Here is a 71,504-nt window from a genome sequence, read left to right on the forward strand (position 1 = left end):
TTCTAAGGATTCTCTACTTAATTCTGACTTTCTGATTTCCTTTTCAGTTCTTTTATGAGCTTCTTTGCGCCATAACTCGATGGCATCTTTCTGTGACTGTCTGGCTTTCTTTTTCCATAATGCCTCTTCTACTCGCATGATGCACTCGGCATCCCATGTGCCCGATACGGGCCATCTATACTTTTCTTCTAACTGTTTGGTATACTCTACCCATAAATCTAGATACAATATGGCGCTTATGCCATGCTTCTGATACATAAAATGACCTGGACTGTCCCTAGGCGGAACTGGAACTGCTGCTTCCAGCAGACCCTTTCTGGTTTTTAACTGACGTAATTTCGAAAAGAGCGGCATGACTGAACTATAATCTAGACACAATACAATACACAATAAACACGATACTTATTCCCCATTCATACCACGACATTAAAATACATGAAGAACATTTAAAAATAACAGTTCGAACAGAATACTACCTGGAATACGGAACACAGAATACATGAATTTTCTCGAGAACAGAACTGACTAGAACAGGAACTAGATGCACTGCTGAAACAGTACGAAACTTACCGGTCTCATAAAGAGACACGTCAGGACCCGCATCCACCGAAGTGGACACTTCGTTTGTGGGTCTGTGTACCACCAACCCACGGACCAGAGTCAATTAGATTGACCCTGTCTAGATACCACCCCAGTAACGGTACTCACCGGGCAGCAAGAACGGAAGGCCTCAGACTGGACTGGACTGCCTCGACGTCGGACGGACGAACTTCGGACTTCTGTTACGGGTGGGCCTCCGGATACCTCGGACCTTGAACTCTCGGCTTGGGCTCTGGTCGGGACTCGCCGCGTTCCTCCACCGTCTCGTTTGGATGCTGGACCGCCTCCTCCGTCTCCTCCGTGGGCCTGAGGGATACTTGAAGCAGAAATATCTGCCGGTGCGCAGAAGAGTTCCGTCACGACTGCAGAGGGTCAGGGGGTCGGCGTGGCTTCACCGACGCGTGGGGAAAGGGCAAGTCCCTGTTCGGGCGCCATTATGTGGTAAATAAATAAATAATACCCTATTTTTGAATGTATAAATGAATAACAGATAGCTCAATAAATAAGAGTCAAGATTCGAGGTAGTAGGAGGTTGCAGGTTTATTACAGCATAAAGGGCAGGAACAGGATGGTAAGGCCCAGCAGCGCTGCCGGGGTCAGGATCGGGACAAGGGAACAACTTTTTGATAACAGTGCATGAGCATATATACATAACGCAAACACATAGCATTACATTGCAATAGGCGTAGCAGTGGGTGGAGCAGAAGGTGTGACGCGTAGCAGTCGCGAAAGATAAGGGTGAAAAGAGGTGTAACAGGGCGTATACATAGACATGTGATGCAAACGTAACAGAATATGTCATGAATAGGGCGGAAAACCATGGAGGGGGCTACCTAAGGAGCCGGGACCTCTAACCTGATGGTGCGCGCAAACTAGCAATGACGTATCACTAGGAGAAGCTGGGGGCTATGAACTCTGTGCTAGGAGCAGAGACTGAAGTCTGGAGAGTCAGGGCGACATGTACCTAAACAGTATCTAGTATCTGATGTTTAGAGAACATGTTGATATAAACTAGAAGTCAGGAGGGGAAAGGCTAACTTGATTCTAAGACTGGACCATGCATTATTCTACATGTAGTGCGTGATGAAGAATATTAAATGACCATTAATACAGTATTTCTCTAACGTGGAGACGTGAAGGCTAGACAATGACGGAAACTATTGATGCGATTCAGTAATTTAGGAATGCAGAGAAGGAGGACTGAACTGATAACTGGAATCATAACATATTTTTGGCAGACTCAAAGGCAGAGCCAGCCTGAACCGGGCACTGTGAGGCAGGAAGTAAGTGAAGGGTCGAGGATACAGGTGGGGGCTGTATCGCTCCTCAGCGAGGTTTCAGGAGACAGGAGCTGAATCTGGTGTCCAGGCCCTTTTGAGGCCTAGAGACGGGGACTTTATAATGGAATAACGTGCATACTGAGAAACGTGGCAACGTAGCTTTACATAGGCCTGATATTCGTAGTATTCACGAGAACTGGAAACTGGCATACTAGAGGTGGACACAACTATAATTGTGTCTTGAATCGAACATGGGGAATACATATGCATATTAATCATGCACACATAACATATGATGGATGACACGTAGTGACACAGAACATGGCAAAATTTACTTTTCCACATTGTAAGTGACCTTTTTTCGGGTTTGGACGGATAGTGCTTGCTCAAGATAAGGCTGTGCGTTTCCCACTTTATAAGAGGCATCCAATGTAGAAAAGTTTGTATGGTGATGCAGGCTATCGAGATCTCTTGCGAAGGATATATACTTGACCTGTCTGTTCACTGCTCTTTTCCATGCAACTATTGGAATATTAGCTTTGAACAGGTTTTGCACCTCTATTTCTAGCAGATGACTGGCTACTGTCAGTTTCGCTTGCTATGGGGATCCGCTTTCTTCGAAGATTGTTTTAATTTGCGCTTTCAAGGCTGTTGCTGGAGCTCTCAAAGTGCTAATATAGTATTTTATTGTGTCTCCCAGGCAGGAGATATCTGGGCGAGAAAGACCCAGCTCCAGTCTTACTCTAGCTCTCCTGGCCTGTCGTGGGATGCCCAACACTTTCTTATATACGGAAATTTGGAAACTCATGTAAAAGTTGGTAAGGGCACCAGGGAAGATTAAATGGCCATAGTTGACTGAGGGCACTACTTTTGCTTTTAGGACTTTCAAGATGGATTCCGTGGATGGGCTATGTAATTTTCTATTGAGACTTCTCAGACTGCAGATGATTCCTGCCCCTTTATTACTTAGATGTTTCAAATGAGCTGTTGTTTTTGCCCCTTCCATGAGCCTGAGACCCAGATAGTAATAATTTTTGCAAGATCTGATTTGCTGGTCACCTAAGCGCCATTGAGCTGTTTGCTTTCGATGGTATTTCCCAAAGATAAGGATCTTGGTCTTCTCCTGGTTTACCAATAAATTATTCTTTTGATTAAACCTGTGTAGCGCTTCTAAGGCTTTCTGTAAGCCTATCCTGGTGTGATCCAAAATTACAAGATCGTCAGCCTATTGAAGGATTTGAAGCCGCACATTCCCCAACTTTGGAATGACTAAATTTGCCCCCTCCAGTGCTTGACCCAGGTCGGATGTGTAGATGTTAAAAAGTAAAGGTGCAAGAACGCACGCTTGTTTAAGGCCGTTATTTGTTGGAACCTTAGTGGGCAGTGAAGTTTGACTGGTCTTAATCCGTACCCAGGTCCCGTCGTATAGAGTCCTTATCGCCTTTAGCAACTTTTGGGGGATGCCCCAATTGGTGAGTTTTCTCCACAATATGCACGATCCACTGGGTCAAATGCTGCACTATAATCTACAAAACAGCAAAACAAAGGAGGTTGAGCGGGCTGGGTCGCACGTCTGGACAGGTATCCCAGAGCTATGATGTTCTCTACTGTGGAACAATGTGGTCTGAATCCAGTTTGGAAAAATGGAAGGATGTTATGCTCCTCTGCCCAGCTTTCTAATTCCTTCAGCAACACTCTAGCATATGCCTTTGCTTCGATGTCTAGCAAAGCCACAAGCCGATAATTTTCAGGTTTTGTGAGGTCTCCTTTTTAGGTTTTGCCTAGCGAAAGCTGCGCTCTGCGCAGCTTTTCGCGCAGGCGAAATCCTGTTGAGAACTGTAGGGTGCTTTGGGTCGGCCCTCGTCATTGATTGGCTGGCTCCGTAAACGGAGCCTTGCCATTGGACGAGGGGCCTGTCCGTCAATGCCGGACCAGACACGGGGGCGTTCCTGACATTCTTTCCCTTTTGCCGACGTCACGCGACGCCGGGAACGCCCCCGAGTCTGTTCCGGCATTGCCGGCACCTCCCTTGCTCTACTGTCATCACCACAACACTGCGCCCATTTTATCCCAAGCTAAACACTCGGAGAGGCGCAGTGACCGGGTCTTTGAAGGCCGCTCTCCCAATGAAAACAAGTTTTCTCTCCGAGTCAGCACGAGCAGGAAGACGAGCAGCGCGCCTCCCAGCTGGCCTCTCGCATCAGCATCCAGAGCTGCCCTGCGCGGTGTGTAGCTTCAGTGGAGCTTCAGAGTGCAGAGTGGAGCTTCAGAGTGGAGCTTCAGAGTGGAGCTTCAGAGTGGAGCTTCAGAGTGGAGCTTCAGAGTGCAGCTTCAGAGTGGAGCTTCAGAGTGCAGAGTGGAGCTTCAGAGTGCAGATTCAGAGTGGAGCTTCAGAGTGCAGAGTGGAGCTTCAGAGTGCAGATTCAGAGTGGAGCTTCAGAGTGCAGAGTGGAGCTTCAGAGTGGAGCTTCAGAGTGCAGAGTGGAGCTTCAGAGTGCAGAGTGGAGCTTCAGAGTGGAGCTTCAGAGTGCAGAGTGGAGCTTCAGAGTGCAGAGTGGAGCTTCAGAGTGGAGCTTCAGAGTGCAGAGTGGAGCTTCAGAGTGCAGAGTGGAGCTTCAGAGTGGAGCTTCAGAGTGCAGAGTGGAGCTTCAGAGTGGAGCTTCAGAGTGCAGAGTGGAGCTTCAGAGTGGAGCTTCAGAGTGCAGAGTGGAGCTTCAGAGTGGAGCTTCAGAGTGGAGCTTCAGAGTGGAGCTTCAGAGTGGAGCTTCAGAGTGGAGCTTCAGAGTGCAGAGTGGAGCTTCAGAGTGCAGAGTGGAGCTTCAGAGTGGAGCTTCAGAGTGCAGAGTGGAGCTTCAGAGTGCAGAGTGGAGCTTCAGAGTGGAGCTTCAGAGTGGAGCTTCAGAGTGGAGCTTCAGAGTGGAGCTTCAGAGTGGAGCTTCAGAGTGGAGCTTCAGAGTGCAGAGTGGAGCTTCAGAGTGGAGCTTCAGAGTGGAGCTTCAGAGTGGAGCTTCAGAGTGGAGCTTCAGAGTGGAGCTTCAGAGTGGAGCTTCAGAGTGGAGCTTCAGAGTGGAGAGTGGAGCTTCAGAGTGGAGCTTCAGAGTGGAGCTTCAGAGTGGAGCTTCAGAGTGGAGCTTCAGAGTGGAGCTTCAGAGTGGAGCTTCAGAGTGCAGAGTGGAGCTTCAGAGTGCAGAGTGGAGCTTCAGAGTGCAGATTCAGAGTGGAGCTTCAGAGTGCAGAGTGGAGCTTCAGAGTGCAGATTCAGAGTGGAGCTTCAGAGTGCAGAGTGGAGCTTCAGAGTGGAGCTTCAGAGTGCAGAGTGGAGCTTCAGAGTGGAGCTTCAGAGTGCAGAGTGGAGCTTCAGAGTGGAGCTTCAGAGTGGAGCTTCAGAGTGGAGCTTCAGAGTGGAGCTTCAGAGTGGAGCTTCAGAGTGCAGAGTGGAGCTTCAGAGTGCAGAGTGGAGCTTCAGAGTGGAGCTTCAGAGTGGAGCTTCAGAGTGGAGCTTCAGAGTGGAGCTTCAGAGTGGAGCTTCAGAGTGGAGAGTGGAGCTTCAGAGTGGAGCTTCAGAGTGGAGAGTGGAGCTTCAGAGTGGAGCTTCAGAGTGGAGCTTCAGAGTGGAGCTTCAGAGTGGAGCTTCAGAGTGCAGAGTGGAGCTTCAGAGTGCAGAGTGGAGCTTCAGAGTGCAGATTCAGAGTGGAGCTTCAGAGTGCAGAGTGGAGCTTCAGAGTGCAGATTCAGAGTGGAGCTTCAGAGTGCAGAGTGGAGCTTCAGAGTGGAGCTTCAGAGTGCAGAGTGGAGCTTCAGAGTGGAGCTTCAGAGTGCAGAGTGGAGCTTCAGAGTGGAGCTTCAGAGTGGAGCTTCAGAGTGGAGCTTCAGAGTGGAGCTTCAGAGTGGAGCTTCAGAGTGGAGCTTCAGAGTGCAGAGTGGAGCTTCAGAGTGCAGAGTGGAGCTTCAGAGTGGAGCTTCAGAGTGGAGCTTCAGAGTGGAGCTTCAGAGTGGAGCTTCAGAGTGGAGCTTCAGAGTGGAGCTTCAGAGTGCAGAGTGGAGCTTCAGAGTGCAGAGTGGAGCTTCAGAGTGGAGCTTCAGAGTGCAGAGTGGAGCTTCAGAGTGCAGAGTGGAGCTTCAGAGTGCAGATTCAGAGTGGAGCTTCAGAGTGCAGAGTGGAGCTTCAGAGTGGAGCTTCAGAGTGCAGAGTGGAGCTTCAGAGTGCAGAGTGGAGCTTCAGAGTGGAGCTTCAGAGTGCAGAGTGGAGCTTCAGAGTGCAGAGTGGAGCTTCAGAGTGGAGCTTCAGAGTGCAGAGTGGAGCTTCAGAGTGCAGAGTGGAGCTTCAGAGTGGAGCTTCAGAGTGCAGAGTGGAGCTTCAGAGTGGAGCTTCAGAGTGCAGAGTGGAGCTTCAGAGTGGAGCTTCAGAGTGCAGAGTGGAGCTTCAGAGTGGAGCTTCAGAGTGGAGCTTCAGAGTGGAGCTTCAGAGTGGAGCTTCAGAGTGGAGCTTCAGAGTGGAGCTTCAGAGTGCAGAGTGGAGCTTCAGAGTGCAGAGTGGAGCTTCAGAGTGGAGCTTCAGAGTGCAGAGTGGAGCTTCAGAGTGCAGAGTGGAGCTTCAGAGTGGAGCTTCAGAGTGGAGCTTCAGAGTGGAGCTTCAGAGTGGAGCTTCAGAGTGGAGCTTCAGAGTGGAGCTTCAGAGTGGAGCTTCAGAGTGCAGAGTGGAGCTTCAGAGTGGAGCTTCAGAGTGGAGCTTCAGAGTGGAGCTTCAGAGTGGAGCTTCAGAGTGGAGCTTCAGAGTGGAGAGTGGAGCTTCAGAGTGGAGCTTCAGAGTGGAGCTTCAGAGTGGAGCTTCAGAGTGGAGCTTCAGAGTGGAGCTTCAGAGTGGAGCTTCAGAGTGCAGAGTGGAGCTTCAGAGTGCAGAGTGGAGCTTCAGAGTGCAGATTCAGAGTGGAGCTTCAGAGTGCAGAGTGGAGCTTCAGAGTGCAGATTCAGAGTGGAGCTTCAGAGTGCAGAGTGGAGCTTCAGAGTGGAGCTTCAGAGTGCAGAGTGGAGCTTCAGAGTGGAGCTTCAGAGTGCAGAGTGGAGCTTCAGAGTGGAGCTTCAGAGTGGAGCTTCAGAGTGGAGCTTCAGAGTGGAGCTTCAGAGTGGAGCTTCAGAGTGGAGCTTCAGAGTGCAGAGTGGAGCTTCAGAGTGCAGAGTGGAGCTTCAGAGTGGAGCTTCAGAGTGGAGCTTCAGAGTGGAGCTTCAGAGTGGAGCTTCAGAGTGGAGCTTCAGAGTGGAGCTTCAGAGTGCAGAGTGGAGCTTCAGAGTGCAGAGTGGAGCTTCAGAGTGGAGCTTCAGAGTGCAGAGTGGAGCTTCAGAGTGCAGAGTGGAGCTTCAGAGTGCAGATTCAGAGTGGAGCTTCAGAGTGCAGAGTGGAGCTTCAGAGTGGAGCTTCAGAGTGGAGCTTCAGAGTGGAGCTTCAGAGTGGAGCTTCAGAGTGGAGCTTCAGAGTGCAGAGTGGAGCTTCAGAGTGGAGCTTCAGAGTGGAGCTTCAGAGTGGAGCTTCAGAGTGGAGCTTCAGAGTGGAGCTTCAGAGTGGAGCTTCAGAGTGGAGCTTCAGAGTGGAGATTCAGAGTGCAGATTCAGAGTGGAGCTTCAGAGTGCAGAGTGGAGCTTCAGAGTGCAGATTCAGAGTGGAGCTTCAGAGTGCAGAGTGGAGCTTCAGAGTGGAGCTTCAGAGTGCAGAGTGGAGCTTCAGAGTGCAGAGTGGAGCTTCAGAGTGGAGCTTCAGAGTGCAGAGTGGAGCTTCAGAGTGGAGCTTCAGAGTGCAGAGTGGAGCTTCAGAGTGGAGCTTCAGAGTGGAGCTTCAGAGTGGAGCTTCAGAGTGGAGCTTCAGAGTGCAGAGTGGAGCTTCAGAGTGGAGCTTCAGAGTGGAGCTTCAGAGTGGAGCTTCAGAGTGGAGCTTCAGAGTGGAGCTGCAGAGTGCAGAGTGGAGCTTCAGAGTGGAGCTTCAGAGTGGAGCTTCAGAGTGGAGCTGCAGAGTGCAGAGTGGAGCTTCAGAGTGCAGATTCAGAGTGGAGCTTCAGAGTGCAGAGTGGAGCTTCAGAGTGGAGCTTCAGAGTGCAGAGTGGAGCTTCAGAGTGCAGAGTGGAGCTTCAGAGTGGAGCTTCAGAGTGCAGAGTGGAGCTTCAGAGTGGAGCTTCAGAGTGCAGAGTGGAGCTTCAGAGTGGAGCTTCAGAGTGCAGAGTGGAGCTTCAGAGTGGAGCTTCAGAGTGCAGAGTGGAGCTTCAGAGTGGAGCTTCAGAGTGGAGCTTCAGAGTGCAGAGTGGAGCTTCAGAGTGCAGATTCAGAGTGGAGCTTCAGAGTGCAGAGTGGAGCTTCAGAGTGGAGCTTCAGAGTGCAGAGTGGAGCTTCAGAGTGGAGCTTCAGAGTGGAGCTTCAGAGTGGAGCTTCAGAGTGGAGCTTCAGAGTGGAGCTTCAGAGTGGAGCTTCAGAGTGCAGCTTCAGAGTGGAGCTTCAGAGTGCAGAGTGGAGCTTCAGAGTGCAGATTCAGAGTGGAGCTTCAGAGTGCAGAGTGGAGCTTCAGAGTGGAGCTTCAGAGTGCAGAGTGGAGCTTCAGAGTGGAGCTTCAGAGTGCAGAGTGGAGCTTCAGAGTGGAGCTTCAGAGTGCAGAGTGGAGCTTCAGAGTGGAGCTTCAGAGTGGAGCTTCAGAGTGGAGCTTCAGAGTGGAGCTTCAGAGTGGAGCTTCAGAGTGGAGCTTCAGAGTGGAGCTTCAGAGTGGAGCTTCAGAGTGCAGAGTGGAGCTTCAGAGTGGAGCTTCAGAGTGGAGCTTCAGAGTGGAGCTTCAGAGTGGAGCTTCAGAGTGGAGCTTCAGAGTGGAGCTTCAGAGTGCAGATTCAGAGTGCAGATTCAGAGTGCAGAGTGGAGCTTCAGAGTGCAGAGTGGAGCTTCAGAGTGCAGAGTGGAGCTTCAGAGTGGAGCTTCAGAGTGGAGCTTCAGAGTGGAGCTTCAGAGTGGAGCTTCAGAGTGGAGCTTCAGAGTGGAGATTCAGAGTGGAGCTTCAGAGTGGAGATTCAGAGTGGAGCTTCAGAGTGCAGAGTGGAGCTGCAGATTCAGAGTGGAGCTGCAGAGTGCAGATTCAGAGTGCAGAGTGGAGCTTCAGAGTGCAGATTCAGAGTGGAGCATCAGAGTGCAGATTCAGAGTGGAGCTTCAGAGTGCAGAGTGGAGCTTCAGAGTGCAGATTCAGAGTGGAGCTTCAGAGTGCAGAGTGGAGCTTCAGAGTGCAGATTCAGAGTGGAGCTTCAGAGTGCAGAGTGGAGCTTCAGAGTGGAGCTTCAGAGTGCAGAGTGGAGCTTCAGAGTGCAGAGTGGAGCTTCAGAGTGGAGCTTCAGAGTGCAGAGTGGAGCTTCAGAGTGCAGAGTGGAGCTTCGGAGTGCAGAGTGGAGCTTCAGAGTGGAGCTTCAGAGTGGAGCTTCAGAGTGGAGCTTCAGAGTGGAGCTTCAGAGTGGAGCATCAGAGTGGAGCATCAGAGTGGAGCATCAGAGTGGAGCTTCAGAGTGGAGCTTCAGAGTGGAGCTTCAGAGTGGAGCTTCAGAGTGGAGCTTCAGAGTGGAGCTTCAGAGTGGAGCTTCAGAGTGGAGCTTCAGAGTGGAGCTTCAGAGTGGAGCTTCAGAGTGGAGCATCAGAGTGCAGAGTGGAGCTTCAGAGTGCAGAGTGGAGCTTCAGAGTGCAGATTCAGAGTGGAGCTTCAGAGTGCAGAGTGGAGCTTCAGAGTGCAGAGTGGAGCTTCAGAGTGCAGATTCAGAGTGGAGCTTCAGAGTGCAGAGTGGAGCTTCAGAGTGCAGAGTGGAGCTTCAGAGTGCAGATTCAGAGTGCAGAGTGGAGCTTCAGAGTGGAGCTTCAGAGTGGAGCTTCAGAGTGGAGCTTCAGAGTGGAGCTTCAGAGTGGAGCTTCAGAGTGGAGCTTCAGAGTGCAGATTCAGAGTGGAGCTTCAGAGTGCAGAGTGGAGCTTCAGAGTGCAGATTCAGAGTGGAGCTTCAGAGTGCAGATTCAGAGTGGAGCTTCAGAGTGCAGATTCAGAGTGGAGCTTCAGAGTGCAGATTCAGAGTGGAGCTTCAGAGTGCAGATTCAGAGTGGAGCTTCAGAGTGGAGCTTCAGAGTGGAGCTTCAGAGTGGAGCTTCAGAGTGGAGCTTCAGAGTGGAGCTTCAGAGTGGAGCTTCAGAGTGGAGCTTCAGAGTGGAGCTTCAGAGTGGAGCTTCAGAGTGCAGAGTGGAGCTTCAGAGTGCAGATTCAGAGTGGAGCTTCAGAGTGCAGATTCAGAGTGGAGCTTCAGAGTGCAGATTCAGAGTGGAGCTTCAGAGTGCAGATTCAGAGTGGAGCTTCAGAGTGGAGCTTCAGAGTGCAGATTCAGAGTGGAGCTTCAGAGTGCAGATTCAGAGTGGAGATTCAGAGTGCAGCTTCAGAGTGCAGAGTGGAGCTGCAGATTCAGAGTGGAGCTGCAGAGTGCAGATTCAGAGTGCAGAGTGGAGCTTCAGAGTGCAGATTCAGAGTGCAGAGTGGAGCTTCAGAGTGCAGATTCAGAGTGGAGCATCAGAGTGCAGATTCAGAGTGGAGCTTCAGAGTGCAGAGTGGAGCTTCAGAGTGCAGATTCAGAGTGGAGCTTCAGAGTGCAGAGTGGAGCTTCAGAGTGCAGATTCAGAGTGGAGCTTCAGAGTGCAGAGTGGAGCTTCAGAGTGCAGATTCAGAGTGGAGCTTCAGAGTGCAGAGTGGAGCTTCAGAGTGCAGATTCAGAGTGGAGCTTCAGAGTGCAGAGTGGAGCTTCAGAGTGCAGATTCAGAGTGGAGCTTCAGAGTGCAGAGTGGAGCTTCAGAGTGGAGCTTCAGAGTGCAGAGTGGAGCTTCAGAGTGCAGAGTGGAGCTTCAGAGTGGAGCTTCAGAGTGCAGAGTGGAGCTTCAGAGTGGAGCTTCAGAGTGCAGAGTGGAGCTTCAGAGTGGAGCTTCAGAGTGGAGCTTCAGAGTGGAGCTTCAGAGTGGAGCTTCAGAGTGGAGCTTCAGAGTGGAGCTTCAGAGTGGAGCTTCAGAGTGGAGCTTCAGAGTGGAGCTTCAGAGTGGAGCATCAGAGTGGAGCATCAGAGTGGAGCATCAGAGTGGAGCTTCAGAGTGGAGCTTCAGAGTGGAGCTTCAGAGTGGAGCTTCAGAGTGGAGCTTCAGAGTGGAGCTTCAGAGTGGAGCTTCAGAGTGGAGAGTGGAGCTTCAGAGTGCAGAGTGGAGCTTCAGAGTGCAGATTCAGAGTGGAGCTTCAGAGTGCAGAGTGGAGCTTCAGAGTGCAGATTCAGAGTGGAGCTTCAGAGTGCAGAGTGGAGCTTCAGAGTGCAGAGTGGAGCTTCAGAGTGCAGAGTGGAGCTTCAGAGTGCAGATTCAGAGTGGAGCTTCAGAGTGCAGAGTGGAGCTTCAGAGTGCAGAGTGGAGCTTCAGAGTGCAGAGTGGAGCTTCAGAGTGCAGAGTGGAGCTTCAGAGTGCAGAGTGGAGCTTCAGAGTGCAGAGTGGAGCTTCAGAGTGGAGCTTCAGAGTGGAGCTTCAGAGTGGAGCTTCAGAGTGGAGCTTCAGAGTGGAGCTTCAGAGTGGAGCTTCAGAGTGGAGCTTCAGAGTGGAGCTTCAGAGTGCAGCTTCAGAGTGCAGAGTGGAGCTTCAGAGTGCAGCTTCAGAGTGCAGAGTGGAGCTTCAGAGTGCAGAGTGGAGCTTCAGAGTGCAGAGTGGAGCTTCAGAGTGCAGAGTGGAGCTTCAGAGTGCAGAGTGGAGCTTCAGAGTGGAGCTTCAGAGTGTCAAGAGCAATGCCAATAGCTCTAACTTTAACAAAGGCAAAACCATTGCATTGTAAATGCTTGTTTATATATAGGGACAAGTATTGAGCCTTTCCATGATGATGGAATGGAGGCCGTTTCAAAGGCATGCTTGAAGAGTGGGGTTAACTGGTCCGCCCAGAATCCGTATGACACTTTGAACTCCGCCGCTGGCACTCCGTTGGGGCCCGGTGCACTGGCTGTCCTCATTTTCTTGATCAAGTTGGTTATCTCCCTTGTGTTAATAAACAGACACTTGTCCTCTTCTTCTTTGTCTAGGAAATGTTGTTGTTCTTGCATGACCCTCCTTTCCTGGTCTGTTGTGTACAATTATTATACATACTTAACCCACTCCTCGGCTGCCACCCCATTTTCTTTGCTTTGGTCAGTGTGGCTTAATTGTCTGATGTATCCCCAGAGTCGGGTATGACCCTTTTCTTTAAGCATATTAAATATTTTCAGCCACTCTGCCTCGATATTCTTTGTTCGTATTTCCCATATTTTTTTCCTATGTTCACTACGTAGCGCTTTTGTTTCCACACTAAGATGATTTGTCACTCCTTTTCTTCTCGCCTTCAAGGCCTTTGAGAGACTCCGTTTGGTTTGCTCTAAGTCCCTGGGATTTGGTTGTAATGGGTGGTTTTGCTGGTAAAGGCTCTGAGCTTTCGGGTTACCACTGACCTGTCCTAGGACCGAGTTTAGTTCCTCAAGTAGTTCCTTCCAATGCTCCAGCGGAGGTGCCAGTGTTTGGCACTGCTCTTTATGGGTGACCCACTCCATGAGTACTGGACTTAATTTTGTAGTCCATTTTATTCTATTCAATACTGTATAGTGCTCTTCCTCGGTTGAAGAACCCAATATTCCGGGGTGTTTTGCAGTTTACCCGTTTATGTCAAATGTGACCCTCAATGGCTTATGATCACTTTCCTCCATGTCTCCCACCTCGAAGTCTTTGAAGTATGTTACAAGTTTCTTGATGATAAAAATGTAATCGATTGTTGACTTGCTCTTGAAGGTGGGCAATTGCTTTATTGACCTTCTTGCATTCTCACATTTGCTTGAAAATGCACAATTTTTCTTCTCTTTTTTCAAAATTTTCTTGGGGGGTAACCCCCCCAAACCCCCATTATGGGGTTCGGGCTCGCGCACTGCGCTTGTTCGCTACGGTGCAGTATGCAAATCATTTTGCGCCCCGCCACTTTCAAATGTCACCAGCCGCTACTGCGTATGCCTCCTTTCCATTTTCCTCTTGCAGAAGCTCCTTCAGAGGGTTCGGATAACTCTTTATCGTGGTAACTGTAATAGCGCCTTTCTGGCCGAAGAGACCATGGTTCCATCTCTTGACTCAGATGGCACTTGGTCCTCATCTACCTCTGTCTCTTCATCCTAAATCCCTTCGTTTTCGCTTCTGACATTTTTGTCTTTTGGGTCTGATGGCGTGGAAGTGAGAGGGTTGGATTGCAACAGCTCAGCTGTTCAAGTGAAGTGCCATGCGATACCCAAACATCTAAAATGTTTCTACAATTAAATCCTATGCTACATATTGGGCCAATGTCTGCTTGTGGTGTGGGAAGTTACAGTATGATCCAATAAGAGTAGATCCATATAAAAGTTTTTAGTTTTTGAGAGAAGGTTTGTCTTTGGGCATAGCTCCTTCAACCATAAGACCGCAGTGGGGATAGGAGTCCAGGCAGTTTGTCAGATTTTCTTCCCCTAGTATCTAAGCTTCTCAAGTCCTTTATACTTTTTTCCCATTTTATTTTAATTTTCAAAAGAAAAATGAAGCAACACAAATACAACAGAAATTCAAGACCTTTATACTTAAGAGGTAGAGGGTAGATAATCCTTTTCCTCTTGGGATTTCTCCTTAGTCTTGGGGTTTTACTAAAAGGGCCTTTTAAACCCATGGATCAGGCAGACTTTTCATATATTTCCATTAAACTGCCTTTCTTAATAGCCATCACATCGAGTAGGAGAGTTAACCTCCCCCTTAATCACCTATCCCTATCTTAAATTTTTTCCTTGATAGGATAGTAAACAGATCTGATCCATGATTCACACCAAAGACCTCCTTGCAATTTCACTCCTCACGGAAAATATTTCTTTGGGTATTTGAAATCTTAGCTAATATTCCTTCAACTCTTTATTTAAAAAGAGCTCTTCTGTTACTCTTGGAGAAATCTAAGGATTTCATAAAATGTCAAGTCTTCTTTACCTCTCTTGGGACTGCCAAGAGGGGGGAAGCAGCTATTGCTACAATAAGCAGAAGGGTTAAACAGGTGATTACCCAACCCTATACCTTAACGAGGGAGCAAGTTCAATCGAACATCCTTGTTAGATTCTCTCTAGCCATGACCACCTCTTGGGCTGAGACAGGAAGGGCATCTGTAGAGGAAATATGCAGGGCAGCAACACGGACTAACCCAAACACTTTTTTTGTCTCACTATAACTTACATTTGTTCGATTATGAATCAGTACATTTTAGAGCCTCAGAGCTGAAGTCAGCAGTAACGTGATTGTTGAATACAATTTCTTTAGAGCAGCATATAATTGTGTCTCTCTTTATTAACCATGGTACATACTCAAAGGTAAAGAACTATGATGAGGAGCAGCATATACATAGGGCAATGAACCAATTACCTACCAGTAATCTTCATTTCGAGCGGGCATCGAAAGGACGGTACTTAAATGGTTCTCCTCCTTCTTTCACAACCGCTCACAAAGAATAAAAATCAACGACTTCGAGTCCGACCCCCGGCCCCCGGCCAGTCAGTAGAGGAGTCCCTCAAGGATCAGTTCTCTCTCCTCCACTCTTCAATGTATATATGGAACCCCTTGCCACACTTCTAAGGAAATCTCACATTCCCTTCCTCCTCTACGCAGACGATACACAACTCTACCTGGAAACCACATCGATTGAAGACATCCACAGACTAAACGCCACACTCAAAGAGGTCCAGCAATGGCTCTCAATGAACCACCTCGAACTCAACCAAGAGAAAACAGAAGTTCTTCTCATCTCTAACAGAGACAAAAACCCGCATATCGAAGAATGGCTCAAAGCCTTAGACGCCCTCAACGGGGCTCTCACGCCAAAGAACTCTGTGAAATCCCTAGGGATCACCCTCGACTCCAAACTGGACATGAAACAACACATCTCAAAAGCCGCAAAATCCGCATTCCTAAACCTGAAGCTCCTGTACAGAATAAAAACCTTCCTACCTCCCAAAGATCTCAAACAGGCCACACAGGCGTTGGTGCTTTCCAGAATCGATTATGGTATCCCAACCTTGACCGGCTCAGCAAGTTCTCACTTAGGTCCCCTGTCCACGACCCTCAATGCAGCAGCAAGAATGGTCACAGGAACGAAAAAGTTTGAGCACATCTCTCCGGCACTTAGGGAACTGAAGTGGCTTCCTATTGACCAACGAGCTAGCTTTCGCACAGCCTGTCTCACCCACAAAGCCCTGCACACAGGCAAACCGGAATATCTGGCCGCCAAACTCAAAAGGGCCGGTCAGTTCAGGAACCTCAGAAGCTCCAACACGCTTCTACTCATCCCACTAAGAGCTCGGAAACAAAAAACCAGAACGAATTCCTTCGCGGGTAATGCGCCCAAAATTTGGAACTCCATCCCTCCTCACAGCAGACTGACCCCCTCCTTCCCGAAATTCAAGATACTTCTAAAAGCCCTCTTCCTAGAGCGCTCTCGACCGTAAAGATGAACCTAGAATGGACAGAAGAAGGCTTATATTGATTTCCCACCTCCGGGAATCTAGCTCCAGTACTGTTGTCATTCTAACGCTGATTTACTTAACCAAAGATGCTTTGTTTGTATTTTCTTCTGCTCCTATTTTCAGTTCAGATATTGTTTGCATACAATTTGTACATGCTGTGAAGCGCTCTGATACCTCCGGGTCCAGCTAGCGCTATACAAAACTTCAATAAATAAATAAATAAATAAATAAATTATCCTTAGCATGATCCTTCTCGTCAGAGTAAGTTCCCATCTGCCCTCTACTTTCCTGTGACAGAATTACACCGGCTTGGTTACTAGCACAAAGTGAGTGGGATGGGAGAGTCTTTTAAATGCCTATCACATTTTCTTTCATTTTTACACAGGCTTGTGTATTCGTTCCCTTTTGGAGGCAGGGCGTACTCAAAGCTAATAACTATGACAAGGAGATCATCCTATTGGGAATGAGTATTACCAGTAAGTAATGGGTTCAATATTGAAAATTGTTTGCTTCCATGTAGGATGGCTGGTAATATAAATAAAGGGGCCACCTTTCTGGAGTTACTGACAAGGGTGCTGGATCAAGGACTTCATCCCCCAGACTCACCCTCTGTTGCTACACCTTCCCGCCACTGAGAAGGGCCCGAAGGCGCATAAAACACATGGTGTGCCCGCTGCGCGGGACCGCGTTTCTGGAGTTACTGACAAGTGAGCTGCGGCACGGACTTCATCCCCCAGACTCCCCCTCTGTTGCCACACCTCCCCGCCACTCGGAAGCATCCTGAGGTGCTTAAAACACACCGGATGACCCCGCTGCGCGGGTCAGAGTTTCTGGAGTTACTGACAAGAGATCTGGGGCTTGGACTTCATCCCCCAGACTCACCCTCTGTTGCCACACCTTCCCGCCACTCAGAAGGGCCTGGAGGCGCATAAAACACACGGTGTGCCCCGCTTCATTGCACTATTTGTGAGATAAAGACTAACAGCCCAGACATTTTAGCGCTCCATATTAGGGGAAAGAGCAGTATAGGGATAGACCTTTTTAATGTTAATGCCCTAGGTGCCAAGGCTGGCTGCAGCTCTCCTACTCTCCAGCGTTGGAAGATTGTTTTGAGGAAAGGGAGCTTCAGTCACCATTAATAATAGCAGGTGACTTCAATGTCACCTTCAAACCCCTAGACAATGAAGATGTAACCGATAGTAAGAAGGTAGACAAAATGTGGCTTGTTCCTCCCCTCGACTTACCTCCTATTTAAAAATGGACACGAACGGTGTTACAGCTTTATGCCCTAGCCCTCGAGTACAGACTAAGGACTGCCAATGTCTGAACTACATCTGACAAGATGGGGGTGAACACTTACAACAGAACGACAAGTATGACCTGAATTGACTATATTCTACTAGATGTTAGATTGTGGCCTGAAATTATGGATATGGTAGTGGGGTCCACCACTGACAGCGACAAAAAACCCTTGAGCTTGCCACGACATCACAGTGGGCTAAAAACCGTGGCCTCCCAAGTATACCCCTTACAACCGGGGAGTTATGCCCAACCAATGACAACAGGTGACTCTAATGGGCATGAGTAGCTATCAACACCGATAAATTAGAAGCCATAAAAAGTAATCTCTTAGAGAGCACCAGTGAGTTATATAGCTTTCTTGAGCCACAAGGCGGTTTCCTAAAGATCACGGTTTGTTACACACATTTTTTTAACCAACTAGCGTCCCACATTAGAATGCCAAAACGGCCACAGGATATGTCACAATCCATCAGACCGTACTCCTCCTGGTTTAATCAGGAGTGCAGGAACCTCAGGCCAAAACTGGTCACCGAAATTAGAACAAACAATGTGGTGGAATTAAGAGAAACAAGGAGATCCTATGAGACAGGTTTGGCCAGAGCCAAAAGAGAATGGGATGCAAATCGTTGCCTCCAGCTCAGTGATGCTTGCCAGAGGAAAGATTCCCAACGGTTTTGGCTCTTAGTCACCAGGGGAGATGCGGAAAGACCAAGGCCACCCACTAACAACATTGCCATTGCCACCTGGTATGACCATTTCTCTTCAGTATATACTGGTTCTGGGGATTTTGCTATGGATGTCCCTATCCTTGATTACACCTGCCCCCAAACCACCAGGCTTTTTTTCCCTAGCCGAAATCACGCACAGTATCAATTCTGTTGTTAGGAATAAAGCCCAGGGCCTGACGGTGTCCCTGGTGATGTTTTCCTCAATTACATTGCCAACTGGTCTAGATACATCTGGGCACTAGCCAATGGAATTGCCGAAGGTGCTTCAATACCGCCCTCGTGGAAGGGAGCCGAGGGCATTTCAGTATTTAAGAAGGGTGACCGCTCTTTACCCTTCAACATCAGGCCCATCAGCTTGATCGATGATGCTCAAAAGGTCTTCTCCCGCCCTCTTCTTATGAAGATTACAACTTGGATAGAGGACAATAACATCTTATCCTCCTTCCAAGCAGGGTTTAGATGGGCAAATCAGCACCATCAATCAGGTTTTTTGCTTTCTTTTATTGGCCTGGAAAACTGTGACCATTGAGCAGGAAAGCCTGTATATAGCATTTATTGACCTGAAGTCGGCATTCAACCTCATCCCTAGGCATAAACTATGGTGCATTCTACAGGAGTTGGACCTTCCTTCTGGGATCCTTGCATTGGTTGTTCGTATGCACGAGGACAACTACGCAAGGGTCCATTGGAGAAACCAAGGGCAATTGACAGACCCGATCAGAGTTGACAGGGGTTTCGAAAGGGCTGTGTGTTGGCTCCTACTCTGTTCTCAGTCTTCATCAATGAAGTGGTCCGACATTTAGCTGAAGTTCCCGCTGATGCCCCCTCTTTGGGGGTGTCAAAGTAACAACCTTATTGTTTGCGGATAACACACTAATAGTCTCCAAGAACCCCAGTGGTCTGCAACTGCTCCTAAACCGCTTTGATGCCTTCTGTGGAATGAGAGGCTTGAAGTTTATTACCTCGAAGACTAAACTCCAACTGCCGAATCCCCACAAATGGTTTAAAGGCAAATTGGTATGGGGGGATTCCCCCTTGAGAGAGTGGCTACCTTTGACTATCTGGGTGTAACTCTCTCTGAGGAAATGGCCTGGAAGCATCACATTATGAAAGTGATCCTTCAGCAGAAGTGGACCAAAGGCGTCCTGATTAAAGAGCACAGGACCCCCCCCCCCCCCCCCCCGACCAAACCTGTAGCAGCCTCACTCCAGATTTACGACCATAAGGTAGTGGGCTCTGCACTGTATGCGCAGAACTTTGGGGATTTGAAAACTTGGAAGGTCTTCTTCTTACAGAGAACAAGTTCCTGAGATCCCTGTGCTCACTCCCCCAGAGCACTCCGCTCCTTCAACTAAGGCTAGATATGGGCTGTTTATGGAAGCCTTCAAGCTTGTCATGTTTATGCTTCACTTTATTTGAAAATGTGAGCACTCTGAGTGTTATTCCTATTGTGTTAACAGACTTGCTCTTCGAGAATTGTATTTTTTTCGTGTCTGATTTTCTCGGGGTTCCTCCTGCCGTATAGATCGGTAAGCATGACGAGCTCGAAGGCTTCCATACACAGCGAGTAGATGAAAGGCACACACACTCTTGGAAACTTTATCTCACAGAGTCCAGAAGAGGTTGAAAATACATATAACTGCATAAATCGTCAGCCCCATCCGTGCCAAAAAACCGTCCTGAACTAACGAACACATCATCAACAAGAAACTTAAAATGTGTTTGCCTGCAGAGAGAGGTTACACCGTTCCCCAGCCCTGACGAAAATCCTGTGACCAGCCAACGGGATTGGAAGCGCGTCGGCATTTCCTCTTGTCCACAAAAGGTTTCTCATTTAAAAAAAGTTGAAACTCTCCTAGGTTGCACAACTGTTGATCTAATGTATTACGTTATTTGTTTGTGTATTTAACTCAGACATGATCAGATTGTCTGCAACAGTATCAAAAAGTTCAAATCAAGTGTGAATATGTCACATTATGCCTAAGAATTGTTTAGTCTAGGCTGTAAGTCTGCTTGATAAAACAGCAGCTTCACAAAGTGGTAGCCATGTTTCTCTCTTTTTTTGCTATTTTCCATTACATGAAGGAGCAGGGAAATGGATAAAACATTTGAAAACAGCTGGGATGCCTTTAGGTCTTGAAGATGTATAGGGCCTGATACGCTTTGTAGTAGAGGATAAGGCAGACAGTATAATGAGATGTGCAGGGATACAAGGAGTAACTGTTACTATGTGAAAACATGATGTGTCTACTTTTGGAGTAGTGCGCTCTAGGGTGTGGACCGAATTAAGGAACAGGTACCCAAACTGACAAGACATTAGGGCATTGATGACATAAAGTATGTCTCCAGAACAGTCCTGTGCAGACTACATAACGATGGTGAAGAAAATATGGGAAGCAGACGTAGGACCTGTGGACATGGGAGGTAGTTGTAGATTATTCTATAATGTTTTAAAACAGGGGCTGCCGGGAGACATACAAGACCATTTAAATCAGGTTGTGGCCTTGGATGTAAAACCCTGGGCTGAAAGACAAGCACATAATATACATTTTTGTAGAAGAAAGTAAGAAAAGGAGAGGAAAAATGAAGACTAAAGTGACAAAGACCAAGTCAAACTGGTGACACGCAAAATACAGAAAAATTAGAAGGGAAAGACAGGAGAAGAAATTACTGTGCAGGTTCCTGTTGCGAATAGAGAGCAATGAAGGGGTCAAAGAGAGGGGAGACAGAAGCCAGGAAGGAGAAATTTTAAATGCCATTACTGCGGTAACATTGGGCATTTTATTGCAGGATGATGCTTTTAGAAGAGTGATGATGTGCAGGGAGAGATTGGAAGGGGACGACAAAATGTCAACACATCAGGGCCAGTGCCTCAATGTAGTCCTTACCAGTATATCCCCTACCCTCAACAACAAATAACTCCACTACCAGTTTTATATGCCACAACAGCAATTTGCTACTGTACCTGTCCAAGGGACAACAGCACCTGTAATTCAGACAGGAGACCAGCCTCAGATACAGCCTACTGCCGTGGTGAGCAAAGGGAGTCAAGGACAAGGGGGAGTAATTGTTCAAGGTGGAAACCCCTTTTATCACACAGCTTGATGGGAAGCACCAGGGAATCCTAATTGCTCTATGGTAGATAGGACTCTTGACCAAGAGGAAGAACCAATGGTAGAAATTATCATAATGGGAAGTGCTTTCTTGATGATACAGGGGCAACAAAACCTTGCCTCTCAGAAGGAAATGTTCCATTGTCGTCTGCAACCATGGATACGCAGGGCTTTTCTGGTGAAGTACAGTGCAATCTGTACACAACATATGTCCCCATAGAGGAGACAGGAGTGCGAACGCAGAAGCGTCTCCTTTATTCTCCAAACTCACCAGTAAATTTATTAGGAAGGGATACCATGTCTAAATTAAACATGACAATAAGGTTTTCCTCTGATTGGTCCATGACATGTGAAATACCAGGGCAAGCGAAATGTGGGATACATCTGCTAAGAATACCAGAGAAAAAAGTGGTTGAAAGGGCAGAGCCAGTGCATTATAAATTATTAGCAGATGCAGTACTTAAGGTTCTGAAGACTGAGGAAATACTTTTAGGGAGATGGATGAAATTGCCATCTAAACAAATTTTCCAAAGGCAAGTTAGTGGTGACGAACTGGGACTGGTGAATACCCTTTTCCTTGAGTGCATGGAAATAACCAATAGATGGGGCACTCTGGTGGTATCAGATAGTGATGGGGGACTTTGGGAGGTCATGATTTTTTAATATGGCTTGTCTGAGACCACAGGACATTTCTGACTCAGAACTCTTTTGAGATGATCCCACCAGGACTGAGATAGTTTACACACATTGCATTCTTGTTGGTGCATGTTTACCATGCACAGACCATGTTATCACTTGTACAATCCCCCTCCCATGATATTGAAGCACTTGCAGCAGTCCTGACTTGTCTCTGGACATCAGCTCCAGAAATGGTAGGACTGATACTATCTGAAAGAACCATTTAAGATAAAGTAGAAGCCAGGTGCACAATTGCCTCATGTAAAACAGTATCCACTGTCCAAAGAAGCAAAAGAAGGTATTAGCTGGACAATAGAAAGACTGGAGGATCGGGGAGTCCTGTATTCCAGTCCATCATCATGAAACACCACAATTTAACCTGTGAATAATCTACAGGTAATACTTGGAGGATGGTACAGGATTTTCATCTCCTTAATGCCAAAGTACTAGCAGAGGACCCCATAGTGCCAGACCCAATTGTGATATTAACTAATATACCAAGTGACAACAAATGGTTTTCTGTGGTGGATCTAAAAAATGCTTTTTAGCATACCTTTACATCCTGACAGTCACTATTTGACTGCCTTCTGTTTTGATGTTGAACAACTGGTATACTCTACACTCTCACAAAGCTATTGTGAGCCTCCATTTGTGTTCAATAGAGTGTTGAGGGTCGATTTGTTCAATTTTCAGTCAGACAGTACAGTCCTGCAGTATGTAGATGATCTACTAATATGTAGTAAGACAGAATATGAATGTGTTTTGGACACTGTCAATCTCTTAACACTATTGCTACTAAAGGATACAAAGTGGACAGGAAAAAGTTACAGTTTGTGCAATAGGAAGTGCTGTATTCGGGCCAAGTGTTGTCTACAGAGGGTAAAAAGATAGCAGGTTCTAGAATACAAACTATCCTTGATCAAACTCAGCCCAAGACAGTAAAAGACATGCAAAAATGTCTAGGTCTTTGTAATTAAGTTCCGAGAATCAACAACGATTTCTTAGAAAAACCCGCCTTCAGCAGCTAGGGACTTCCCCTTGCCTGAATACTAATTTATCTAGGAAATCATGGAGTTTTCAAAGAACTGAGTCTTTGATGATGTTATTATGTCCAATCATACGTCAAACTCGGCACCTTCAAGGTATAAATATGCCTACATTTTCCCAGACAAACACAGGGTGGTTTGGAGCAGTTCGACTATCTACTTGCCCGACGCGCCCTCCAGCAGCAAGTGCCGAAGGAAGCCGACCCTCCAGCTGACGCACTGAGAGACGCTGTACTTTCTCCAGCCGAGAAATCCAGCTCCAGTGTTTCCAGGCTACCCTTGTGGGTTGCAGGGAATTCGAGTCCTGAGAGAGAGATACAAGACCTCCTTCATTCTAAAACCAAGGTACGGAGCTGATTAGACCCATAGAGAATTCTTGGAATAGATTCTTGGCAAAGAATACTAAACTTAAGCTACACCTCACTTACTTCTTCCCTTGTACTAGACTTAGGTTAGGTACACCAGGGTAGGTGTATTTTAGAAGCACCAGTTGAGTACTTTTAGTCATTATTTTATCACTGTATGTATTATATGTTATTTTATATGGCTTAGAAACCATACCATGCTTTTACACTACTACTTTATAATACTTTTCGTATTATAAGCCTTGTACTTTATAACCAGTATTACGATTGTAGCAGTACATTTCTTATGCTTGAGAAAGAAGACTGTTCAATAAATACTTTTCATTGAAAACGCCCGTCTCTCTATTTCTCAGCACCTCTGGTGAAACGAAGCATGCACGATTGACTGAGTAAAATAGCTATCTATTGTTTCCGCGACTCTAGAGATTGATTTCTTATTCTTGGGAAACAAAGTTGTCATGTTTATGCGTTTGTCAGAAACTAATCCCTTCTTGTGAATTCGAGAAAGTTTCTAGTGACCTCTGAGCTAGCTGGCACTCACAATTAAGTTTAATATATTCGGTACAGACCTAGTCGACCTCAGTCCTACGTCTAAACTACAGGATATATTATTCCAATGCGCAGAGCCTATTGGGAATATAGGAACTACACTACAACTCACTGCCTCCTTTTTTGCAGAAGTGTATAAATGAGTTACTGATTTCTTGAAGAAAGGCAAGAGAGCTAGGATTTTGGCTGGAATCTTGCATTTAAACAAGAAGAGAGGTGGCATTAACTTACTGGACTTTCCTAGATATCAATGCACCGTTTTGGCAGCACAAGGCTCTTGTGGTTCAGGTACCTCGATAAGCCTTCCCCTTTGTGAAACATCATTAAACTACCCATTACCGCTGTCCTCGTTGTTGACCATCCAACATGTAAAAAAATTACATATCGCCTACTCTCAACCCATGTTCCTGGACACAATTGATGCCTTATTACAGGCAGATAAGTGCCTTAGTAATCACATGTCTGGATCATTAATGACTTCCTTATAGCACAATAATACAATTTAATTATATGTGAAAACGCTATTTTGGGACTTATGGGCCCTAAACGTTATCAACACAATCAGCGACCTGTGTACCTCTGCCAATCTAATTCCATTCTCTACCTTACATGATACTCATATACTCCCTGACATAGACATCTATAAATGTAAAAAAATGTATGAAGTTGTACGTAAACTTCCTTGTCCACATTCCCCTGATCTCCCGCCTTTACTGGGTAACTTTAAGTGATTATGATATTCTGCTTCATGCTTATACAAATCGATAGAACAACTTAAGACCTCCCTATCCAGGAGTACAATAAAGAAGTGTCAGTCTCTTATTCCATCATCTTATTCATCTCACTTCTTAGATGAGGTTTGGAGTAACATTTAGCAAGCAACCTTCAGTGCAAAAATGACTCAGCTGTTGGCTCAAGCTCGATTCTGGTCTATACATAAGAAATGCTGGACCCCCTCCAGACTCCACAAATTAGGCATCCTTGCTTCTGATGCCTGTTGGCATTGTGGGGAGGGTATGGGATCCCTTTAACATATGTTTCTTACAAGTAAACTAACACATCCCTTCTGGGCCAGACTCCAAGGCATGATAGAACGTATTTTTAAGATCCTTTTTAAGCTTGGCTTCCTTACCAAAACCCTAGTTCTAATAGCCTATCCACATCCTTTAACATTACCTGCACAGATATATTACTAGACTTGATGCTTGCTCTTGAAGCAAAAACTATTCTGAGTGGAAATCCACATCAGATATCTCATTCAATAAATGGTGGAATATGTTATTTGTCACTAGAAGTGCTGATAATATGATGTATAAAAAATGATATAACATGTCTGGTGCATGTGATTTATGGGATTCTTTTGATGTTTATCTGTAGAAGTCTAAACCACCCTGAATAGTATCCTAATATACAATTGTTATATGCAGGCTAATTCCTTGGTGAATTTCATCATCTTTATTGTGCACTCGGTCATTGAACCTACCATCCTATCCATACTGGTCTACTTCCTTCCCTTTTATTTCCCCCAGCCCCTCTTTCTCCTCTTGCTTTCGCAAAATTCGCCTTTTTTTTCTCACTCAACACTGAGTTTAAATGGACTTACGTTTATTTTAGTTAAATCCTGCTCAGTGTTATCTTTCAGGATTGTGTTTACAACTTATCGTAAGCTGTCCTCATTACTTCTGGTTATATGCAATTAAATGTACATTGACTACTGTTTGTATGATTGGCATGGTTCTTTTTACCTTGTTGACTTCACTGTTGTTTATTTCGCTTGCAAATTTTATACTGGGCATTGGTGTTTTTTACTCACAATACAATCAAACTGGTTGAAATAAAAAAAAATAAGTATTTATTATTTAATTTATGTAGGTATTTAACTTTTGTGACATGAAAAAGGTAGAAAGCATGCCTAAGTGTTCACCAATCTGAACATATGAACATGTTTTAGATGGTGATTTCGCAGATCAAGTTACATGTGGCTATTTGCTATGACATGTGATATGTTAGATGAGTGAGTTATAAGTGGGTGCGTTACAAGAAAATATCAAAGTTTACCGAGTTGAATACTATTTATTACGTGCTACCAAAACACCAACGTCAAAAGAAAAGAAAATGTTGCACAGTTTCTCGTCCCTAATTTACTGAGTCTGTCATTTCTTACAAACTAGAAATCCGGAGCAAAAAACATTTAAAAATCAATAGACACTTTCTAACAGCACCACTTTAAATGTCTTCGTCTGGAGTGTCGAATAAACTGCACCCAAATCCATGGGCTTCTGTGGATAAGAGGATAACGCAGCGTTTAATGATGCGTGAGGCTCGACCAGTAGGCGAAGGGGTCACGGAGCACGCGCGGCCAATAGGAGAACGAGATATAGCTCTAGCGCTTCCTGTTCCTGGTGTGGACGCCGTGGTTCATGCATCCTGGAAGAGAAGCCGGTTGTTTGCCTGGGATTCGGACTTTTTCTTCCCATCGGCGGGGTCTGTATCGAGTAAACCCCCAAATTGAGAGAGGTACGTTCACTATTTTAACGTGTCCCTGCTGCTTGTTTGCCTCAGCAATTCCTGCTCACCCCTCTCGGCTCTATCCAGCTGTACCCTTATCTCTAAGCCTTACCTGTGATCCGTTTCGTTTATCTTCCGGGTCATCTCATCCTACTATTTTCTTTGGCAGTTCATGTTTCATTTCTTTCTAGTTCGGTTGGATTCCGCCTGCGGCACTACCTGGTCTGTACCCGGTTATTGCTCTCTACTTCCCCTGCAGTTTGTAAGCTCCACCCTTTCTGCCGTTCATGACTTTCTCTACAGTTCCTAAGACTTCCATACGGCTTATTCTTTCCCTTATAGACTATTTCCACCCGTGCAGTTGTTACTCCTTGCCCCTGCAATTATTGCCTTCAGCTCTGAATGTTCTCGAACATTGTTGCTATTTTAGTAATTTTTGTTGTCTTGGGCCGCTCCTGGCTATCTCTGCACAATAGTCTTTCGTCACACTGCTGCCTTTCTTGTGTGTTCACAGTTCGTGGTGTCCCAGGAATGCACTCACCTTTGCCAAGTGCGCACCACATTGCACCTGTGTCTTTGTAATATCGCTAACGCCTGGCCCGAGGCCTGGAAACAGCCAAGCCGAGCCTCTGTTCTACGAAAGCGGATTGTGCCACGTCATGATCACGCCCAATATTTCCAGCCCGTCCCTGGCGGTGGGGTTGCCTAGACCTAAGCCTGGTGTTTGGGTTTTGTTTACAAGTCCACGGGCACGAGCCCTTTAAAGCAGAGCATGTGTCTGTCTTGTCTGCACAGTCCCTTGTCTGTGGTGTGAGACGAGAGTCGACTCTTTTGTGAGACTGACTTTCAGCCGGGCCAGTAAGAGAGAGTCTGGACTTAAGCGTGAGTCTACGGTGAGTTTCAGAAATATGGTGGGGCAAATACACGTGTTTAGTGTGGGGTTATGTAAAGGCAATCTATTATACTCTTGTTGGACCAAACCTATCCAGTCGGTCTTTAGCCAGACCTTCCTTTCGTCTCTCCTGTCAGCTCTTTCCGCATACTCCCTCTATTTATTTCTCTCCTTTCTCAATGTATTGAGACTGAACTATTTTGTCTGATGCCCGATGGAGCTACCTGGTTTAGCTATAGGGGAGATGGGCCGGGGACTCCCTCCTTGGTCGTCACCTACCCAGTCTGTCTTTAGACAGACTTCCTTTTGTCTCTCAATGTTGTCTCTGCCCTCACCCTCCCATACTCCTCTCCCCTGCCCCCTCCACTACTTTTCTCTCTCCTTTCCCTCCCTTCCTAATGTATTGCCTATTTTTTTTGTATGTATTGTGTAATTGTTGATCTTTTTCTGATACATTGTTGATTCTCATGTAAAGCGCTCTGATACCTCCGGGTCTAGCCAGCGCTATATAAAACTCTTTAAATAAATATGAACTGATTGCTGGCGGACAGGAGCGAGGTAGTGTGGTGGGCTACTCGATTGTTTTGGGTTACAGGAAGGGACATGTCTCGGACCTTTTTCACACCATTCGTTGCACACTTTCGCTCATTTGGATTGTGCTCTTCTTGATGTATTTTGCTACAATAGTCAGAATATCAATTTTTATATAGCTTTTCATTTCGCGCTTCTGTTTCTGTGTGCTGCAAATATGTGTTTTATATCACCCAATTTTGTACTCTATTTTATCGACCTCTTACGGCTATAAGGCTAAACCAGCCTTCAAAGGCGGGGATGCGATGTCTCCTTGTCTATTGAAGGCTGGGAAGTCTAAATTTCTCGGACTTGATATTTGCTGCCCTTCTCGATTCCAGCATCCCGATCTGCGATGTATTGGGACCTAGATTACCAACTGGTGTGTAACTCTCAGTAGATTTTTTTTTTTTTTTTTTTTTTTTTTTTTTTTTTTTTTTTTTTAAATCCATCGGAAGTGTTTGAGTTTGGGTGTATTTCTTAGTTCTTTTGGAAGGTAATGGACAATCAGTAGTGATGATTATTTTATTGTAAGCATGGAAGCCTTTGTATTGTGTAACTAACTGCATTTTTTAGGTCTCGCTGTATACAGTTGTCGTTTAAATTGATCATGTTTTCAGTTCTTCAAATAGTACAATAGGCAATACAGAGAAAGTGGGTATGAGGTCAGCCCCTGTCTTTCCTGTGTTTTTCGTGCTTTGTCATTGCCTGGAGGATTTTTGCATCAAACCCAGGGCTTTTTGAAGATGGTTACGTTGTTCAATCTGAGTTACCTTTTAGGTTTTCGAGATGTGATATTGATAATTTTTTTTTAACTTAAGTTAGTAAATGAGTGCAAGCTACTGCTTTAGTGCGTGCTGTTTAGGTATCTTTAACTTCACTGTGCTATCCACTAATCGACCGTGCACATTTATTTGGTTTGGTTTTGCTGTTATAAATTCTTGGGTGTGTTGCTTTGTTGTTCAGAAGTATGTATGTGCATGTACGTGGACATGCTTAAAGATGCAGGAAAAATTATCTTGCCAAAAGTAGCTCCAATGCAATATTTTGCTGTGTTTGCCTATTGTGTTAACCATTTCAAGCACATGCTTAATCTTCTGACTGATTTTTTTATGACACTCGTTTTTAAGGGTACACCGTACTCTACTAATGAGTTTGATCAGCAAAGAAGCACTACTCCTGACATCAATGCTACCGTTGCCTGGATCAGGGCCAGACGGCCTACCGGGCAGTTGTGTGTGCTGCAGAGCATGGGGATGATTTCTCTGTGGTATGGGCTTATTTCGTTGATGGGGACCTGCGTGTGCTTTGAAATAAAAAAAAAAAAGCAAACTAATTTCGTTTTGCACACACAGGTCCCCATCAATGGAATCATCCCCCTGCTCGGTAGCACACACAACTGCCCGGTAGCCAGTCCGGCCCTGGCCTGGATGATGCTTAATTCCTAAGATAGCACACACCGTTACCAAAATATTTCTCCTAACAAAATGCCAGACCTAGACCTATTGGTTTTGGCACTGCTTTGTGTTTTTTTTTTTTTAAGGCTCATTGCGGCGTTTGTAAGCTACTTGGAGTACCAATAGGGCAAAAAACAGAGGACAACACAAAGGGGTTACAGATGAGTGATCTACTGGGTGCTTTCCCAGATTTGGTTGTGTGAAGTGTGTAAGATGAAACTATACATAGAGGCTCCCTTGAGGCTTGAAAGCTGCCGTACTTATTTCTAGCTCTAACCTACGGAGGCCCCAATAAAACTTTTTGGCCTACCCTAGAGTTTGTTTAATCTCTCACACCTTTTTTCTTTTCCTCGCAGAACCCTGCTTACTTCATTGGTTTTAGGAGGCCTCTCTTGAAAACATCCCTGAGCTCCTCCCTCTCGGAGAGGGAGTTGTAACCCACATTACAACTAGATTTGCTATGCGAGGAGGTTTCCCAATGATGAAGCATGCCACCTACGGGTTGGTGAGGCGAACCGTCCTGTAAAAGGGATATCTCAGCACACCTTTTGTCTTTTATTTCTCATCTCTCCTTGTAGACCCAGGGGGCCTTGTTGCGTTTTGTTTGAACAATTTACCATCCACTTACTCTGATAGAAAGTGCATGAGACTCCTAATGATTGCACACTTTTTTAGTTAATTTTAATGGAGCCACTAGTGCACAAGAAAGCTTTCAAGAATATTGGTAATAGAAAGAGAGTATGTTACTTATATTCAATTTGAGTGAATATGGATCAATATCACTTTTGCCTTACCCTGTTAAAATTTTAGAACGGTATGTGAGCAAGTCTTTACCTCAATATCTGGAAACTAATAATTGCCTGGAGGATAAGCAATTTAGATTCCGGCCCGGCCATGGGTCCGAACCAGCGCTGATCACAGCGATGGATAAGCTGCGACTGCAGGTCGATGAGGGGCCATTAGCAGTTCTGATCTTATTGAATCTTTCAGCTGCATTCGACACGGTCTGTCATACCACAGCTTTTTGCCTGGTGGTGGCGATTGGGGTGGGCAACACAGTCTTGGACTGGTTCCTCTCATACTTATGGGACAGATGTCAGGCAATTGCGCTTCCCCCCCTCCATTTCCCTCTGAGTTTAGGGCGATCAAACAGGGTGTGCCACAGGGCTCATCTATCAGTCCGATTCTGTTTAATATCTATATGGCCCCCTTGAGCACACTTATTAAATTGCATATGGTGAATTTGGTCAGTTATGCTGATGACACCAAACTTATTCTTTCTCTGGCAAGTAACCAGCAGCTCTTCACCTTTCATGATTGTATGAATTACATTCTCCAGTGGCTTAACTTTAATTCACTGATGTCCAACAGGGATAAGACTGAACTTCTACGCTGTTCAGCTAATACCGCTCCAGTCGTACTCTGCCAATTTTTGGCCGGTGCCATCCGACCGGACTATTGTCCCTGCCGATTCGGTCTAGAATCTGGAAGTTATCTTTGATAATAAACTTAGCATGGAGAGATGTATGAATCAAACTGCGGGCACCTGTTCTTCGCTTCTGAGAGCCCTGCGGAGGATGCTTACGGTGTTGCCCCTTCTTCTAGAGCCTTTATAGTTCGTAGTGTGTGTATATATATATATATATATATATATATATATATACATACCCTCTATGCTTGGATTACTGTAATGCTCTTCTGTTGGGCGCTCCTGAATATTTATTACGCTGTCTGTCAAGGGTTCAGATAGCGGCAGCCAAACTTGCCTTGACTAGACCTAGAAGAGCTTTTCCTTCCTTGGCACTGAAGGATCTTCACTGGCTGCTGCTAAAACAAAGAATTCTGTTTAAATCGCTGTGTATTGTTTTCAGAGCTCTTCAGGGACTGGGACCGGTTCCCTTACAAAAGCAACTAAGAAGATGCATTCCCAGCAGATCTCTCCGCTCTTCTTCAGCCAACCTGACCATTTATGAAGACCCTTTAGAACTGGATTTTTCCTAAGTAATCTGAGTTTTGGTCTCAATAATGATTATCTACCCTGTTAACACATGTTCTGCCGCTATCTCAAACTTCTACCTCTTATGTCAATCCGTTTTAGTAGCTAGTGCCAGCATACCAGTCAGTGGCAGAGCACTTTATAAATCCTATAAATAAACGAATAAGTGGAAGCTGAAAGGACTACAGAGATGGACAATGTGAGAAAAGCTAACCGGTGTAGGGTAAACAAAGGATCTTGACCACAAAATAAACAGCTTACATGTACAACTGTGTGTGCTCTTAGTTAGTAGGGTTACGTCTTGTCCACACATAAATGTAGCTGCTTAAATATTTATATATGTGTTGTGTCCAAATGGGCAGGTAGTGGAATGTTTGAGGGAGGGGAGAATTATATGAAGCTGTGTGGAGCCATGACACAAGCAAATTGGGTATTGTAAAGCATCACAGTTAATGCTCTGGGTGCATATGAGAGGCCCACCAAATACGGTGTTGGAAGATTAATCACTTAGTTGGAGCAGTACTACCATGGTAAGAGAGCAAACAAATGAATATGTAGTATCATCTTGTGAACACATTAACTGCATGTAATAATATGCATGATAGATGATATGGGCAATCCACCCTGTAGTGCCAATTTGAAAATATTTCTTTGGATAATTTTTAGGTCGAGCCTGGGCAGCGCATGCGCTGCTGCGAGGCATGAAGTAGTGGAGTCTGGCTTTGAAGCCCCGCCAGTCCGCCTATATTTTTAATTGGCTTGTCATTGTCCTTAGTAAATGCTGGCTTCAGATTCTTTGAGGCTTGTTAGTCCTTCCTTGGTATCGCATTTTTTACCGCCCATAAGGACTGGACCTTTTACTGGTGTTAGATGCTCTGCTTAATAAGTTGGTGAGCACTATTTTCCTTAATGCTCTTCCCCTATTCCACCCACGACATAGCAGAACGCCGACAGTTACTATTGTATTTATTCAAATTGCTACGCGTTCCGCTTTAACTATAGAGACCCCACTAATTCAATTATTTAATTTACGGCGCATTCCACTTTCAGTTTAGTGGCCACGCTTATTTATTTATTTGACAGGTGGCCGCTTTCACATTAGCAGCGCACTTATTTATTTTATTAATTAATAGCGTGATCTGTTTTCACTTCAACGGTTGCGTGGAACGTTTCTAAATTATTTTATTTTTGCTTTGCGTGAAAGCGTGTTATATGCGCTTTAACTTTAATATTGTCCGTGCCCTGCCCTTTTGTTCAGATGTAGCCTGAATACGGTGAGCATCATCTAAAGAAATGGGCGTGGCCAAAATTAAAGTGCTCTCACATTTGCGAGAGTTTGAGCTATTGGCATTAAAAAAAAGCAATGCCCTCTATATATGTGTTGGGTTTAAAACACATAAATAAAAGGCATTGACATTTAAACTGCCAATCGCTTAAACGCTCGCTAAAGCAAGACCTATTGTATTGAAAATGCTTGTTCGACTGTTGCTGCACTGTAGGAACTACTTTTACCGCAGTGTTTAATCTCCCTACCTTGCTAGGTGCCAAATGTAAAGAAAGCTGCTTGGATAACATGCCCATTTTTAGGTCTCGGCCTGGCGTGAGCAGCCCATGCACTGCTCTCGCCATGCTGAGGGCCTTTTGGAATCAATACGATTCCGATGTGCATGCGGAGGGACAGAAGATGTGCATGCGCGGACTGGAGGCTTCACTGGCGGCGTGACACTAGGCACTTTTTGGGGGGGAGAAAGCACAACGTTTCTTGTTTTCAATGCATCGAACATTTAGAATTGTTGTCAAGCAGTCATTCTGGCTTTTGGCCTCTGGGTGGCACCAAAACATTCTTTGCAGACATTCGCATTCCATAAGTAACTAGTACTTTTCAACCATAGTGGTACTATGTAAGACAGTCTCAGCAACTCCTGGCTAATGATAATGCAGCATACATACGAATGTGAAACACAAAGCTTGCACAAGTCAAAGTTCTCACTTACAATATAGTGACAGGTTCTTCACATCTCAAGCCAACACACCTTTCATGCTGTGCGCATCAAGCCGCATGGATTTTAATTTTAGAAATAATTCATGGCTTCCAGTTTTATCACAGCATTACATTTCCCATTATGCATCATATGTCAGAAAACTATGAATATAGATTAATTGTATCTATTTTATGTAATGTTTTATAAAACAGTGAATGCCAACTTGAGGTAGCCTCAGACCCCTTTCTGCTGGCACACAGAAAGGAAGAATTAATGAATACGCTTGAAGTTAATTTGTTGAGGGTTGGTCTGTTCACAAAAGAAACTCTTTTTGTACAAGTTGTATTCGCTAAATGGATATTGATACAAAAGTTACATCTAATAAAAAATATCAGGCAAACTGGTCGTCGGAGAGCAGCTTATCCACTTGTCTAAACACCCAGGCAAACCCAGTGCCTCAGTGTTCTTTAACCCTGTGGCGCAGCGAGAAAGCCATGGGCCACCGTGCTGGCGAGCAAACAAGGCTCTTTCTGTTCTTTGGGTAGTAAAATACAGTCATGAAAGGGGTTCAGTGGCCCCCTTATTCTTCCGGGCCCCAGAGCTGCTTCGCTATTGATTATTACACCCCTGCTGTTGCAATGCTACATATATTACCCCATTTTACGCACCCCCCTTTCCCTATTGTTTACATGAAGATATATTACAGAGGACCTACATAATTTAAGAATATTTTTCATGGGTTTAGCACAAACTGTGAATGAGTGCTATCCTGTTACTTTAGTGCGATCGATTTGAGCAACCGGAAGTGTCGCGAAAGTCTGAATGTTTGTGTTGCAGATTTTAGTGAGCCAAGTCTTTGATGTTCAGTAACCGACTTCAACGTATTTAGAAACGAGCATTAAAAATGCAATAGGTCTCGCCTTTTATTAAGTTAAAGCCATTTGCTTAGCTATACAATACCATTAGCAAAGCAAATTGCTTTAACTTAATAAAAGGCGAGATCTATTGCATTTTCAGTGCTTGTTCTGGGATGTAATGAACATGCACATTGCATGAGCGCTCTATGGGGATTGAAACTAAAATGCTTGCCACGTTCACACAAACATGCCTGCTTCCCCATGACATCCCGTCAGTGGCCTCAGTATTTTTTCACAATCTAAAGCAAACATTTTTCTTTTTAGGCTGGTGATCTTTAAGGCTGGGACAAGATGGATCCTGACATCTCTATCATGTTCCAGTGCCCATTAGCTGAAGGGCTGGCCGAGGACAGGGTGCAGGCAGAAATCTCACCCAAGTATAACAGACGGATTCTGCCAGAGTATGAGCCGCAGATTGCTGCTGTCTGGAAGGCCTGTCAGCTAGAGAAGCCTTGGCTCTTCAATGGTGCCAAGTTTCGTGTCCACTCTGTTGTGATGGAGCGGGGAGTGCTCACCTTCCGCATGGGCCTCACCTGCTACCGTGACTTTATTGCCACCAACTGGAGCAGCCGGGCTCCTGAGCTGCAGAGACGGGGCCTGGCAGACTGTGGTGAAAGCCAGGCCTACCTGGCAGAGCCTCTGGGTGTGGGTGCTATGTTGCACACAAGTGATGACTACTTTGTCTTCCTGCGGCGAAGTTTGGAAGTTGGAGAAGCTCCGGGGCTTATTGACATCCCAGGTGGACATCCAGAACCCAAGGTGAGCATTGAGAAATCTTTGTTATCCTGGATGTATTATTGTTTTAGGTCACCCTTCTTCCTCCCATAAAAAATGACTCCTTAGTTGCACCTGCCTATGTATTACTACAAGATATTCTAAACATTGGTCGCAAAAATCTGTTAAAAATTTGCGACCAGTATTTTTGTAAACTGACATGCTAATAGGTTGTTTCTTAAAATTCCAATTCGGAGTCTGTCTCACTCCGACCTACTTCATGAATAATAATGGGTTAGGATGCAATTAGTGACTCACTCCGATTAGTGGCAATAACAGGGATGCAGATCACCATGTCTGTGACAGCCTTATAATAAGTTTTTTTTTTTTTTGGTTTTTTTATGGAGCCAATTTTCCTTAGATGAAGCAGTGTTGCGTTTAAAAATGTGAGTTTACTTCTTTCTTTTTTGTAACGTTTAGGATTTGGAGGTTGTCTCTAGACCACTATTGCCTACTTTCCAACAAATATTTTATTATTGCCATTTACAAAGGGGAAGCGGTCACCAGTGGACCCCTTCTCTTTGAGAATGTAATTGTTCACTGTTATGTTACTGGATCATGGTATCAACACATTGGTACAGATTCACAAAGCCATTTAAGCAGTTTATAAAAGTTTACTGTCTCCTACAATGGCTGAGTTACGTTTAAAAAACAAACATTTTAACAGTAATAAACCCTGATTCTGAGTATGTGCAATCATTTCAATACTTAGTACATCTGGCCGTAAACGACTTTAATGCTATTTTTTAAAATATTTCCGTCTATATCTATTATCGTTTTTTTCTTCATATTATTGGTGTTCATCCATATTTCTTTTGTTTTACGAAATAAAAAGAAAGTTGCAACAAGTATTTTTCTAGACTTACTATACTGAGAAATGTGAATTAACGCTTAAATGTCTTTATTTTTCTAGTACTATTAGAAACATGTTTACTAATGTAATGTATTTATATGAAATAATTAACGTTATTGTTCTAACATATGTGCACATCTTAAGTTATTTAAGGAATTCGGAATACTGTTTAAAACTCCCATTGCCGTCAGTCTTCACAGATTGTAGACTGGCACCCATGACAATTATTGAATTGTCAATGATGCATTGCATGTTCCTAAAATATGTAGGGAGTACAATAAGTTCTGACCCATTCCTTTCTCCTTCAGGCTGTAGCACCCGGCGTTCCAGAAGAAGCTATCTGTCTGGAGGACCTATCGGAGGAACTAGTGGTACAAGAACTTTTCTCCTCTGTTCTGGGAGAGATCAGAGACGAGGTGGGTTTGAGACTGGAATGATTCAAGCACTCCTTAATGTTACTTTGATGTGGGCATTTATTTTCTTTCTTACAATTTTTTTCTTTCTAAACCAATTCCTTCCACAATTTACAAATAGAGGCCCTCACCCTTCGATCCATGCTCCTCTGCGACATCACCTCTCTCTTTCTGCAATCCAGAAGTGCTGTCGCTCTGGGGAATTGGCCACAGCGATGGGCACCGTTTTCCGAGGTCTGTGCCAGTAAGATAGATAACTTCTGTAACCCAATGAGTTTTTAACCTTAAGATCACAGCCTCAAAAATTGTCTAGCTCCAGCATTTTTTATAGGGGTTGGCGATTAAGTCCTTTGACTGGGTAACACTTGCTCCTCTTTTTAAAAGTGCCATGTGACTATTCAGGCATTTATGTGGACTCTGTGAACTGCCAGTGTTATCCATATATGAACTACTCAAACAAATGAACAATTACCAAAGTACCCAGAAACGCAAAAGGAGCTCTAAAACGCATTCAAATCCCTAGAAAGCATTTAAAGAAAGTATGTGGAGTGAAGTTGTTGACATGCTGCTTTGCCGTTGTAACATAGTAGCATACCACAGAGATGCATTTCAAGGTACACCTGGGGTATGCATGAAAAACAAGTATTGCGAAAGGCAGAAATCTCACTCTTCAATGGCAGTAGTTGACCTTTTGGCTTTGCAGTGTTTGTTGCCTGTCCTATTCAGCATTGTCAAAGACACTAAAAGAACCACTCCGTTGTGATGATGTATACACCGACTTATGTCATGTCACAGCGGCATACAATTAAAAAAAAATTTGGCCAGCCCCTATGTGGTGCTGTACACATGCAGAGCATTATCACACATGTGGATGTATGAGTCATGATTCTACAACATCGTTTTTTTTTTGATTTGCCATTCAAGGATAGAGGCACCATCTTGGAGAGGTAAAACAAAATGGATATGCGTCAAAGTGCATTCTGAAGTAAGACCCACCAGGGAAAAAGGGAGATTCAGAAGCCCGAGTGACCAATAGAGGAGATTGGGGTTTTGAAATGTAAGACCAAAAACAGGAGACCGGGACATGGAGAGGTGGTGGAAGCAACAGATGGGTGAGGGACAGTGGGAGCCAAACACAGACTGCCGATGGGCAAATATGTGAGGAGGAAAAGGGAGCCAGTGTTTGGGAGAGCAATAACATTTTTAAAAAAAACTAGCTCCAAGAATGTAAGCAGCCGAAGGATGAAAGTCTAAAAGATGGTATGGAAGGACAAACCCAAGAAGAGGAAGGCATGCTAACAATGTCAGCAAAAGAAAAGCAACAAGCTGAACCAGAGCCCACTGTAAGTATTTGTATTGTACACAATGTGCCCGATTCACCAAGGTAAAGCGAGACGAAAGTCTAACTTTATGGCTTTCGGTATTCACAAAGGGCATTTATAAGTAGTAGATTCTCTTTGTGAATACCGAAAGCCGTAAAGTTAGACTTTGGTCTCATTTCACCTTTTGTGAATCGGGCCCATTAGGTCTCTCGGGAACAGAGGTTAGACCTAAAAATGTACCTGCTATCAACCATGGATATCCATAGACTGTACCCTATCCGAGCATACTGATTCAGCTGGTGACACAGACAAAGTGTGAGGCCAGTATAGACGGTGGGTAACCAGCAAAAATATTCTCTTGCCACTGAAAAAATTCCATCTATCTAAAACCTTCTGTGCTAGATCAAAATATATATATATATATATATATTGCCACCAAGAAATCCGCACTCAAGAACGACTAGACAACAATGCACACAACAGCAAAGAACTCTTCAACATCGTCAAAGAGCTCTCGAACCCTAGCGCCGGGACCAACGACCTCACCCCCTCGCAAGAACTCTGCGACTCACTCGCCTCGTTCTTCCACAACAAGATCGCCGACATACACAACAGCTTCGGCGCACAGACCACGCACCGAACCGACGCCCCCCCACCACCACCACCCTCCGCGCCTGGACCCCGGTCAGCACCGAAGACACCATCCACACGATGAACACCATCCACTCCGGATCACCAACCGACCCGTGCCCCCACCACATCTTCAACAAGGCCGCCTCCGTCATCGTACCCCAACTCCGGGACATCATCAACTGCTCCTTCAACACCGCCACCTTCCCGGAGAGCTGGAAGCACGCCGAACTCAGCGCCCTCCTGAAAAAACCATCAGCAGACCCCACCGACCTCAAGAACTACCGCCCCATCTCGGTCCTCCCGTTTCCTGCAAAAGTTACTGTACGATTAGTTCTGTAGCTTGAAGAATCTTTTTGATTCACATGCTGTGCATTATTCCACCATCTAGTGATTTGGTCCAGAATAATCATCTCTCTCCCCCCCCCCCCCCCCCCACCACCTCTCTTCATGGGCATTGCCATTGACCATCATTTGGTGATTTATCCATTCCCTTGTGACATCAGATGTTCACTACCGAAGTTCCTGTGTGGTCACCATCTTCAGATTGTTTTTTTGTCCTTATGACCTGTAGATGTTTGAACTTCCTTCCCTCTGCATTGCTGTTTCCTGCTGTTGGTCTGTTTGATCCCATCTCATATCCAGGGAGGTCGAATGTGATTCTAAAAAAAATCATCAAATTAAACTGACTCCTGCAGGTAAGTAACCATTTCGTTTTGCAGGCTTAATCCTTCCTGGATTCACATGCTGTGCATTGATTGTGTAGGGGTATCTGTCCCCTTAGGGAGGCTGAGTAGAAATGAGTTTATACTTGAAAACAGGTGTTTTACCACTTTGTGTCCCTCCTGGGCTTTTCTGTATACTTGTATGTCTACACAGTAACATTTTGTAAAGGAGTGTCTGGAGGACCAGGTTGCCACCATACAGATGTCCTTGATGAAAACGTTTGCTAGGAAAGCTAGAGCTGCTCTCCTTTGCCTAGTGAAGTGCACCCTTGGTTTTCTACTAGAGTCTCTTCCTCCTTCTGGTAGCATGCTTAAATTTTCAACACTAGCCATCATACGCTAGTCTCCTTGTGCCTGCTGTTGTAAAGGAAACAAATTGTTTTCCTTTTTTTACATTCTTTGTTTCCTGTTAGTAGTAAATGACTGCTCTCCAAAAGGCTGGTGTTTGCTAGGTCCTTTCAGGATGGAGCGCCTGCTTGTGGGTGGCAGCAGCACCGGACCCTGTATTCTGAAGTGGGCCGAGTGGGCCTGACTTTGTGGCATTGTGCTTTGACTTGCGGGGGAGAGCACATTTGAAGCCCCTTTTCCCCACCCCCTCCCCTCTCCCCGCCACCAACTTTCCTCTTCCCCTGCACTTGCCGACAGTGCTCTCCGGGAGAGCGCAACTCTGGGGCTCCGCTGGCGGTAGTTGCATTTCCAGTGCACAGCAGCCGGCTGGCCATCAAGCCTGATACTGCCTTGGAAGCGGCAACGCTTGCAAGACTAGCGCTTAGAGGCCCCATGGGGCCCAGAGTGAGTGTGGAAATGCGCTGGAGAGAGACTACCACTCTGCGGTGGAGGCTGGATCCTCTAGTACACCTCAAAACCGCGGCAAATTGCTGTTGTGCCAGGCAGTGGCTCAGGACCTAACTGGTGCAGTGCCTTGCTGAGACCCTCGAGAGCCTGCTCCACCATCCTTCATTGCCCCCCCCCCCCCCCCAACCCCCACCAAATGCCTGTCTCTGCGTCACTGTGCATGGTTCTGCCCTCCGTAGCCCAAACGACGCAGCTGGAGGCACCTAGGTCCTGCTCATGGGCAGTGCCGGCCACCAAAATAACCTCAATTTGAGCCACTCCGGGGAAATGGACCTAGAGTGATGGATACTGCATACCTGCATCTGAGCGGGCACAGTGGCGGACCGGGGGATTTGGGGTAGGTTGCTCCCAACGGCCCATGCCATCGTCAGAACTTAACATTTTGTGGGTTTGGCCATACCCTTCATCTAAGGAACCCTGCATCCAACGCCACGGGTGAAGTTGTGCCCTGGCGGTGAGGGTGGGGAGATAACCTTGATGGATGGGCTGCTCATGTGCCTGGTGGCAAGCGAGCCTGGGCCTGTCGCACACTCTTCTGGCCAACCTCTCCCCCGGCCAACCTCTCCCCCGCACTGCCATCAGAGCAAACCAAGATGGGTAATTCACCACACTCGCGACGGGAGCCCGGGAGGTGGTGGGAGCCCAGGAGCACATGGCCCCATCTCAACCAGTACCAGATCTAGTGACGATCCTAAGATGATACAGGACTCCTGTGAAGCAGTTGAGACTAAAGTTGATGGTCTGCGGATCGACCTCTCGCTGATGAGATTAGATCTGCGAAAAGTGGCTGACTGCATGACCGAAGCAGAGACCAGAATCTCCACTACTGAAGTAAGGTAACTGCTCTCAAGCGTCAAGTATCCAAACTGATGAGTTTAACTGTGGTGCTCACCGAAAGGGCAGAAGATGAAAACCTTGACAACTCTGCGCTGGCCACAACCCTTGAACCTTGGTTCTTCTCTTGGGTCCTGGTGTGTCCAGTATATTTTGTGGCGAGAGGGCTCATAACTCCCTGGCTCCCAAGCTGCCAATGAGCCCCCCCCCCCCTTCTCCTAGTAATACTGAGGATCCTGAACTACCGGGATGCAATTTTACTTGAGGCCCACAGTCAACCGGTTCTCCGGCACCAAAACTCTAGAACAATGATTTACCCAGATTACACCAGGTAGGTACAGCGGTAACCACGGTCATTTCAGGTGGTAAAACAAAAGCTCTGTGCCCTCAACGTATTTATACTAAATGCTCCTTTTCCTAGCCCGCCTTAAGGTCATCTTCCAATCCGCCACGTATTTCTTTGATACCACGGAATAGACCTGGAAATGGGCCACAGAGGAATGTATTATCCACTGACCCTCATTCTAGCAAGACGTCCCAATCCGCCTGTCTCGCAACCTGGGCTGACTCCATGGGCCTATACGATGCCTGGTGTTCCTGGCACCACTCGACACAATTTTACACTGGCCGCAAAATAGCCCATAACACTGATACCCAGTTTGACTTGCTGTGGTCACCGGCGACGGATCTCCTTCCACTGCGCTCTATCCTACCTCTATTGCATGGAATATCAGACCACGCACACCTCATAGCAGAGTGGGGCAGTCTGCACACGATGCTGAGACCCATTGTGTGATTTAGTGCATGGTGCCTGAGTGTACCTCCTTCATAGAAGATGAACTCTAAAACTACTTAAAGACTAACAATGGTTCGGTGTCCTCAAAAGTGACAATCCTTTGATTGGGGGTCTCTGATATTTATGCATACTACTTGGCTGCGCAATTAGTACCCATCAATGAATAGTTTACGGGAGGAAGGGATGACCCCGCATATCGCCTGGAACTGCACACGATGGGATTTGAGGGTCTACTTGGCAATTTTTATGGAAACCCGGATGCCCTTGTGCACCTGAGTGGCATTACACAGCTGGCGGGCGGCGCTGCGCTTGGTTCACTGGGACCGCAAGTTAACTGAACTCACCCCTGTGTGGTGCGGCGCATAGCTCCACCAGCTCTGCCCTAAAGGAGTTCCACCCGTGGAACTGTATAGGTATAGGTTTACAAATGGACTACACTGATGTCCTTCCAGGAGTTGCAGGAACAGTGCGCCCTGGTAAACATGGATGTTTTTGTGCTTTCTTCAGCTGTCATCTCTCCCCTCGCCCCCTTTGGCACACAAATTCCAGAATATAGCCCTCTGGAAGCAACTGGCAATCTCTGCCCATGATACGGATAAATTACCTCCACGCGGACTACTTATCCCCTTCACATATACAACAGATGTTTCCTGATGCCTGTCCTCTATGTGCACACTGTAAACGACCAGCCACCAACATTTTGCACATAGCGTGGGACTGGCTGCCTTAGAGTAAAGCCCGTTGGGACCGGTTTGGAGAGGGATATTGGTGAGGTCCTGAATCGCCCAATCGAGTTAACCCCCGAGTGGCCTTATTTGTAGCACGTCTGTGGAAGCAGCCTGTGACCTCCTCATTGTCGCTCTGGCGTACAGGGATGAACTGGTCTGCCAATGAGAAAAAACAATGTGAGGCTTTTGGATGTCCTCAAAAACATGATAAAGTTTGGGGAATAAAGGAGGCTTGTTTCTGGTCCAGGGAGGACCAGGCCTGGCAGTTTGGGCTTGACTGTTCCCATGATGCACAGGGTCAAGACTGATTTACATATGTCTGAGTCCGAACTGGGATGGCGAAGTGAGCTGAAGAGCAATGATGGATTCAACCCAGATCTGTGACTGGGGTGAGTGTCTGAAAAGTTTCAGCACTCCATCCGTCATCTCCTTGTGTTTGAAAATGGTGAGATTACCATGGTCTATTTGTGGAAGGGACTGGCCCCTCTGTGGGCCATTGTTAATGTTACTGCTGACCTGAACAATCCCATCCTTTTTTTCCTTTTGCGAATTGTGGCGTGTGGACAACGCTAAATATAACAAAAATTGGTTCTAAAAAAAGATCTTGTACCTCCCTGCTTTGGTGGAGCATTGTGGGTATTTTGTTCATTTGGACCAGAACCGTTTTTACTTTCACCTGTGCGTAAAGTGCCTTCAGTGCCATAAACCGCGCCTTGTGCTCCAGCACAGTTAGGTGCTTGACTGCCTCCTTCGGGCTCCACAGACTCTGATGTTGGGGCTTCCTATGTGTGCCCCCATTCCTTCTGGGATATGCTGATTATCACGATTGGAGTTTGCACTTTGAAGTGTAACATGATCTCCTTTCTGAATCCTCTCTGTGACAACTACTAGGTTTTCCCAACCCATGGCCTGTGATAATTTGTTCTGCAACAATTCTTGGATTGGGCGCCTATGAAATCTGGCTTGTAGTATGAGGATGCCATTGTTTCCAATAGTTTCATATTGTTCTATTTGAGACTGCCCCTTTGGGAAGAGATGAGTTTACACCTTAATACTAAAATTCTTCTGGGTATTGAGTGTGCTTTTGCTATCTTTGAATCTGGGGCCGCACCCATGGACATCTTCTGTTCTGGAACCGGGGAGGGCTTATCTATGTTTACTTTGAACCCCAGTTTGTGGAGTTTTGCATTACAATGTGGATGTTCTCCTGACATTGGCGTTGTGAGCTCGCCTTTACTGACCAATTGCATATGTAGGGGTAAACCTGTATCCCCCGTCTCCATTTTTGGGGAGATTCTCAGTGCAGACTTTATGCCGGAAGGTAACACTTTGAATTGATAATGTACCTTGTCTGCGACGAACCAGAGGTACTTTTTTTTGTGACTGTAATTCACTGTAATGTGCAGTTAAGTGTCCTTTAGATCTACCATGACCATGTAGTTCACTCATTATAGGAGTTAGTAACCTCCTGTAACATCGTCATTTTGAAGCGTTGAATTTGTATGCACTTGTTCAGCTGCCTGAGATCTATTATTGGCCTAGAGGATTGGTCTGGTTTTGGTACGAGGAAGTGGCATTTGTGGAGGAATTTCCCCTATCCTTCCACCTACTGATGTTATATGCTGGTGGTGTGTGTGTGACTGAAGTCAATTGGTTGGAGGCCCAATGTCTTTGGGGCTTGCTCCCAGCTTATCCTACGGTAAGGCTGACCTGGAAGTTATTATCAATGCGATTGTGTGGCTTGTATGGTTAATGGCTGCTTAAATGTTGGTTGTAGGGTTCAGTGTTGTAAACTTGCTCTTCCTGGTGACTTTGTGGCTGATACGGCCCCCTTTTTTTTTTTAAAGATCTTTGAAACTGAAAGACTGCCTCACCCCTCCCCGTTGCCATCAATGTTTCAATGTCTTTCTTTATTCGTGATAACGCCTAATCCACCGCCGGCCCAAAGAGGGCTTCCCTTGTGAAGGGCATGTTGATGCACTAGGCTTCTACCTCAGGCCTGGCTGTGAGTCTTCAGGTTCAAGCCTGTCGTTTAAGAGGTGTTCAGTGCACATTTGTCTAATGGCCTTATCCACTGAGGGAAGAGCTAACTTTAGGCCGGCGTTAGCAATTGTTTTTCCCTCCCATGCACTACTGTTTTCACTCATTCCCTTGTACCCCTTAGAAAGGTGCAGAAGGACCTGCCCCATTTCCTTCCAATCCTAGTCACCACAGGGGTTGAGCAGTGCATTGGGGTTGGCAACTTTCCATAGGAAAGCCTCTGCTGTCTCCGTTTTCCTGTCCACCACCTCCATCCACTTGCTTTCTTAATCTGGTGGAGGTCCCATTGATGTGGCTGCATTTCTGCTCTTCTTGGCTGTTGTGACGATGCAGCTCTTGTCCTGACTGCATTGAACACTGCCACATTGTTCAGCAGCGAAGGCCTCGAAGGTTAAGTGTTTGCACCTTCCTCTGGGGAGTCTGCGTCAAAGTCTCGTCAATCTTTCCTCTGTGGTTCTCATTCCTCAAGGATGGCAGTGCCCAACTCGTCCTCATTTTCTTTTTCGATGGTTGTTGGCTTCAATAGCCTTGTTGTGATCTTAAATCCCCTAAGTGTGTCGTAAAAATTCTTCTTCCTTTGAAGGTGCTGCCATTTCGGCTTAAAGTTGTCGATTGGCAGAGCTTTCCTCCCACTATAAGTGATAGCCCTGAAGATTCCAGTCGAGTTTTTTGAGTGGAAACCGCATACGGAGTGCTCCTGGTGTCCCGCAAAACTCAGTGTTCAATGTCTTTATCCTCATCTCTGGAATTTCTGTTGACAATTAGCCAAATTTGTTTTAATTTCTTCGGGGCTCTTCCCTTTTCAATCCAGACCAAATGGCAGAAAACAGAATCTGAAGATGGTGACCAGGCACTTAAACTTCCGGGGCCCCAGTCTGATGTTACAGGGGAAGGGACATACCACCAATTGGTGGTGGATGGCAGCGTTCATGTGGCAAGAAAAAACAAGCATTGGCAAAGCCAATAGGTCTCGCCGATGTGATCGCTATTGGCCTTGTCAATGTCTTTTAGCCATGTTGTACAGCAGCACGGCTGCAGGGCAGCATAGCTAAAAAGGAAAGTGTTTTAACATGGCTAGTCCTGGTCGCTTCATAGCGCTTTTCTCATAGCACTATGGTGCAGCACAGTGCTATTTTTAAATAACTCTCTGCCATGCAAAAGGCTGAAAGTCATGGGGAAAGCGCTATGACAGCAGGGTTGCAGGGAGTAAAGCAGCATGAAAAAAGCGGATAGTAGGGCGTAAAGACCTTCAGGTCATTATAGATGTGAGTAGCGTGCATCATCAGCACTGTGCCAAATGCCAGTTATGTTGTGTGAACTGCACATTGCGGCAGAAAACACAAACGTTTTGTTCCGTTTACCTGTCACAGCCCAATCTGATAATTAGCCTTGTAATGTGACGAACCCCCACCCAAAACTGGCTCTTCTCTTTTATTGTTGCACCGCCCAAGTTTTGGGACACCAGTCTCGACATTTCATTTGAGTGCTTTCAGTGTCATTCCAGCAGAGGGCGATCTTTGTTGCCTTTCTTAGAGAACCCTAGTTGCCTACCTGCCGTAAATCAACATTCTAAAGCACAGTTGATGGTTCAGTAAATTAGTATTAGAATACGTATGAAAATATACTGAAAAATAAAGTTGCAGATCTAGGTTGTGACTGTGAGCACTCTTGTAGTATAAAATGAAGATGGGTATATTCGTCGTGAGCAATCTGATGGGAGGTGTTTTTGTAATAGCACTTTTTTCACAACGTTATAATACGGCACATTGCTATTTTTTCATATCTTTCAGCCATTCAACAAGGCTAAAAGTTATAGGAAAAACACTAAGGTGGTGGGGTTGGAGAGGGTAGACCAACACAGAAAATGATAATACCTGAATTACGACCCGATCAGTGGAGGGACACTAGTTAACCTCGTCCACGCTGATGACGAGCTGGGCTCGTCATGAGGTAGGCTCCTGCTACGCTGACGAGCCCAGCTCGTCACGTAACATGCGCTTTTGAAAATCTCCGCGTACGAGCGGAATTCCGCACGCATGCGGTTAAAGGCTCCATAGAACAAAAGGAAGTGACTTCAAAACACACCCAGGACCCTGGCTAATAAGGTATAACATCACAAGTAAAAGATCCAGTCCTGATGGGCGGTCCGAAAAGGAGACAGGCTGGTAACCAGGAGGGACTAAGAAGCCTCATTATCAATCGGAAGCCAGCATTTACCATGGACGATGACGCCAGCCAATGAAAAATATGGGCGGAGCTTCCACAGCACTTGCACATCTGTCTCTTTCAACATTTATTTAACCAATACAAGTTTAGTCATCTTTGAATACAAAAACCCACAGGTGATAAATCAATGCACTAATATGAAAACAGGCAAATTTTAGCTTCAACGTTGTCCATTTCTACTGCTGTTTAAGCCTCTTTGCTAAAATTCTGTTATTTTTGTTTAACCACTCTTACTTATCAATCCACACAGCCATTGGGCTGACAGTCATGACTGACAGCATTTGGAATTGCTGCAAAAAGCAATCCAATTTCCACTTATATCTACATTTAAAAATCAATACAAACAAGAAAATAAATTGTTTTTGTATGCATTTATCTGTAAAAATCAGAAAAAAACAAAATCTAGGAAGCTTAATTAAGAATGACCCAGTCTGGGAGCAGATGATCTGATCTCAGACCTTCAATGCCCCGGCCAAGTGGAAAGCATTGCATCTACCTAAACCTGGTCTCATACCTGCCAACTTGAAGAACAATCACACTGTGTGAGGAGGGGGCGGTGCTTTGAAGGGAGCAGAGATTCGTGCTGGGAAGTACTTACGAGGCACTTCTGACCCAAGCCCCCCCCCCCCCGTCCCCCCACACCACCACCTCTGAAAAGAAAAAAAGAAAAGCTTGCTGAGACTGGTGCCGATGCCCTGGGATGTTTCCACCCCCCTTAATGGACGTCGGCAATTCAAAGCCTCAGAAAACGAGCTGAAAAGCCACAATTTACAGTGGTTTTCAGCTCGTTTTCCCTGCCACCATCTGATATCTGCTCCCCACCGGGTGACCGTGTGATGGGAGCAGATCTAGTGTGTGTCACGGTGGCACCGTGTGAGTTGGCAGGTACGCAGTCTCTTGTCTCTGAGAAGAATCTCCATCTCTGCTTACTGTTTCCGAGCTTCATGGTTTGGTTCCGGAAGATCAATCCCATGGTTACATGAGCTTGTCTTGCAGTACAATTTTGTTCATGGAAATCAAAGATTTCCTTCACATCACTGTACTGTCTGTATCTGGATTGAACTCCAAACTCTTGCATCTCGAGCCCACCTGCTTAAAACTGCCCACTGTCATGTCATTAAGCCAGCTGTTTGTCTTCCATCGTGAATGTATCCTAGCGTGGCAGGGTGCTGGCAAACATGGGCTTACGTTAAAACTCTGGAAGCACTAAATGGAAATTGCATGTCACTTCTCTAGACCCAACAGATCTTCAGTGACTATCACTATTTTCCGTCTTCCTTTCAGGTGAACATTCCACTGCCAGTACTGAGCCGACCAGTCCTCCTTGGGATCGCCCGCAACAACACCAGTGCAGGCAGGGCCAGTGCAGAGTTCTATGTCAGGTAGTACCTGTGTTTCTCTTCTCTCTCAATGAATCTGCCCTTTTTATGTCCACACTTGATGGTTTATTTTCGTCCCTGGTTAGTGGCGAGTCCTGGTATAGAGAAGTTTTAGGAAGCTGGGCTTATCAAGTATTTGTTTTTGAAGTTGGGTAGCGATTAGTTTGAGAGACACTGAGATTCAGAGACTTGGGATGGTTACTCATTCAGACATTGTGCACAGTACTTGATTTCGGAGGTGGTTGGTGGGCGATTCTTGGATAGGAGACCATAAATGGTTGGGGAGATGGTTTGGGATGCTTGGTGCCTTATGGGATTGTTTTTGTGGGCATATGCAGCCAGCAGATCAGGTGAAAGAGAAGATTTAGAACATGCCGCTCATGCAGTGGTTGCTTTTTGAGATATGTAGTGGCGAATATTATTGGCTTAGAAAGGGTTTAGGAGCACAACCGTCGCTTGTTTTTAAAGTTAGCTGCTGTGTCTAAGTTGGAGGTTGGGAGTAAAACATTTTAGGAAGCTTTGCTTTCTTTCAGACATAGCTGTTGGCAGCTGTTAGTAAGAAGGCCGCCAAAGGGAAATTAGTTTGGAAGCTAGATTCATCCAGTGTTTATTTTCTGGAGTCTTAGATATTTTGGGACTTTAACAGGTGAAATCTAGACATACTATGCTAACACCTTTGGCAAGGTGATTGGGCTCTTTTCATCGGATGCTAGATTAGGCTTTCCAGGTGTCCCAGCTAATCATGAGAAGTGCATTGGCACTTGTGATTGATTCATGCCCTCTCTTGTCAATCCTAATATCTGGTTCTGGCTCATAAGTGCAACTCTTCCCATCCCCAGATGCAGCTTGAGCACAGAGCAGGTACGCAAGTGCTACCTCATCGGAGGCCCAGAAGCTCATGAATCCACCTCCATTGTTTTCGTCAAGCGGCAGGTAAGAGGTGCCATCTATGAACTGTAATGCTGCCTTGAATTCCTTTCCTTGTGGCTCGTGCTCACACGGTCTCGCCCACTCGGGGCGTTAATCATCAAGCTTGAGAAGCTTGTCAACACATAGTCAAGCTTCCCTCTTGGCGTTGCTCTACTTGTCATTTTGGTTTTTACTCCTTATAAATCCAGGGCTACCAATGAGAAAATTAAAAACAGGGCAAAGTTGCTTTACAGTACTCTGAAGCTTCCTCCTTAGGTTGGTACAATCTACATTTGAATGCCCGAAGAGAGTAGTGTTTTGAGAATGCACCCCCCCGCCCCCCCCCCCCCCCTGTGCTTCTAAGGAGAGGCTAACTGGTACCAATGTTAAAAGCCTGTGTTCTCCCTGTTCAGATAATGCTGGGAAGGGAGAGGGGTATTGAATCTGTCCTGCCTCACCACACTCCCACAAGGACCTCTACAAAAAGCTGGAAGTGGGTGTTTGGTTTGCTCAGAGAGACATTTAACTCTGCTTCTTTCTTCTTCTATTCATAACCCATGACCCAGAGCCAAAGTGCAGCCGTATAGGAGATGGAACTAGACTAGGAATTCTAAGTGTTTCTATGTCATCCGGGCAAAGAGAAATTAAAGACCTAATGAAATAGACATTGAAGAACACTGAGGAAATATATTCTCTGATTCTTGCCTGAGGAGCACAACAAGAAAGGATCGCAATAGTGGCGAGGCGAGACTCCTTTCATTTCCCCTCTTCACACACCGTTGGGAACTTCCAGATTTGTGATAGTGACCTTCCTGTCCCTATAGGACAATCCAGGCAGGCAGAGTGGGCTTACCCTTTTCAAAGAATGTAAAGCCCTATTTTCAGTGAGGAGGCAGTGCGTTGTGGTACTTGATCGTTGGATCTGGAAGCATAAGACAAGAATTCTATTCCCCTCTCCTCAGTTACCAAATATGTGATCTTGTGCAAATCGTCTTCCAAGAATATTACTCTTTAGACTATTCTGCCAAAATCAGGTGTGCTTAAATAAAAGCAGGTGCCAGTTCTAGTTGGAATATCCAATTGTATAACAGAGGTATGTGTTTTGGTTTGTTTATAGGTGTAGGAAAAGGGGTTGTCCACTTCCTTTCTCAGGCAGAACTGCTGGTTGAGCAATCCTGACTACCTGATTGCTATTTTTGCTCTGGTTTCCTCTTTACTTTCTCAGTCCTGTGCTGTTCCTGACTTCTTTTAAACCATTTATTTGTCTACATCACTTCTTAAGTTCCTTTTCTGTGCTTTACTGTCATTTGTATGACCATCTCCTCTTTACTGTTATAGATTGTATAATACAGGCCCTTGGTTCCACTGACACCCGCCGTTTCTTTTGTTTATATTTGAAACCCTGTGTAGGACGTTCTGCGGCAAGAAGAAAATGAAGACTTTTGGAAGGAGATGTGCCCATCAGCGAAAGGTGGAGTTAAACTTTACGCCCTCGTGATGGGACGATGAAGCTGACAGTCGAAGGATCCTTCTTTCTGCTTACAGACTGAACTGTACCTGAGGGTCTCTTGCCCCAGTGCATGTCAGTGTTTTAAAAGAATGGGGTGTCATTTGATTCTAGGGACAAAGTGAGGGCCGCTCCTGAGGAATGGAAGGGTTGAAGTGCACTCCCCTTGGGTTTGGGGCAACACTAGAAGGCACTGTAACTCTTAGGTCTCTGAATAGCAAAAAAGTGCCCTCCTGCCACCCTTCTTGGGACATCGGAACTAGGAACCCATGCATTTCCGGTCTGCAGATTGTCCAAAGGTAGGGTGGTACTTCCTAGGGCTGGACTTGCTTTCATTGACCCAAATTAACTAATAAGGCGATGTTCAGCATTAGAATGGATGACTAGAAATCACCCTTGTGGGACCAGAGTGGCATTCATGATCAGCCACAGAAATGAGAAAACTCTGTATATGGCAACCATGATGGGCGAATTGGGCAAGAGGTGGATCGATAGTGGCACCGTGTTTGAACGCCCTCATACATCCAGCTGCTGATGATTTTCAGTGGGGAGTCACTTTATTAGATCAAGCCACCCTTTTCTCAAATCAGGGTGTTGGCTTGAATGCTCATCAGCAATGCTTTCAATAAAGGTATTGTGGGGAGCGAAAGTGGTGGTGGATAGGGGAATCAAGTTATGTAGTAGCTTTGTTGGAGATAGAAAGGAAGCATTGAACAGTCCGCTTAGCTGGCCCTTGGTATGTAAATCTACTGTGAAATGAATAGTTTCTTTGCAGAGATGGAGGTGGGATGGGTGCCTTGGATTTTATCATGAAGACGAAAGCACATTGAGGCTCCATAAGCAAACTCTGAGAGATCAAGGCTCTCTGAAGCACTTTGCACAAACCTCTGTACAGCTTATGCCCAGGGTAGGATCTGTGTCTCGAGCTGTGGTGTTTGGCATGACTGGACTGACTGTGGCGGGCATTTGGCCTTTCCCCAGGAGGCTGGAAGGGTGAGGGCCAATTTGACAGCGGTGGGGGCAGTTTTTGTTACTGGAGGCCAGCTTTGCTGCGGTTCTACAACATCGGCCCCGGTAACAAAAGCAGCAGGTCCTTCAGCATTGCCAGGGCTCCTTTTGGTTCCCCCTGGTGTTTGGTACAAGCATATCTGACTAAGAAGGCTTGTACTTTAGCATGAGATACGAAAGATGCAGTTTGACGTCTGATCCTGTGTGCACTATGGTGACTGTGTGTGAGCTTGCATAGAGGTAAACATGTCTGAGTTATTTGTTTGCACAGCTCTATTGAATGTATGGTACTCGCATGTGTGGGTGGATTCAAGGGTGTGTAAGTATTTCACATGCACAAGAATCTCAATATGAGAAGCGCACGCCCTTGGAGCCGATGTCTTGATTTACATGTTTGCCATCTGGCTTTGTTGTGCTTTCAGCACCCGCAAATGTATTTTTTCAATAAAGTATCGTTTTTTAATGCTGCAGTATTTTTTTATAGCGTGCCCTATCTGATTGTTCTTTTTCCCGGGTCGGTGCATGGTGATTGTATCAGTAAATTACAGGAGGTGAGACTGTCCATTGGTAATAACAACGATGCCAAGGTACAGTATGGAGGAAAGCCTTTCTAATGTGTGCTTACAATCTCAGTAGAGAATGAGTTTCAAAGGAGCAGTAAAAAGGGCACAGGAGACTTTGAAAAGAAGATCCTAGAAATAACTGTATTTCTATATTGAATATGCTATGGCACCAAATTTCCAAAGCTTTGTGAAATCTTTTAAAATGCATAGGAAGTGGATTGTAACAGTTTTATGTCTTGAACCCCAGGCTCCTCACATTAGTTGAGTAAGCTGCCTGTGGATTTGCCTTCCCACAATTCGATTGAATCCAATGTCTCATTTTTAGAGCAATGCTTCTAGCTTTGCATACTTGGGTCCAGATGTATGAAGTCAGTTTCCACTGCCTTTTTTGAATGGATTCTGATTTTTCAGACTAACCTATGTACTAATAGATCGGTCAAAATCACCATTGAGAGTGGTTCACACTTCGATCCATCCCATTACTATTCATGAGGTAGGTCGCAAATTAAAATTCAGTCCCAGTGGATGTCATCAGAGTGATGGTGGCTTTCTGTGGTCAGCAAACCACCATGTTTGTGATTTCATTTAAATCAATTTTTTTATTTTTAATGCAGCCGGTTTTCCCTTTAGGAAACGGGTTTGCATTTAAGGAAATACATACATTTTTATAACATTTAAGTTTACAGTGATCCCTTGGACCACTGGCACTTCCAAGCTAACTATTTAAAAAACATAGGGGAAGGGGTCCTTGGGACTCCTTTGTGATCGCAAGCCAATGATAGATAATATTCTGAATATTGCAGTTTAGTGTGCATTTATAAACCCATTTTGCTCTTATTGAATGACTTCATGTATTTAATAAATACTAAATACATTTATTTTGTGGTTGCAAACCCAGTGCTTTAGCAAATGGCAGGGTTTGCAAGTACTAAGTGGTTTCATAAATCTGGGCACATGATGTAGGCTACCAAACACTGTGTTTTGACGTAAAGGATATTCCTCCTGGAACCTGGCATGGTCCCTATGCAACAGATGGGAGTGGGGAAGGTGGGAGACAAACCATGACCAATGATAAACAGGGGGGTTCTGGAAAAATACAGAGCACCCAAAATACTACACCTGACTAGTTCAGTGATGTCCCTTGGTTGAAAGATAAGGCAGGGAGACCCTCTTGTTATTATAGCCCTCACTAACTGTAATAGTGACATGCTTCATCATTGAGCTCACCTTGGCTCCTAGAGGTCAGGGTGGGCTCGATCGTGTTTCAGGGAGCACTTATGAAGATCTCTTTGTAAGGGGGCGTAGCGTTAAGATAAAAATTCTTCTCCCACTCCTAAATGATCCTTTATTAGTGAAATGGGAGGGAAAAGGTTCAAAAAGACTATGGGAGGATGTTATGGTCCTATGACCCTAACTGATCACCAAAGTTTCAGCCCTAATACTGGCCCATTTATGGTCCTGGGCTTTCGTCTGCGTGGGATGTGAAGAGGTCACTTCCCCCAGAGACGTTAGTGCAAAGGTGTCATGCAATTAACATGCACACTAGTATATATGTTTTTATTATTTAAGGGACAAGTATGATACCTGTCGCTGTTTTGTTCGAGGTATTCCCCCGGAATGGCAGGGCTTAAGCTCCCAACGGGTGGCTTACAGGGGGAGGCCTTATAGTCACACTTTTGTCAATGGTCTATCCCCATGGGAGACCTACTGTGTTCCGCTCCCCTGCTAGTCTCCCAAACACTGTGAACATCGATTCATAGTAGTGAGGCGCCATGTTTGCTATTTTCTGGTAGTGCACCGTATTCTTTCCCAGGAATTTTAAATATGTCCTGCACGACAACTGTACTTTCTCTAAAATGTCATTATCACCTTGACAAGAAGTGTATTGAGGAAATGTTCTTACTTTTATCAGATTATTCTTTGCACACAAAGGTGACTGCATTTTTCTGCTAAAAGCTAAATTCAGAATTTGGAGATGAGATGCTTAATTTTTGTTTCTGCTTGTGCAATAGTTTTCCTGCTGAAACATTTGCCTCCAAACCGTCAATATTTGTGTTCCATCACCCGCTTCATTCTTTACTAAGAAAAAGCAGCTGCCACACCGGATGTATGCTCTCTTCGACTATTTAAAGCGATTCTTTGGGGAAAGAAACTGCCGTCCCCACACAAGGTACCTTGGCTTGGCAGAGGGCAGTATTGTCAGGGGGCTAAGGCTGGTCCATGCTTCCAATATTTCATACCTCATTTAGTTGTTTTTTGAATAATACACAACTCTTTGATCAATGCAGAATTCGAGGTGACTGGTCAGGTGCGGAAAAGGTAAGAAATGGAGTTAAATGGTACAGTGATGCCTGCTTGTTGGGTCCTGCTAAGAAGGGGCGCTAGGTGTTTTTAGTATATTCATGTAGGAAGTGTAGCCCTCTACTGTTTACTGATCCACAAAAGCTGCAAGATGCAGATTGTACTTAGGAACAGTAGATAACAACATTCTACTTTGAAGAATCACGTCCCATGTTCTGCATCATGTCTGCTGGTAGATGAAAAGCAAGATGAGCTGATGTGGTGTTCTGGCCAAGATTATCTCTGCCGATGAACTCCTAGGGACTGTGAAGAGGTTAAGAACCCTTTGTTCATATGTATCTGTGTTACTGTGGAGGCTGGGAACCTTCTCAGGCTGGAGTTAATCTCTCCTTAAGCTTAACTCCAGCATATTAGTTGCACAGGGGACCCATGTTCACCTCCCTGCATTTAGATGTAGTTGCCCATAGGTCCTAAGATAGGACAATATTGTAAACCCAATGGCATAAACGTGTCAAATCTGTTTGCTTATGTTGTTTTTGTTAGACTTTGTTCGGCCCATAACCTTAAGAGCTGTTGTGGTGATTGTGCCTTGCCTGTGGCCACTTGGGCACTGGGGAGATAAACTTCATGACACGTGCTTAGGTACAATAACAGCCAGCTTGTGCCATGTATCTGTCGAGGGACATCAGAGGGATGAAAAGCAGCAGCGAAGTACAAATCAAGGAGGAAGTGCACAGTAACATTAGAATCTTTAACTATCCTCAGTTTCTTTTCCTCCTACATTTTATTGGTACCCCTCATTCCATCAAAGATAAATCCACTAAAATTACTCTATCAATCTGATATGGAACTGTGAGACCCTCCAAATACCTAGTTGCCCAACACTTAGTAATGCAGAACTTCTGCTGGGTATGACGGCTATCGCCCATCTGAGATTGGTTGGAAGCCTCCGAAGTACGCTTGTCGTACTAGTTCACTACGGTGTCATAAAGAACAGAGAGCCATGTGATAATGGGCTTAGGAATCTACATATGTTGCTTCACTGTGCACACCAGACCACTATCCTTCTGAATCGAAATAACTGTCGAACATATCATGCACTGTATAATGCTTTTATGAAATTTTGATTAATTACTGTTTTTATACATGGTAAACTTTTATGGTTTTACATTTGAAAACCGAATAAAGTTATGTAACATACCCACCACTCAAATTTCTTTCATATTTCACTATACTAATTCACCACTAATCCTTTATGGGATCGGGAGTAGTGTGCTACTCACCGAAAAAGCACTTCGAAAAGGGAACTAAGGGCCAACCCCATTGATCAATCTATTTGCTAGGTAGTTCAGTGACTATCTTAGGCTATTTTAGCAAACTTAGAAGATTGGGTAGCAGAAACACAAGGCCTTTTCGATGTCTAGTTTGGGTTTCGTCCTGGCCTAGGAACAATAGAGCAGACTGAATTTATCTCTCATTTTTCTTGCTTTTATGGACCTAACAAAGTGACTCAGTCAAAATTATGGGCTATTGTGGAACAACTAAGTGTTGATAATGCAATTGTAACGCTGCTCTGCAGGCTCCACGCACATACTTCAGCAAAAGTTTGGTATTGTGAGGAAGGTGATCGGACAGAAGTTCCCATTTGTAATGGGGGTAAGGCAAAGCTGTTTTCTAACCCTCTTCCCTTTCCCTCGTATACCAATGGCCTTGAGGAGTATCTGTGTCGCACAAGGAAAGCCTTACCAAAAATTAGATGGCGTCCAGTCCATGTACTACTTTACGCAGATGATGCGGTCCTCAGAGCGAGCAGCCAATGCCCTTCAATCTATGTTAGACACTTTTGATAGCTTAATGACTAATGTGGGCATCAGGACAAATAGAACAAAATCATTCATAATAAAATATGGCCCGAAATGAACTAAAACTAGGACATTTGTGCTTGGTGACTCAGATCACAAAAGTCCCCAATTTTACATATCTTGGCATGGCAGTGGACCTTTATTTTAATTGGAAATGTCTACTGCATATCAATCTTACAATTCCAAAGGTCTATTGATGCTGTTTTTAGATTCTCTAAAAGGCGGGGGCATAAACCCGCAAAATATTTACTCTGAGTTTTTAGGAGTGTGTGGGCGTGGGAGTAGGGACGACCGTGACACCAGTTACAGGGTTCAAAGATGGTTTTATTTTTAGTGTTCTCTTGGGGTATGACATAAGCGTCCTTCTGTGTCTGAAGGTCAGTCTCTCTCGGGCAAAGGTGCTTTGGTCCGGGGCGAAGGTCTTTTCTCCGCTGCTGTCGGAGGGGGGGGTTCTTTTACACCGGATTCCGCCGTCTCCGTGCCATGTAAGAGAACCAACAGAAGAGGGATGCCGTTAGTTCACAGTCCTCTATAAGCGGTGCACCAGGGGGACCGGGGAAGTGAGGGAGAACCCAGTGATAATTGTCCTACTATGTACAGTGCTCCGTGAATGATCAGGTATGGCAAGAGAGACAGAGGAGCTGGTAAACGGAATGGAAGGGGAACGACAAAGGGAAGAGACACACAGGGGTATTTACAACACTACTCTCGAGCGCTCCGTCTCCCCACCCAGGCCGCCCAACGCCGCCGTACCTGTGACAGCCACACTCCTCCCTCGGGAGTGTGGCACGGCGGTTCGCGGGGTCGTTGGCCTCCTGGCTCTCCTCTGGTCTCGGACCCTCCGTCCCTTCCGCGTTGTACCTCCGGATACACGTTCGCCTCTTCTCCTTTACCTCTTCGTTTGCTCCTCTCTCTTCCGCCTTCTCCTCCGGGGTGATTACACACCCCGTGTACATAACTTCCTGTCTTTTACCCAATCCGCTGACGTCACTCTGGGCGGTGTCTTCGTTCTCGGCTGCATACGCCCAATTAAAGGCGCCGCTTTCTTCTCCCTCGTCGTTCAGTTCGTCCTCCCACTCGCTGGTCTGTGGATAAGGTAGAGATGCACATTCAGCAGGGCAAGGGTTCCACCATTCCTTCGTACTCGTCCCTACTCCGTTACAGAGTGTCTACTTTTGCAGCGTGAATCTTTCTGGATTCACTATCCTGTGCATTATTCCGCAATCTGGTGGTTTCGTCCAGAATCGTAGTCTTTTCTCTCTTTTCCTTTTCCTTTTTTTTTTTTTTTGTAGCCCAGGTGGGCGTCGACGTCCCACCATTTGGTGTACCTTCTGTGACGTCGGCATGCTTCCTGCGGAAGCTCCCACCCTTGGGTGCCATCTTCAGATTCTCTTTTCCGCCGTTGGGTCTGGATCGTCGCGTGAAGCTCCAGAAGTTTTGGAGGAGAAAAAGGAGAAAATAAGCGAATTTCTTCAGGAAAAAACTCGAGAAGAAGATCATCCGAGCCCGGACGACTAAGCAGGAGAGGAACCTCGAGATCTTCGACGTCCGACGGAGAATGCGCACACAGGAGCCCCCCTGAGCGCAGTAATGGACAACACACCATTTAAATTCTGCCGTAATTGCCACCACAAGTACGCGCAGAGAGACCAGCACCCGGTCTGCAACCTCTGTCTGCCTATCGACCACGGGAGCAAGGACTGCAACGCCTGCTCAGTCTTCACGGCGAAGACGCTGAGGATTCGAGAGAAACCGAGGATAGCTCACCACACGATGCAGGGCAAGGGCAAGGCTCCGTCGCTGTACGATCTGGGCCTCTCCACCGACGACGAGGACAACATCGCTGAAGGCCCAGATGACTCCACGGTCATAAAGACCGATAAGAAATCGTCAGACAAGGTAGGAGAGTCTATGACCCCGAAACCCTCGACAGGGCCTCGAAAACCTGAGGCTGACTCGAAAATCAGTCTAGAACCTCAAAGGGAGCACCGGCGTCGAAAGCTTCGACGACTGAAGCTGTGGTCCCCGAAAAACAGCCCAGCAGATCCTTCGAGAAGGACTCCCAGGCGGCAAAGACCAGCGAAAAAGCAAGGTCGTCGAAGCAAGCTCCCGAAAAGGGATCCTCGACTTCGAAGGAGAAGGAGCCGAGAGCCATTGTGACGGCCCCGTCGACGAGGGCGGCCGTCACGCTCAACGCCGAGCAGGCCGCACAGATGGAGAAAAAGAAAAGAAGGCTCGAGGCCGAGATGGAGAACATCATCCAGAGGAAGAATGATTTCGAAGACAAAATGAAAAGCTTCAGGATCCCCTCGAAGCCCACGACGGTACTCAAAGAAATAGAAGAACGCGAGGAGTTCGACGCCAAAGAGCCGCCGAAAACTCCGGAGCCCTCTGAGCAGGGAGAAGAAGAGGACCTCTATTACACAGAGGGTGATTATGGGGACCCGCGTTCGAGCTACGACTTGGGATACTCTACAGCTCAAGACCTGGATTGGCAGGACATCGAGGCCGAAACCCCGGAGGAGGCTGTGGAGACATACCCCTCGAGGCCTTCGCCGCCAGATGACATTGGGGCCTACTATGAGGTCGTCAAGAAGGCTGCAGCAGCTTATGGAGTCAAATTGGAGGAGGAGATGGGTAAGGCAGATTTCCTGCTGGACCTTGCTCCCCACACAGACAAAAAGGCACTTCCTGCCCATGCTTGAAGAGTATTATGGAACAAGACAAAGAGGCGTTCAAAGAACCAGCTACCTGCAGGTCAGTCACGCCAAGGACGGAGAAAAAGTACAGGTTCTCCTCCCAGGACCCCCCTTACATCCAGGGGACAGTTTCAGCAGACTCAATTATAGCCGCAACGGCCAGAAGAAGGGCTAACGTCCCAACAACATCTGGGCCACCACCTGACAAGGAAAGCAGGAGGATGGACCTAACAGGCAGAAAAATTGCGAGAAACGCAGCAATGAACTGGAGGATGGCAAACTCCAACGCCCTTCTGAACAGGCACCAGTACCAGCATTGGGGCGAGATGAACCAATTGCTCAAGCACCTCCCAGAGGAACACCAGCAGAGAGCCGCTTACCTCATGGTAGAGGGGAAAAGCATCGCAAACTCGAGCCTGAAGACAGCCTTGGACGGGGCAGAAACATCCAGCAGGCTGATGGCTATAGGAATCACAGAGAGAAGGCAAGCCTGGCTCAGGATCTCAGGCTTCAAGACGGAGGTTCAAAACAACATCTTGAACACCCCTTTCAATGGAGAAACACTGTTCGGAGCCCCAGTTGATGAGAAACTCACCCAACTGAAGAAAGACAACGAGACGGCAAGGTCCAGGGGGGCCCTGCAATTCAGGGGGATGAGAAGAGGCACTCCTAAGCAGAGGCCGAACGGAAGGGGTGGAAACCAGCAAGGAAAACCACACCAGGCGTTCCACCAGGGTCAACAGAGTGACAACCAAGGTCACAAGGGCCAGCAGAAACAAAACTGGAACTACCAGAATAGGGGCCAGTCCTTTCGCGGGAGAGGAAACGGACGGGGCCAGAGAAGGAGAGGCGGTGAACAACCCCCCTCTAAGTGACACAGGAAAAGGTGCTCACCCACTCAAACCCTCTGAGGGAAGAGCACGGAAAAGCAAAGAGGAGAGGGCTACACGGACAAGAAACAAAAGAACATGTAACACCAGTAGGAGGCAGGCTGAGATTTTTTCTCCGAGAGTGGAGGAAAATAACCACAGACAAGTGGATACCCAACATCATACAGTTCGGATACTGCATAGAGTTGGAAAAGAGACCACCAAACAGAAAGCCAAAGAGAGCACTCGGGAAGGTAGCTGCAATTGCTCCAAGAGGAAGCTCAAGAACTCCTCTTCAAAGAGGCTATCGAACCGGTCCCATTCAAAGAACGGAACAGGGGAGTGTACTCAAACTACTTCCTGGTGCCAAAAGTGGACAAAAGCCTAGGACCCATCCTGGATTTACGGTTCTTAAACAAATATGTAAAGACTCAAAAATTCAAGATGACGTCCCTGCAAGAGGTCATCCCAAAGATAACGGTCGGGGACTTCTTGTCCACCATGGACCTCAAAGATGCGTACCTGCACATCCCCATGAACAGGCAGCACAAGCACATGCTAAGATTCACAGTAAACGAGGATCACTACCAATTCACAACCCTGGCATTCGGTCTAAAGTCCGCACCAAATGCCTCGCAGCTGTGGCTGCACATCTGCGAAGAGAGGGGGTACACGTGTACCCCTACCTCGACGACTGGCTCGTAAAGGCAAGCTCTTACAGGACATGCAAAGATCATGCAGAACAGGTCACAAGAACACTAGCAAGCCTGGGATTCTCCATACACTGGGGAAAATGCTCAATGGAACCGGAGCAAGTGAAGATCTTCCTGGGAGCTCAAATCAACACCGTCCAATGCAGGGTGTTACCCAGCGAGAAGAGGACACTCAGCCTACTGAGAGAGAAACGTCACTACCAGAAGGGGCGCGCTCTGACAGTGAGCAAGATCTTGGGAATGATGGCGTCATTCATACACCTGGTCCCCAATGTACGCCTGCAGATGAGACCACTCCAAGAGTGGCTGCAACAGCAATGGTCACAAGCTACAGGAAGTTGGGAGGATCTAGTGGTTGTAACGCACAAGGTGCAGGAAGAAATGAAGTGGTGGACCAGAGAAAGGATAACAATAGGGAAGCCTCTAACGCCACCGGACCCAACTGTGACCATCACCACAGACGCATCCCAGAAGGGATGGGGCGCACACATGAACAGGCTCAGAGTGAGGGGGTCTGTGGAGCCATGGGGATGCGGTCAAACACATCAATTACCTGGAGTTGAAAACAATGTTCCAGAAACAGCTGTACAACCAGAAGGTGCTGATACAGACAGACAGACAACACCACAACAATGTTTTACATCAACAAGCTGAGGGGAACACAATCATTTCCTCTGTCAAGCTTGGCACAGGAGATCTGGAGATGGGCAATACCACTCAAAATAGACCTGCTAGCCATACACCTGCCAGGGAAGGACAATGTAGAAGCAGATTGGCTCAGCAGGCAGACTTCAGCATCCCACGAGTGGGAACTCAACATACAGGAAACAGACTATTCAGGAGGTGGGGCACTCCGACAATAGACCTGTTTGCAACACGCCAGAATGCAAAATGCCAGTACTTTGCATCCAGACAACCAAAGGCACTATCCCATGGGAATACCCTATGGATAAGCTGGTCAAAAACATTTGCCTACGCTTTCCCCCCGATACCACTGATTCCCAGGGTTCTCAACAAATGCATGACGAGCAACATGACTCTCATCCTGGTGGCACCACAATGGGCCAGACAGACCTGGTACTTGCAAATAATGGAGATGGCACAGGGTCCACCCCACAAGTTTTCAAAAAGAAAAGACCTACTCTCCATGGAAAACGGAGAAGTTCTGCACCCAGAGCCGGAGGGCCTCAGCCTATCAGCTTGGCTCCTGAGGACTTAGAGTTCGCACATCTGAAACTACCAGAGAGCATCCTATGGGTGCTGCAAGAGGCAAGGAGGCCCAGCACACGCAAGTGCTATGGGGAAAAATGGAAACGATTCACTCAATGGTGCTGCAAGAAAAAACTCCAGAAAAAGCTGACCAAGGAATAAACGGTGCTAAGATACCTCGCACACCTAATAAAAGCCAAGTTAAGCTCCTCCTCGCTGAGGGTACACCTGGCAGCGATTGTGGCATACACGAGGAGAAACAGGGAGAAGCTTCTTTACATCTCAAGTAGTGAAAAGATTCTTGGAGGGAGCTAAAAGAATAGCGCCGCCAAAAAGGATACCACCGCCGGCATGGAACCTCAATGTGGTACTGACAGAGCTCATGAAAGCACCTTTCGAGCCAATCCACAAGGCAACACTACAAATGCTAACAATGAAAGCGGCCTTCCTGGTAGCAATCACCTCGCTACGCAGGCGAGCTCCAAGCACTAACCTTGCAAGAACCCTATATACAGATGCACAGTGACAGGGTCGTAATGAGAACGGACCCACACTTCATGCCAAAGGTGGTGTCACGTTTCCATATGAATCAAAGTATACAGATACCGAGCTTCTTCCAAAAGCCCACAACAAGCGCGGAGAGGGCGCTCCACACCCTAGACGCAAGAAGGGTAGTGATGCACTACATAGAAAGGACAAAGGACCACAGGAAGACGAAGCAGTTCTTCGTGTCCTTCGCTAACAGCTTCCTGGGTAGACCAGTGACAAAAAACACCATCGCTCGATGGATCGCACAAACGATACAATTCTGCCACAAGCAAGCAGGGCAGGAACTAACAGGAGGGGCACAGGCCCACTCGACAAGAAAGAAAGGGGGCCATCGCCTTTCTGGCCAACACACCAATTCAGGACATATGCCTGGTGGCAACGTGGGCTTCAGTGCACACGTTCACTAAGCACTACTGCGTGGATGTACAAATGAACAAGGAAGCAAAGTAGGACAAAGAGTGCTTCAACATATATTCAACAACCAACGCTCATCTTCCACCCAGCCGCCACAAACGTAACAAAACCGCTACATAATCTATGCACAGCATAGTGAATCCAGAAAGATTCACTCTGCAAAACGAAGTGTTTCTTACCTGTCTGTGTAGTTTTGCAGCTTGAAAGATCTTTCTGGATTCACTAGCGAACCCACCCACCTCTGCCAGAAAGATGAGGCTGGAGAGGAAAGGGGGTGAAAACAAGGACAATACGTGAAAAACAAACTTTAGATGGTTAAAAGGCGGTAAATAACTTAGTGGAACATTGCCATAACTTTGGTAACAGAACAAACACGAGAAAAAAAGAATCCGAAGATGGCGCCAAGGGTGGGAGCTTCCGCAGGAAGTGTGCCGATGTCACGGAAGGTACACCAAATGGTGGGACGTCGACGCCCACCTGGGCTACAAAAAAAAAGGAAAAGAGAGAAAAGACTACGATTCTGGACCCAACCACCAGATTGCGGAATAATGCACAGCATAGTGAATCCAGAAAGATCTTTCAAGCTGCAAAACTACACCGACGGGTAAGAAACTATTCGTTGTTTGCCCCCTTTGGTGCTGGTGTGTGGCGTATACCAACAGTAACTGTCTCCAAATTGTAAAAAATACATTCTTGAGAAGGCTTCTTGCAGTTACACAGTCGACTTCCACATTGTTGGTCTGGGTCTCATATAGATCATTTCAGATTGCAGCCTCTGCTACTTTGGTTTAGAGTTTGGAAGGTCCCAGAGGGCCATTTTTGTAGACTAATGTTTAGCCTTGGATAAGGACATGGATATACCATGGCTTAAGTTTGTTAGCAAAACCTTTACAACTTTAGGCATCCCAGAATAATTTTCCACCCCAAATGGCCTCCCTGTCAGAGCAGTATCCAGAGTAAAAGAGCTTTTTAGTTTTTTTTAACCAACATACTCCTGCTACTCGAATGTTGAATAGGGTAGCAAGGGCAGTAGAGGACTTGCAAGAACCATCACATGCCAAATTTTATCTTGTGCTGTACTTGCAATTAATCTCACATAAGTGCTTAAATTCTTGCTGACCAGATTCCCCCTATATACCATACATTTTCTGGCAGCATTTCCCATCCAGGTCACATGATTTTCATCACTGCCTCATTGTTCCTGTGATGATCTCACACCTCCAAGCACTTTATCCTATTTTACACCTTATAAACTGCACAGAGGAGGCAGTTTCTCCGCCCAGTTTTAATATTGTCGAGAATCAGATTTAATGAACTAGCCTTTGCATATTTGGGTAGCCTGGGAAGTATATCCATGCAGTTCTGAATTTGATTCTTAGTGTTATTCAGACTCGCAGCTAATACAGAGATTAGAGGTTTTCCTTTATTAAAAAAAAATTATAATTCTATTTGTGTTCAAATCATTTTTATTTAACAAAGAGACACAAAAGGATAAACCATAAAAAAGCAATACATACATGACATAAGCTCACATCTGTTGTCTTAAAGAAAAAGTAAATGAGGCAGGACGAAGCAAAGTTCCCAATATGCGCAAATGTGTACATGATGTCCTGTAAAGTAAAAAATAAGTCTGATTCTGTAAAGACAGGTCAAACAGCTGTTACATATGCAGTAAGTGGATGTTACGTACAGAATATCTACATTCAGTTCTCTGGCGTGTCAAATAGAGCTTGAATAAAGTGACCCAATACAGTCATATCAGTAATACCCCATCCTAAAAACCATACATGGTACATAGTATTCCATACCATCATGAAACATTGTATGCACAGATTCGCACCACAAGCACAAACCATACCTCATGGGGGGGGTCAAATGAAAATGATGAAGTGTCCAGGGATTTTCAAAGGTTCTTGTGTGGGACACGCCAGGGGGAAGAATGCAGCGTGGGTTTGTCAGCACCTCGTAAAAAGGAGAACCATTTCTGCCAGATCTTAAAGGACACCTCCGAGGCGTTCTTCCATTTACATAAGACAACTTTACAGGCTAGAGTGCTTAGTAGATCAAGCAGGTAGCGGTCATAATCATTAACTAGGTTTGGATCCAGGACATCCAAAAGGACGTATATAAATTCCCGTGCAGGCTTTATAGTAAAAATGTGCTCTATGCAATCGAAGATTTCCCCCCAGTACTGCTTCAGGAAGGGACAATTAAACAAGCATTGGAAATGCAATAGGTCTCGCAGCATTAGAGTTAGTGCTTTTAGAATTGTTTATGGTTTTTTTTGTAAATCTTTAGCATTTTTGTTTCCTGTAGCCAATGCTAAAGAATTAAAAAAAAAAAAACCATAAACATTTCTAAAAGCTCTAACTCAAATGCTCCGAGACCTATTCCACTGTGTGAGGGTGAGGGGTTGAGGGTGAGTGAGGGTGAGTGAGGGTGAGTGAGGGTGAGTGAGGGTGAGGGGTTGATGTTGAGGGTGAGGGGTTGAGGGGTTGAGGGTGAGTGAGGGTGAGGGTGAGTGAGGGTGAGGGGTTGAGGGTGAGTGAGGGGTAGTGAGGGTGAGGGGTTGATGTTGAGGGTGAGGGGTTGAGGGTGAGTGAGGGTGAGTGAGAGTGAGGGTGAGGGTGAGGGTGAGTGAGGGTGAGTGAGGGTGAGTGAGGGTGAGGGGTTGATGTTGAGGGTGAGTGAGGGTGAGGGGTTGAGGGTGAGTGAGGGGTTGAGGGTGAGGGGTTGAGGGTGAGTGAGGGTGAGGGTGAGTGAGGGTGAGGGTGAGTGAGGGTGAGTGAGGGTGATGGGTTGAGGGTGAGTGAGGGTGAGAGTGAGGGTGAGGGGTTGAGGGTGAGTGAGGGTGAGGGTGAGTGAGGGTGAGGGTGAGTGAGGGGTTGAGGGTGAGTGAGGGGTTGAGGGTGAGTGAGGGGTTGAGGGTGAGTGAGGGGTTGAGGGTGAGTGAGGGGTTGAGGGTGAGTGAGGGTGAGGGTGAGTGAGGGTGAGGGGTTGAGGGTGAGTGAGGGACCGCAAAGCTATGGGGGGCAGAAATACCACAGGAGGGGGCTATAGCATAAATACCACTGGGAGTTGATAGAGCGGGAAAACGGCCAGAGATTTGCAGGGCAGAGAGAGCACCACAGCGAGACAGCAACATTTTGAGTCTGGTTCCTGTTTACGGATGTTAATTTTCCATTTACTATTCCAATGTTCTCAACCAGCTAATACCTATTTTGAGTTGGCTTAGTAGAAAAGCAGTTGTCCGTTTTCTAACCTTATTTAAATCATGTATAGAATGAAGACTAATTCGTAGGTGCCCCTGTGTGGTCTTCTGTGTTTGTGTGTGCCGTGTCCAGTCTAAAACTCTTTTAATGTTTAAAGTATGCCATGGTATGTAAGAGGGAAGATTCATGTTAGTTTACAGGTCTCAGGCGAGCCGTTTCACCACTCCACATTAAGAATGCAAGGCTAGCTGATACTTTTAAACAGTAATTTCAGTAGCCAATAATAGATGAAATAATGCTCTCTGACAACTGCAATATGACTTTCATTCTCAGAAGTATGTACATCGTAGAAATCGTAGTGTAATGTTTTAACCGGGCTCGTTCACAAGAGACAGCTGAACAGTGAAGTTTCAACCTCTTTACGTGCTGCTTGGCTTGTGCTGAGTTACGGAATTATACACTGGGATTGTACATTGCTGATCTGCAGATTGTTAGTATCAGTTGTGAACATTTCGGACTAGAAAATAAAATTCTTGAATGTACCATTACCTAGGGAAACTGTTAATAGCCCTACCAGCCCCGATCTAAAGATGAAAACAAGACGGAGGGAAGAGAGGGGAGGGGGGAGGAGAAATGCGACACGGCGGGAAGGGGAGGGGGCGGAGCGGGTACAATAAACAAGACGGAGGGAAGAGAGGGGAGGGGGAGGAGAAGTGCGACAGGGGAAATGCGAGACGGCGGGAAGGGGAGGGGGCGGAGCGGGTAAACAAAGACGGACGTGCACGCGCTTTTAAGCTCAATGCGCATGCGCATTGAGCTTAAAAGTCACGGGCACTGCAAGGAATCGCCACGATTCCTTGCAGTGTGGATAAAGAGTGGATAACTCGCAATACTCTCGCCTTGCTCGATGCGCATGCGCATCGACAGGCGAGACCTAAAAACAGGTGAGCCGAGTAACCAACAGCTGAGTCACTGTTCCAGCAATTAGGGCTGTCTCAGGTGGAGTTTGTAGAGCTTGTCCGGTGTCCAGTACACTCTGTTTAGTAGCATATACTAATGGTATGTAATTATGAGTAATCATGAAATGGATTGCATTCTATTTGATAACTTTTATGGTTTGTTTGAACTGAATAAATTGTGACCTTCAGGAGACTGTGTCCACTTTCGAATCACGGGGCCCTGCTCAGCTGTTGCTGCAGCTTGCATCGCCTCCAATGGGGCTAACCACCCAAAGTCCAAGTGCGGCCCGATTATTCACCCCCCCCCTCCCCCCCAAGGGAGAAGCAGCTCAAGAGGGCATGGGAGCAGGAAAGGGAGGTGGGGCCCTCATCCCCGGGGCCACCACCATCAAGCAAATAGTCCATCGGCTGCTGCACCGGTGGCCAATTAAGGCAGTCACCATCTTGGGGCCTCCATGCCTCCATCACTGCTGCTACTGGGCCCGAAGAGCCCTGCCCCAGCCTCTACAAACCATGCTGTGCCCTCCGGGGGGTCGCTGCTAGCAGGCTCCGGGCATCTTACGAGGACTGTCAGCACCAGGATGACTTCAACTTCAGAGCAGCTGGAGAGAGGTCTAGCGGAGAGCGACTGCCATCATGACCCGTACTTATAATGGGAAGTACTAAAATATTGGATCTGCGTATTCGGGTGTATCCACGAATCCACGCCCAATTAAAAAATACCATAGGCTGACTCTCCGAGCCAAACACTTATTCACACACTCTCATAGAACCTCAAAACCACTCACACATGTACTCACAACCCCACACAGCTGTCCCACACCCACAAAACCACTCACACACCCACACAGCTCACACACCCAGACAGCCACTCGCACACCTTTCACAAACGTACTCACACACCCATACAGCCACCTACAGACCCACATAACTACTCACCCACACAGCTACTCACACACCCATAAAACCTCACACACATTCATACAGCTACTCACACACCCACTCATAAACCCTTAAAACCACTCGCACACACACAGACCCACTCAGCTTTCACACACCCACACAACCACTCACACCCTCAAACCACTTACACACTCACACATCTTTCACACACATCCATTCACACGCCCACATACCCACACAGCCCCTCACCCAGTCACACCCACTCACAGACCCACACAGCCAGTCACACACACTCTCACCCACCATACACTCACATACCAACATGTACACCCACACAACCACTCACACACCCAGGTTACAGGGACGTTCTAGTTAGGAAATAGCTTTAAAAAAACATAGAAATTCACTGAAAAAACAAAGGTTACAGGCACATTATAGTTAGGAAATACAAATTAAAAAAACTAGAACCACTAAAGTCAATCTTTCCCATTCCTTTTTCAGGGATACTGGCGTACTTAGCAACTCATAAGCATCCTTCCATTGGTTTTTGTTATTCCATATCTCAACAGTCAGTTTTTATGAACCCTTTGGCATTGACAGGGACTTGGGTCTGCCTAATGTGGGCATTACTTTGGTTGGTGAAAGAGGGTTACAGTGGCATCAATTTCTGCCTATGGTTGAAAGCATTGCTGATTGCCAACATCCAGACCTCATGATTGTGCACTGTGGTGGCAATGACCTAGGCCAGAGGTCTTCAAACTTTTGGATGCCTAGACCCCCTGTCGACATTTACAGGCATAAGGACCCCCTCCTGACAAAGATTTCTAAACCTCTAGGCAGGGCTACTGGAATTATGAGGCAGGTGAGGACCAAATTATGCGACAGGCTTGACTAAATTGTAGTAGAAAATTGAAATAATGTTCTGTGATGCTGCGTATTTTGGGATAGCGTTGCTTTATTATTTTGAAATTTTTTAAACACCGTAACACTGAGGACAGATTTCACCCCATCAGTACCAGTTTATAACCAAAATACAGCAATTAACATCAGAAAGATGTCTAGTCAACCTTCGTGAAGGGCCTCCCACTCCGCAGGAATACGCGCTGCCACATTAGAAGCTCACCTGGTCATGGCCGGGAGCAGCAAGGGTCCCTTCAAACCCTGGCGGTCTTCTGCAGAGTTAAGCAGTTTACCCATGCCCCTTTCCTCTCGCCCCTTCCTTCCATCCCTCTTTTCTCTCCTCTCCCAACCCAGGATCCCTCTCTCACATTGCAGGCAGATGGTTATTAGACCCAGGACACCTTTTGGGAACAGTAGTGCACTACAAATGTAAATAATATTAGGCAGAAGCAGGGGATCCACTAGACCCGAACTTCGGGGGGGTTTAACACTCCCATCCAGGGCTGGCCCTAGCACTGGTCGCACACGGTGCAACAGTCTTTCCACCTTCTCCATGAATTCCCTCACTACCACTCACCAACAATACACCTCATCTCTCTATAGCACCTGTCTGACAAAATACTCATAGTTTACTCACACTCAGTTCTGTGATGTGAATGGTACATCTTCTTTGTACCAGGTACTTTATCCTTCTGCGCTGTGTGGGTGAAAGAGTGCCCATGTGACTGCACGGTAAGTAATGCAACTGTTTGAGAGTTTGGTAAAAGGAGTGATTACAGGGTGAGTGAGGTGACCATATGAATTTGGGTGTGGCTGTAAGTGCAGAGTGGGACGAATTAGTGCATGGTTAGTGATGGCCCTAGCACTGGTCGCACATGGTGCAACAGTCTTTCCACCTTCTCCATGAATTCCCTCACTAACAATACACCTCATCTCTCTATAGCACCTGTCTGACAAAATACTCAGTTTACTCACACTCAGTTCTGTGATGTGAATGGTACATCTTCTGTGTGCCAGGTACTTTAACCTTCTGCACTGTGTGGGTGACAAGAGTGCCCATGTGACTGCACGGAGAGCAATGCAACAGTGTGAGAGTAGGGTAAAAGGAGTGACTACAGGTTGAGTGAGGTGACCATATGAATTTGGGTTCAGCTGTAAGTGCAGAGTGGGACGAATTAGTGCATGGTTAGTGATGGCCTTGTTTGAGTGAGCTACAGATTGAGCAGTGAGGGGGGTACAGGTGAGTGAAGTGTCACATGAGTGCAGGATGAGAAGTGTGCTCGTGTGACTGCAGGGTGAGGTACAGAGTGAACAATGCAAGCACATTTTTAGTGCAGAGTGATCATTGTGAGAGCAGGGTGAGCGGGTGAATGTTGTAAGTGCATGGTGGTCAGTGTGAGTGCATTGCGATCACTGTGAATGCATTATGATCACTGCGAGTGCAGGGTGAGTGGGTGAATGTTGTGAGTGCATGGTGATCAGTGTGAGTGCATGGTGATCAGTGTGAGTGCATGGTGATCAGTGTGAGTGCGTGGTGATCAGTGTGAGTGCGTGGTGATCAGTGTGAGTGCGTGGTGATCAGTGTGAGTGCGTGGTGATCAGTGTGAGTGCGTGGTGATCAGTGTGAGTGCGTGGTGATCAGTGTGAGTGCGTGGTGATCAGTGTGAGTGCGTGGTGATCAGTGTGAGTGCGTGGTGATCGGTGTGAGTGCGTGGTGATCGGTGTGAGTGCGTGGTGATAGGTGTGAGTGCGTGGTGATAGGTGTGAGTGCGTGGTGATAGGTGTGAGTGCGTGGTGATAGGTGTGAGTGCGTGGTGATTGGTGTGAGTGCGTGGTGATTGGTGTGAGTGCGTGGTGATTGGTGTGAGTGCGTGGTGATTGGTGTGAGTGCGTGGTGATTGGTGTGAGTGCGTGGTGATTGGTGTGAGTGCGTGGTGAGTGGTGTGAGTGCGTGGTGAGTGGTGTGAGTGCGTGGTGAGTGGTGTGAGTGCGTGGTGAGTGGTGTGAGTGCGTGGTGAGTGGTGTGAGTGCGTGGTGAGTGGTGTGAGTGCGTGGTGAATGGTGTGAGTGCGTGGTGATTGGTGTGAGTGCGTGGTGATTGGTGTGAGTGCGTGGTGATTGGTGTGAGTGCGTGGTGATTGGTGTGAGTGCGTGGTGATCGGTGTGTGTTAGAAGGGGCGATCTCAGAGAGCCAGGTTATGCTCACCCGGTCACCCCAAGACCCACCTCTCCCACAGATCTTGCCGAGTCTTATTGTGAGGTCCTCACCGGGGAGGACTTCGAGTCTAGGATCGTACACACTGAGCTCACACCACACTACGAACAGACACCACACCGTTGGGTTAAAGTAACAAGTTCTTTATATAAGCAATGAAACGAAGAAAGCACTCTTATGTACAACGTGGTCGCGGGACCACAAAGTCTTTGAGGATTCGGGAAGGGGGAAGCGGGACAGTCTTTTAGTCTCTGGGACAGTACGAGGCGTACCCTGCGCACAGCTCTCAATCCTCAAGCCGGGGGGTACGGGAAGAGGGTCGTACTGGCTGCTCCACCTCTGTCGAGTCGGCTCAGGTCGTGATGGTGATCTCGATGGTCCAGCCGGACCAGAGTACTCCTCGAGCCGCGACGAGGTCAGCAGGGCTCGATCTGGAGAAGTTCGGGAGGAGCCGCGACAGCAGGGCTCCGAGGGTCTTGGAGAGATTGAGCCGCGACACCGTCAGCAGGGCTTCGATGGTTACAAGAGGACGAGCCGCGACGACGTCAGCAGGGCTCCGATGGTTCAGCTTGAGCCGCGACAACGTCAGCAGGGCTCCGATGGTTCAGCTTGAGCCGCGACAACGTCAGCAGGGCTCCGATGGTTCAGCTTGAGCCGCGACAACATCAGCAGGGCTCCGAGGTTCCAGATGAGTCTTCAGCCGCGATCAGATCAGCAGGGCTTCAGGTCCAAGATACAACTGCCCGCTAGTTGTCGGGCGGGCCCAGTTATAGTCCTTTGGCTCTTTGATCTCCGGACCCTCGCAGGCGGAGGTCTCAAGCCCTGGGGGCTGGTCGTTGGCGAGGTCCGGCGGTTGGCTCTTTGATCCCTTTGAAGGGTGGGCCCGGGAATTCCCAGACGCCCAGCGGGTCTGGAGCCAGCCCTCGGGGAGGCCAGAGGGGTGATCGAAACTGGCCCACAGGGGAGGGCCCAAGGTGTGACTGATACCAGACTCTCAGGGGAGGCCGGAAGTGCCATCGAAACTCCCTGGCTTATCTCACTCGGGGAGCGCTTACCCCCTGGCTGGGACTGGCGCGCCTTGGGAGTCTGGGTTTCGCTGGGGCCGGGGTCACGCTAGGCCCAGGGAGGCAGGGATGTCGGGAAGGGGAGATGGCGTCCGAGCCTTGTGGGGCATGCAAGGGTTAGGTGCTCGGAGCCGGGCGTGGAGCGGGAAGGGCAGGCCTGGTCAAGGTCTTTGGGGGATCTAGGCTTACTTGGAGTAGGTCGACCAGGCTTGGGGTGCAAGCTACGCTAATAGGGAGGCTGCACAGGAGACTCGGGGTACAGGCCTACGCTCACAGGGTGTGGAGGGACAGAGGCGAACCACGCCACGAGGCCGGGTCCAACACGCGTCCCCCCCCCAGCTGAAGGCGGGGAGAACTACCCATTCTCTTGGGGCTTCTCTTCGCTGAGGCGGAAGAATCGGGACAGGCCGTCTGCGTTGGCGTGGTCAGAGCCAGGCCGGTGCTCAACAGTGAAGTCCATCCCCTGGAGAGAGATGGACCAGCGCAGCAACTTGGGATTCTCCCCTCTCATCTGCATTAGCCACCGGAGGGGTCGGTGGTCGGTCTGGACC

General features: G+C 46.7%; 1 protein-coding gene across 2 annotated transcripts; it reads left to right on the forward strand.

Moving 5' to 3' along the window:
- Nucleotides 1-25,564: 25,564 nt before the first annotated feature.
- On the forward strand, nt 25,565-50,984 carry NUDT22 (nudix hydrolase 22). Of its 2 annotated transcripts, none has more exons than XM_078660734.1 (6): nt 25,565-25,717; nt 33,787-34,281; nt 35,458-35,565; nt 47,003-47,100; nt 47,937-48,030; nt 49,417-50,984. In XM_078660734.1, the coding sequence occupies exons 2-6, from the start codon at nt 33,814-33,816 to the stop codon at nt 49,513-49,515; spliced, it is 867 nt and encodes a 288-aa protein (XP_078516860.1). In that variant the 5' UTR covers nt 25,565-25,717; nt 33,787-33,813; the 3' UTR covers nt 49,516-50,984. The 2 variants fall into 2 exon arrangements, with proteins under 2 accessions (XP_078516860.1, XP_078516861.1); XM_078660735.1 differs by lacking the exon at nt 25,565-25,717 and adding an exon at nt 26,525-26,601.
- The last annotated feature ends 20,520 nt before the right edge of the window (nt 50,985-71,504 follow it).

This window comes from Lissotriton helveticus, chromosome 9 (genome assembly GCF_964261635.1).
Source record: "Lissotriton helveticus chromosome 9, aLisHel1.1, whole genome shotgun sequence".
NCBI classification, from domain to species: Eukaryota; Metazoa; Chordata; class Amphibia; order Caudata; family Salamandridae; genus Lissotriton; species Lissotriton helveticus.

What these genes read in the sequence shown, in the direction of transcription:
- NUDT22 (XM_078660734.1), top strand. Translation starts at nt 33,814, where the DNA reads ATGGATCCTGACATCTCTATCATGTTCCAGTGCCCATTAGCTGAAGGG. An exon ending in TGGGAGAGATCAGAGACGAG is followed by an intron (nt 35,566 to 47,002) that starts GTGGGTTTGAGA and finishes TCTTCCTTTCAG; the next exon opens with GTGAACATTCCACTGCCAGT. An exon ending in AGTGCAGAGTTCTATGTCAG is followed by an intron (nt 47,101 to 47,936) that starts GTAGTACCTGTG and finishes TCCCATCCCCAG; the next exon opens with ATGCAGCTTGAGCACAGAGC.